At 37.9% G+C, this 60,948-nt stretch overlaps 1 long non-coding RNA gene across 1 annotated transcript; it reads left to right on the top strand.

The window, feature by feature from the left end:
* The first annotated feature begins 25,801 nt into the window (after window positions 1-25,801).
* On the top strand, window positions 25,802-57,678 carry LOC105871315 (uncharacterized). Its single transcript, XR_001154022.3, has 3 exons — window positions 25,802-41,360; window positions 41,502-41,550; window positions 46,658-57,678. It is a non-coding gene; the product is annotated as an uncharacterized LOC105871315 (long non-coding RNA).
* The last annotated feature ends 3,270 nt before the right edge of the window (window positions 57,679-60,948 follow it).

Here is a 60,948-nt window from a genome sequence, read left to right on the forward strand (position 1 = left end):
ATTTTTTGGTCCCTTCCCCAAGGCTCTCTGCCTAGCTCACTGAGTGCTGGGCATATGGCTGATACATGAGACCATGCTTGGCATGGGGCTGTGGTGTGTGTGGGGGAAGGATCCCCTCACGGGACTGCTTCTGTCCACGCAAGTAGGCACCGATTGAATCCTCACTCTCAATTTCTCCCAGAGCTCGTGTGTAGATATTTACAGGCAAGGGGCGTTAGCCCCCTCCATTGTCATCTGAGTCATAGACTTAAAATAAAAACCAACTTTTTCTCTTCTGGAGGTTTTTTACTTTCTGGAGGGCATTGTAACTTTTGGACAAGGTCCTTTCTTATATTATTTCTTTTTACAAAAATCATGCATAATTTGTCCCCTACTGGCATTGATAAACAAATGCAGTAAAGTTTTAGGTTACAAAATCAATGTACACAAATTATTAGAATTCCTATACATTAACAACAGTCAGGTTGAGAATCAAATCAATGTCTCAATACATTTCACAATAGCAACAACAACAAAAAATAAATACCTAGAAATATACTTAACCAAGGAGGTGAAGGAGCAAGAGAAAAAAAATGGCGGAGTAAAGGTAACCTCCTGTATTACTGCACCCAGAGAAAGAGGCATAGATCTCAGTCTCCTACACATGAGTAGTACTCCCCCCTGCCAGAACAGTGTTGTGAATCTGCAGAGATTCAGCATGCAACACAAAAAACAGGAAAAAACAAGCTGAATGGAAGATAAGATCATGATCTCTGGAGAGTGCAAAGCAAAAAATTGAGCATAGAGCTCGGGATGGCTCCCCACCCAGCCAGCAAGTGAAGTGAGATCAGACCCACAGGAGAACTTCTTGCTTCCCCACTGACCTTCACACCACTCAGACAGGGACCTGCCTGAAGTTGGTGCAAAATCATGATGGAAGGTGTGGAGTTCTCTGGCGAGGGGACAATAGCAGAAAGCACCTTGAACTCCCTGCTCTGTGCCAAAACTGCACTGAGCAGGGAGGGATCCAGTCTGAGCTGCTGTGGGAGGTAGTTAGGAGACAAGTAACTTGCCTCTGGCATCCAGTGGGTCCACAACTATGGAGGTGTTCACTAAGTTGGGGGCTCTAAACTGGAACCACTTTGGGTGAATAGGTCTGCTCAGGGAGGATCAGTAAGAGTGAGAGCTATGGCTGAACAGGTGTGAGACTGTGGGAGGGCAACATAAAATTGACAATGAGGCATCCTATTGACCCAGCTTCCCAATCTGGCACCTGCCATCTCCTGAACAGTCGCCCCCAGTGCTGGTGCTCTGCAGGCAGGTGGCGGTGGCCATTGTTGGGGTCCACAGCCCAGTCACCATGGTGTGATACACTGTGTCGGGCAGACCCTTCCCCCAGTGCACAGACTCTCATGACAGGCTCTGCCCTTATACAATCTAAGATCCACTAGCCAGGCCTGTCTTGATGGATGAACTCTGAACACTTCCCTAGTCATGAGGAGGCTAATGTCTGGGAGACTTACAGCCACTGGGATGCAGGGGCACTGGGAAGACTGGGGAACTATCCCCTTCCTCTAACAAGCATCTTTTGTGCCAAAAGTGGTAGGCTCCACCCCTGGGGATATAGTGAGAAAAAAAAAAGCCACTTTGCCTCTGGACTAGGTTGAATTCACCAGGCCTTGGCACAAATCAGTAGCTGACAGCCCAATGATGTTTCTTTTCAGACTGATTTAGGTCACCCAGTAGATAAAAACACAGGGGCTGGATCTCCTCCCCTGGTCAGTTGTCAACAGTGAAGTCCATGGTCAAGGAACAAAAACCCCCACAAGAGGCAATAATAGACTCCACTAGTAACCCCTCCTATCAGGAGTAGCCTCCCAACTTTGGTGGAAGAGCTCCTCGCAACAGCAGATCAAGAAACCATAGATGTGCTCACACCCAGGCTGACTCATTCCTATAGCACCTAAGAAACTGTCACTATGGGCCTGTTACTTCCCAAATGAAAAACAATGGCTGATCCAGATGGGGAGGGCTAAGTAAAAGAAATCTGGAAGTATGAAGAATCAAATGGAAAGCAATCCCCAATGAATGTTACCAGCTCTCAAGCAATGGTCATTAACCAAATTCAGAACACTAAAATAACAGAAGACGAATTTTAAACATGGATTGAAAGAAACCTCAATGATATGCAAGAAAAAATAGATAACCAACACAAAGAAACCACAAAAAATATTCAGGACTTGGAAGAAAATTTCACTAAAGAAAGTGAAACATTAAAGAAAAATCAAAGTGAACTCCTGGAAATGAAGAATCTATTCAGGGAACTAGTAAACACAGTGCAAAGACTCAGGAACAGGGTAGATCAAACAGAACAAAGAATCTCAGAGATTGAAGATAACACCTTCAAATGAAATAAGTTAGTCACAGGGGTAGAGCAGAGAAATAAGACAAAAGAGCAAAGCCTACAAGAAATTTGGGATTATATGAAGAAACCTAACCTGAAGTTGTTATGTATTCCGGAAGGGAAAGAAGAAAATATGCAAGGGTTGTATAAGCTATTTGAAGATATAATTGAGGAAAATTTCCCAGGCATTGCTCAAAACCTAGATATCCAAGTACAAGAAGCTCAAAGGACCCCTGGGAGATTCAACACAAACCAGAAGACACCAAAACATGCAGTCATCAGACTGACCAAAATATCAACTAAAGAGACTCTTCTATGAGCTGTAAGGCGAAAGAAGCAAGTAACATACAAAGGAAAGCAGATTCAAGTAACGCCAGACTTCTCAATTGAAATGTTACAAGCAAAGAGAGATTGGGGCCCCATTCTCATTCTTCTGAAACAGAATAATGGCCAGCCTAGAATCTTGCACCCTGAAAAACTAAGTTTTTTATACAAAGGAGAAATAAAGACATTCTCAGATAAGCAAAGACTGATGGAATTCACCAAGACAAGAACAGCCCTCAAAGAAATACACAAAATAGTGCTACAAACAGATCATCATGATAAACACTCACAAATGTAAATTCACTCAAAAGCTAAAGATTAAAGGCCAGACACCACAATGGCTCAAGAGGGCAAACAAAGCAACAAAGTTCAACCCACAGAATGAAGAGAAATCTGCCCAACCTATCAGTTCTCTCAATAAATGTGAATGGCTTAAATTACCCACTCAAGAGACACAGGCTAGCTGAATGGATAAAATAAAAATACAAACCAAGTATCTGCTGTCTTCAGGAAACACACCTAACCTGAAAGAATTCATATAGACTAAAGGTAAATGAGTGGAGATCAGTATTTCAAGCAAATAGAAGTCAAAAGAAGGCTGTCATAGCAGTTTTAATTTCAGATAACTTAGTTTTTAAACGAAAAAAAGTAATGAAAGACAAAGAAGGTCATTATATAATGGTGAAGGGTACAGTTCAACAAGAAGACATAACAATTTCAAATATATATGCACCCACCTTAGGTGCACCCAAATTCAAAAAGCAAACCTTACTGGATCTAAGCAAATTGATAAACAGCAACTTCATAATAGTCGGAGATTTCAACACCCCACTGACTGCACAGAACAGATTCTCCAAACAGAAAATTAATAAAGAAATAATGGACTTAAACAAAACTCTAGAAGAATTGGGCCTCACTGACATTTACAGGACATTCTACAGAAAATCCACTGAATATATGCTCTTCTCATCAGCTCACAGGACATTCTCTAAGATTGACCATATCCTAGAACTCATAGCAACTCTCAAACAATTAAAAATTATAGAAAATATACCATGCATCTTCTCAGATCCCAGTGGAATAAAAGTATAAATCAACTCTAACAGAAAATCACATTTCTACACAAAAATGTGGAAATTAAACAACTTCTGCTGAACAATTACTTCCTAAATGAGGAAATCAAGATGGAAATAAAAAAATTCTTTGAACTTAATGACAAAGGATACAAATGTTATCAAATTCTTTGGGACACACCTAACGCAGTCCTAAGAGGATAGTTTATCTCCATAAATGCCTATATAAAAAAGTCAGAAAGATCACAAATATACAAGCTAATGAATTGACTCAAAGAGCTGGAAAAAGAAGAACATACCCCAAAACCAGCAGAAGAAGTGAAATTAACAACATCAAATCAGAACTAAATAAAATTGACAACAGGGAAACTATAGAGAAGGTTAATTAAACAAAAAGTTGGTTCTATGACTAAATAAACAAAATTGGCACACCTTTGGCAAGATTAATGAAAAGCAGAAAAGAGAAATCTCTAATAAGTTCCATCAGGAACAACAACAAAAAAAAGATATTACAACTGATGCCATGGACATACAAGATATAATCTAGAATACTTATAGCAGCACAATTCATAATTGCAAGGCTGTGGAAACAGCCCAAGTGCCCATCAATCCAAGAATGGATTAATAAAATGTGGTATATGTATACCATGGAGTACTATTCAGCTCTAAGAAACAATGGTGATACAGCACATCTTATATTTTCCTGGTTAGAGCTGGAACCCATACTACTAAGTGAAGTATCCCAAGAATGGAAAAACAAGCACCACATATACTCACCAGAAAACTGGTATTAACTGATTAGCACCTAAGTGGACACATAGGTACTACAGTAATAGGGTACTGGGCAGGGGGGCAGGGGGTGGGTATATACATACATAATGAATGAGATGTGCACCATCTGGGGGATGGTCATGCTGGAGACTCAGACTTGTGGGGGGAGGGGGGAAAGGGCATTTGTTGAAACCTTAAAATCTGTACCCTCGTAATATGCTGAAATAAAAAAAAAATTAAAAAAAAACATTAAAAAAAAACACCTTTAAGCACACAAACAGGAAAATGAGGAGGAAATGAACACATTTCTAAAAACACACAGCCTGTCTAGGCTCAACCAGGAAGAAATAGAATTCCTGAACAGACCAATATCAAGAGCAGAAATAGAAACAGCAATTAAAAACCTTCCTAAAAGGAAAAGTCCTGGACCAGATGGTTTCACACAGGAGTTTTACCACAACTACAAAGAAGAACTGGTGCCTATCCTTCAGAAATTATTCCACAACGTTGATAAGGATGGAATCCTACCCCATTCATATTATGAAGCCAACATCACTTTGATAACAAAGCCAATAAAGGATGCAACAAAGAAAGAAAACTACAGACCAATATCCCTTATGAATATAAATGCAAAAATTCTCAACAAAATCCTAGCTAACGAAATCCAGGTGCTTATCAAGAAAATGATCCATCGTGACCAAACTGGCTTCATTCCAGAGATGCAGGTTGGTTTAACATATATAAATCTATAAATGTAATCCATCACATAAACAGAAGCAAAAACAAGAACATATGATCCTTTCAATAGATGCAGAAAAAGCATTTGACAAAATTCAACACCCTTTTATGACAAGAACACTTAAGAAAATAGGCATAGAAGGGGCTTACCTAAAAATGATACAAGCCATGTATGACAGACCCACAGCCAACATCATATTGAATGGGGAAAAATTGGAAGCATCCCCACTTAGAACTGGAACAAGACAAGGTTGCCCACTATCTCCACTTCTCTTCAACATACTGCTGGAAGTCCTGCCTATAGCAATCAGGCATTTAAGTGGAATTAAATGCATCCAAATGGGGGCAGAAGAGATCAAACATTCACTCTTTGATGATGATATGATATTACATTCAGAAAATCCTAGGATTCAACCAAGAGACTCCTGAAATTGATAAATGAATTTAGTAATGTCTCAGAATACAAAATCAATACACACAAACCAGAGGCATTCCTATACACCAATAACAGTCAAACTGAGAACCAAATCAAAGACTCAATACCTTTACAATAGCAACAAAGAAAATAAAGTACTTAGGAATATACTTGACTAAGGAAGTAAAATACCTCTACAGGGAAAACTATGAAACTCTGAGGAAGGAAATATCAGAGGATGTAAACAGATGGAAATCCATACCATGCTTGTGGGTCAGCAGACTCAACATTGTTAAAATATTTATACTACCCATAGTGATCTACAGATTCAATGCAATTTCTATTAAAAACCCAACATTGTTTTTCACAGATATAGAAAAAATAATTTTATGCTTCATATGGAACCAGAGAAGACCCCGCATATTAAAAGCAACTCTATGCAATCAAAAAAATGGGAAGTATCAATTTGTCAGATTTCAAACTATACTACAAGGCTGTAGTAATTATATCAGCTTGTTATTGGCACAGAAACAGGGATATTGACCAGTGAAACAGAACTGAGAACCCAGATATAAAATCATCCTTGTATAGCCATCTAATCTTCAACAAAGCAGACAAAACCATACACTGGGGAAAACAATCCTTATTCAATAAATGGTGCTGGGAAAAGTGGATAGCCACCTGTATAAGACTGAAGCAAGATCCATACCTTTCATCTCTCACAAAAGTCAACTCACGCTGTATAACAGATTTAAACCTAAGGTATGAAAGCATTTGAATTCTAGAGGAAAACGTTGGATATACTCTTTTAGAAATTGGCACAGGAAAAAAAAAATTATGAAGAAGACCCTAAGGCTATCACAGCAACAACAAAAATAAATAAATGGGACCTGATCAAACTAAAAAGCTTCTTCATAGACAAAGAAACAGTCACAAGAGCAAATAGGCAACCCACAGAATGGGAAAATTTTTTCACATGTTACACATTCTATAAAGGTCTGATAACTAGAGTCTATTTAGAACTCATGAAAGTCAGCAAGAAAAAAATCAAACAACTCTACCAAAAGTTGGCAAAGGACATAAACAGAAACTTTTCAAAGAAGACAGAATAATGGCCAACAAACATAAGACAAAATGGTCAACATCTCTAATCATCAGGGAAATGCAAATCAAAACTGCAATGAGATATCACTTATCTCCAGTAAGAAAGTCCTTTATCTAAGTTCCAAAACAATAAATGTTTGCATGGATGCAGAGAGATAGGAACACTCCTACACTGCTTGTGGGACTGAAAACTAGTTTAACCTCTGTGGAAAGCAGTATGGATATACCTTAAAGTGATACATGTAGGTCTATCATTTGATCCAGCAATCCCACTACTGGGCTTCTACCCAAAAGAACAAATGGCACTCTACAAAAAGACATCTTCACTTGAATGTTTATAGCAGCAAAATTCACAATTGAAAAGTTGTGGAAACAACCCAAGTGCCCATCAATACATGAGTGGACTAATAAAATGTGTTGTATGTATACCATGAATTATTATTCAGCTTTAAGAAACAATGGTGATATAGAGCCTCTTGTATTTTCCTGGATTGACCTGGAACCCATTCTACTAAGTGAAGTATCCAAGGAATGTAAAAACAAGCACCACTTGTACTTAGCAGCAAATTTGTATTAACTGATCAACTCCTAAGTGGCCATATAGGAATAACATTGATTGGGTGTTGGGCCGCTGGGAGGGAGGAAGAGAGGCTGGGTATATACTTACATTATGACTGGATGTGCACAGTCTGGGGGATGGCCACGTTTGAAGCTCTGACTCAAAGGGCGAGGGGGACAAGGGAAATGTACATGACTTTAACATGTATACCCCCATAATATGTTGAAATAAAAAAAATTAATAAAAGCTTTGAGCAATTAAAAAAAAAAGAGGTGAAGGAACTCTACAGGGAAACTATGAAACACTGAGGAAGGAAATTTCAGAAGATGTAAACAAATGGAAAAGCACATTTTGCCCATGGGTAGGAAGAATCAATATTGTTAAAACATCTATACTACTCAAAGTAATTTACAGATTCAATGCAATTCCAATTAGAATAACAAAATCATTTCCACAAATCTAGAAAAAAAATAATTTTTTGCTTCATATGGGACCAGAAAAAATACCCACAAAGACAAGGCATCCTAAAGTAAAAAGAACCAACCAGAAGATATCACCTTACCAACCTTCTAGCTGTACTACAAAGCTATAATAACCAAGAAAGCATGATACTAGCACAAGAACACAGACCTAGATCTGTGGATCAGAACAGAGAAACCAGATATAAAACCATTCAAACATTGCCAACTGATCTTTGATGAAGCAGACGAAAACATACACTGGAGAAAAGAGTCCTTATTCAATAAATGGTGCTTGGAAAATTGGACAGTCGCATGTAAAAGACTAAAACAGGATTCTCACCCCTCACTGCTCACTAAACTTAATTCATGATGGATAACAGACTTAAGTCTAAGTCATGAAACTATAAGAATTCCAGAAAAAAAATGTTGGAAAAACTCTTATAGACATCAGCCCAGGCAAAAAAAAGATATGTAGAAGACTCAAAAAGCAATGAAAGCGTGGTTGCGGAGAGAGAGGAACACTCCTACACTGCTGGTGGGACTGCAAACTAGTTCAACCTCTGTGGAAAGCAATATGGAGATACCTTAAAGTGATACAAGTGAATCTACCATTTGATCCAGCAATCCCATTGCTGGGCATCTACCCAAATGATCCAGTGACACTCTACAAAAAAGACACCTGCACTCGAATGTTTATAGCAGCACAATTCATAATTGCAAGGCTGTGGAAACAGCCCAAGTGCCCATCAATCCAAGAATGGATTAATAAAATGTGGTATATGTCCACCATGGAGTACTATTCAGCTCTAAGAAACAATGGTGATATAGCACACCTTATATTTTCCTGGTTAGAGCTGGAACCCATACTACTAAGTGAAGTATCCCAAGAATGGAAAAACAAGCACCAGATATATTCTCCAGCAAACTGGTATTAACTGAGTAGCACCTAAGTAGACACATAGGTGCTACAGTAATAGGGTATTGGGCAGGTGGGAGGGGGGAGGGGGGCGGGTATATACATACATAGTGAGTGAGATGTGCACCATCTGGGGGATGGTCATGATGGAGACTCAGACTTTTGGGGGGAGGGGGGGAATGGGCATTTATTGAAACCTTAAAATCTGTACCCCCATAATATGCCAAAATAAAAAAAAAAAAAAAAAAAAAAAGCAATGAAAGTAACAATAGTAATAAGAAAATGGGACTTGGTCAAATTAAAAAGCTTCTTCAAAGCCAAGGAAACAAGCAATAGAGTGAATAGACAACCTACAGAATGGGAAAAAATATTTGTATGCTATACAACTGACAAAGGGCTTATAACCAGATTCTACAAACAACAGAAGCAAATCAGCATAAAACCAAACACACACACACACACACACACACACACACACACACTTTTCAAAAGAAGATATATTAATGGATAACAAATATATGGAAAAAATGCTCTACATTTCTAATCATCAAGAAAATGCAAATCAAAATCACAATGATATATCACCTAACTACTGTGAGAATGGCTCTTATTAAAAAAATACAAAATAAAAAATGCTCATGAGAGATAGGAATGCTTCTACACTGTTGGTGGGACTGCAAACTAGTACAATCTCTATGGAAAGTAGTATGGAGATAAAACACTTCCTTATTTTTTCTGGGATTTTTTCCATAACCCATATTCAGTGCTGTCTTGGGTTTTGCCCCTTGAATACTCACCACATTAGCTATTTCCTAAGTCCTTTAAGCATTTACTTCATGCATTTAACCTGTTTATGGATAAAAAATATTAGCCTGACAAAAGTAATTCATCTGTCTAGAAATCAAAATTTAAGCATGCTTTATTTGTGTAAAATACATCAATATGAATATGACAAAATAGGAATATAACTGTTAACCACACTAAAAAGTAAATGTAGCAGAATGCTTGACATTTGTACAAAGGCACCGAGATTTGTTGAAATTTTCAGTGTTTGATTACAATATAGAGAAATCAATATAATTTTATAATCAGAGCAACTTTCATGATCTTAAAACTGAGTAGTTGGAGGAGGATTTACACTAACTTTTTACGTTCCTATTGAAATTAAAAGGCACATCTAAGTAACTTTATTGTTATTTAGTTGTTCACTCAGGGTTACAAGATGTGTATTCCTCCAAATAGTCCAAACTCTCCCAGGATGAGCTAAAGGAGTCCTGCTCCAGCCAGACTCCATCAGCTACCATAAGTGATGAGGGCAGAAAAATACTGCACAATGGTGCCTACAACTGACTTCTGAACTACAAATGGAGAAATCTCTTTAAGTTTCAAAATATAAATCTGTTTATCCATTAGTATGGGACAATAGATATTCATTCACAACCTCTCATGCTCCAGTAACTTCCAAGTACGCCATATTACAGTTATGTTCAGACGGCAGAAAATGGGGATTAATAAGATAAAGTCTTTAGCTGTAGGATTCTTAGGATGGTTCTAAAATACAAAAGACAAATATAGATATCTTAAATACTGGCCCTTTTACAGGCACTGTTCCAATCATTTTATATGAATTATCTCATTTAATACTCACAGAAAGCCTTGTGAACTAGTCACTATTATTATTATTGTTATTATTTGGTTATTTGTCAGTTGAGGTAAAAGAGAGCAATTAACTTGCAAAAAGGGAGATGTCAGTGAGTGGTGGATTAAGGATTTCAACCCATGATAACTGATCTAGACTCTCAAATTTAATCCCGGCTGCGCTTGCCGCGCCTGCACCTGCATTAGCACTCTTGTTGGTGCCTGTGTCTACCCCACACCCAAGGCCTGTCCTTGTTCCGCATTCACCCACCACCAACACCGGCGCCGTTCCCACCCCCATCAGTAGGGCCTAAATTAGATCGGGAGCATCTGTGTATGTTGAGAAGGAAATTGCTTTCAGACAATTCTGAGTCCTTCAAATATGAACATATTAACTCTGTGGGGCTGGGTCCAGTATGCTTTTTGGAATAAAAGAGTGCAGGACATGCAGGCATTTTTTTATGCACCCCTTCTGTCCACTTCTGAACCTATTATCTGCCTCTTGGGCCATTGTTAAGCTGCCCAGACTGTGCCTCAGCTCTGCAGTGCTGTCAGACTCCATCTCTTTTCACTGTGTGCCTAGTAAATTGCATGCTCAGCATAGGCTGCTCAGCTGGAACTTTAATTCCTTTCATCTCACTTGGACCCCTAAATGCTGATCTGGCAGGAGATCCTGGGCTGCCCTGCAGACTGGTGTGTGCTCAAGAAAGTCTTAACCAAGACCCAGCCCTTGAGATGCTCAGGATTTTGAAAATAACACTCTGATGAGCCAAATAACTAAATAAATGATCAGATGTGTATATTGAGAGACTGTGGAAACATTATCAATGCTCAAAAAAAAAAAAATAGGGCAGGAATATGGACAAAGGCAGTCAGAGAAAATCTGTCTTAAGAAAGAGACTTGGCCAGAATGGTAAATAGTAATTTATTTCTCTGAAGATGCACTGCCCAATATTTCTTATTATTTAATTTTATATGATATCTGAAATCATGGCATATAATTTTAGTTTATAATAGTCAATAATGAAAATTGTTATAATAAAACATAGATATAGTCACCATGAGATGGTAAGACATGAACACGATTGTTAGCAACACAAGTGGGCAATTGGAAGGAAATGCTGCCCTGTCCTAGCTGCATAGTCTTGGGCAGGTCAGAGAATATTCTACTTTTCAGTTTCCTTATGTTAGGAGAAGAGATGATAAAACAAAATACAGAGATTCACTCTTCAATACAGTAACCACTAGTCCTATGAGGCTACTTAATTTAACTTTATAAGTTAGAATATAGGTAGCCTCATTTGAAGTACTCAAGAACCACAAAGGCTACTGGCTAACATATTGTACAGTACATGTACAAATTCTTGGCAGAAAATATCTTCTGAAAGATAATGATGTCTAAAAAGTGTTGAATATGATTTAGACATAGCATTGAGAACATATTAAACAAATAACATTATTAAACAAATAATAGCTCTATATTCAGCATTCTTACATAAGTCTGAGATCTATGTTGCATGTCCTTTTTCTGTAAAAATCATTGCGTCTATCAAAGGAATCCTCATTAACCACACATTTAGAAGAGGAAAGAAAATACAAGTAAGTGAGACTTTGGAAGTCTGACTTCCTGCCATCAAAAATACAAAATACTCTGTAATGGAGGAAAACCAAAAAGTCAACAATATTGCCTAGATTCATGATGGAAAATCACTAACATTTACAAATGATTATCACATTAGGAAAAGGTTACCCTTTAAAAACACTGAAACTTCTACTACCTAATCATGAATTATTCCACAATTTATTTAGGTCTGATTACAAAAAGGCAATTTTAATTTTATTGTACAATCTTAATTAATTTAATTTCTAGCATAGTTAACTTTAAATGTACCTAAAATGTTATTAATTTAAAGTGTTTATTTCAAGTGTCTTTGGTGATAGAGAAATACAACTAATTTTTGGAATACTACACTCCTGACAGCTGCATTGCTAAAAGAACTTATTAAATCTAATAGTTTATCTGTAAGTTATTTGCTGCTGCTTTCCATTGATAATTCCTTTACAAATTATAACTTCTTTTATTTCTTTGTTTGCCCTATTGCATGTACTAGCCAAGACTTACAATAAGAAACATAGTATTTTTTTTCCATTTTATTGATTTCAGAGGGAAAGGTTTAAAAGCTTTTATGTAGATATTCATTTTAATTGCAGATGTAGTTTGATTAATAGATCCATATTCATATTCCTTATTTCTGCTCCCATTATTTTTGTTAACAGATGCATTTCTAGGCATATATCCATTTGATATACATATTCAAGTTTAATGTCCTAACCATGTTTCTTACATCCTCTAATAATTTTGAATGATTGGTATTAATGTAGTGATACCACTTTTTAAATTTCTGATCTTGATTAATTGATATTTCTTCATTCTTCCCTTGATAAGTTTCACCAGAAATATATCAGTTTTAATAATCCTTTCAAAAGATTTTACCTGAATTGTTCCCCTTATTTCATGTTTTTTTTTAATTCATTGCTTTTCTTGTCTTCATTGTTTATTTCACTCTTCTTCCTTTGCTTTCACCTATTTAATTAGGATATAATATGTTGACTCAGATGATTATATCCTAAATATGCAGAAGTTTTCCACTTTTAAAACATAACCCTAGGCTATAAAATTCCTTCTAAAAATCTTTCATAGCAATAAAACATCAAATAATGTATAAAATGATGATATATCAGAGCACAGAAAGGTTTACTCTTAAAAAGAATGGTTAGGCAAATATTAGAAATTCCATTGGTGAAAATAATTGCATTAAGATAATAAAAGAGGGCAACATGATTATACCCCAGAAATGCATAAAACAGCATGATGAAATTCAGTCTACTGTTTGATAAGTAATGTTAGTAAGGTAGGAAGACAATAATAAAATTAGTGCATTAAATATATCTGCAAAAATGACAAAAATACTCACACGTGCAAATTACAAAGCATCTCTCGTGGGCAGTATGACAGAGAATATGTTAGGAAAGGCTGTCCTGCCACAACACAGCACAGATCTGGGTGAATGGAAAGGAAACAAAGGGCCTCCATGAATTAAACCAGCAAAGAAAATAAAAGCTCTGGTCACACAGAGGACAGTGGCTTATTAAAGCAGCATTAGGGCTGGATGAATTCTGGGGTTTCTGCACAGTGGGAAAGTGAGCATTAGAAATCACAATGAAGAAAGACATCTGAAAAGTGCCAGCAGCCTATGAACAGAAGAGAACCCTGTTAATGACTTGGTGAAAAGCATATTCAATGTAAGCCCATAGACTTTCCAGAAAATAAAAACCAAAAGAAACAATGTCTTCTCAACAGAACAAATTGAAAAAAACCTTCCGGAGGCGACAGTCATGAAATAAAATAAAGAAATAAATTGAAATTTCAAAAATAAAGGAAGTGGAAGATGGAGATAACAGAAAGGAAGTTATAAAATTCATGAATGAAACGTCTCAGAATCTACAATGTGACGTTTAAGCATAGCAAAAAAGCAAGGATTATGCTTTTTTAAACAAATAGAAAAAAATCATTAAATATATGCGATAGAAACTCGATGAGATGAAATCATAACCTTATCTTCCACAAGAATTGGTGTGAGAAGGGTAATTAGGGACCACCAGAATGCAGTGGAGTATAGCCAGAAGCCAGACAAAAGGAGCTGGATAGGTCCCTGCGTGTGTGAACAAAACAGATGTTAGGTTGAACATCCGCCATATTGGACGGGAAGAATAGAGTAGTTGCTCCCACAGGAAGTGTCCGCTGCACTGCCTGGTGAGGAATTAAGTAGGAACAAAGAGAGTGTACGCGACAGCCAGGACAAGGAAAAAACGATGCACACTTCCTGTAAAGACGTCGAAGTACCAGGCTGGAACTCCGGGACACAAGCTCTACAAAATAAGATACCAGAGAGGTTGAAGCAGGGTTTTGGGAAGGCAGAACAGCCATGAAACCGTTTGTACCTCTCTCAGACGCCCACGTTGCATCTGGGGCCCAGGCTGGGTCCAGGGCAGCAATTGGTGGGGGACCTGGGCCTCGCCTATCCGTGCGTGAGGCCTCCGAGGAGTTCGTGGCTTCAGACTCGCGCTCCCTACGTGCTGCTGAGTGTTTTCATCCCATCCGTTTGTCTGAGGCCGGGCCCGAGCTCCACCCATCAGACGTGAGGCCTAGTGGAGCCCTATTAGGGTCAAGACACATTGGCCAGCTGCAGCAAAGCAATGAGAACTGGAGAAAGGAAGTCATCTGCAGGTATTATGTTCATGGGAAGTGCAAGGAGGGGGAGAACTGTCGCTACTCTCATGACCTTTCTGGTCTGCAGATGGCTGGTAAGGCCGGCACTGAGCATGCTCAGGTCTCTGCAGACAGTGGCCCTGGCGCTGCTGCGCAGATGGAGCCCCTGGCTCAGGGAGGGGCGGCAGCACCCCCTGCTGCATCCTCTGGCTCCTTGCCTGTGATTGGCTCGGCTGCTGAAAGGGGTTTCCATGGCGCCGGTACAGACAATGCACGTCATGGAGCCCCCGGAGGAGCAGGTCCAGAAGGCTGGGAAGATGCTGTGGAGTTTTATCCTGGGCAGCCCTACCAGGGCCGCTCGCTCCTGTCTGCCCCAGAGGCTCCTGGACAGAGCGAGGTGACTGAGAGGGAACAGATGGCTGTTGTCCTGTGGCAACCACTTTGCCGCTATGCTGCCAGGGGAGCATGCTTTATTGGGGAGAGCTGTAAGTACCGCCATGGAGACGTATGCAACACTTGTAGGCTGCCGGTCTTGCACCTCACGGATTCTGCCAAGAGAGAAGAGCATAAGAGGGCCTGCTTTGAAGCATATGAGAAAAGTATGGAACTGGTTGTGGTGAAGCGCAGTGTGGACAAGGTGTGTGGCATCTGCATGGAGGTTGTCTATGAGAAAGCCAGCCTTGCCAGCCGCCGCTTTGGCATTCTTTCCAACTGCAACCACACCTTCTGTCTGCCCTGTATCCGCAGGTGGAGAAATGCGGTTGAGTTTGAGAATAGGATCATCAAGTCCTGCCCACAGTGCAGGGTCTACTCCAGGCTTGTCATTCCCAGTGAATACTGGGTGGAGGATGAGGAAGAGAAGCAGGCACTTATTCAGCAGTATAAGGAAGCAGTGAGCAAGACAGACTGCATGTATTTTGCTAAAGGCAAGGGGCACTGCCCATACGGAGAGAAATGTTTTTACAAGCATGCATTCCCTGAAAGCCCTGGAGAGGAGCCTCCTAGGCGACGTGGTGGTTCATCCTGCGTATACTGGGTTCAACCTTCGGAGCCTGTGCAAGTGGTAGCGAGCAACATGCTCCCTAAAAGCAATGAAAATGAGTTTGAATCACTTCAGCTGGCCACTCTGTTGTTTAAGATATTTCTTTCACTAAGAGATGAGTTCAACTTCGCTGAGGATGAGTGGGTTTTGGTTCAGGTTGAGGTGGAAGATTGTTTCGATTGGTATCTGTAGCATCCTGCTGTGCCATGTGATCTAGTCTATTGAGGTTCTGTTTTCTGCTGTTGCCTGTTTTCCCTATATTGGCACACCTATAGCTTTCAGTGGCTGTTGAGGCAATTCTTATGCAGTATTTCTCCCAATTTTATTGTCTCTTCTCCAAATCCCTCCTTCTAGGATTTGGTATTTCCCTGGGTTAAAAAATATTTCCTTGAAGTTATTGTTCTGGTGGCATTGATATTATGCGCAGTTTATGGTTTATTTTGTCATTACTGTTTTCAGCAGGCTCAGCTCAATTATAGTCTAGTGTTTACACGTAATTTCCACAATCATTTTGAAGTTCCTCAAGTGTAAATGTGACAGGGTGAAAGGAGAACTTTTAGTTGAATTAGCTTTGTGCTACAACAGCCTTAACAAATGGACCTTCACAGGGTCATGCAGCTGCTCATGTGTTTGTTTACAATCTGTTCTTGCCTTCATTCTCTTTCAAGTGCACTTGTCAGCCTGTGGTGATTTTGTGATTTTGCATTTTACTTGACCAAAACCAAGTGTATATGTTTACATGTTTTTATCCTGTTTACCTTGACGTGAAATTATTTGTATTTGGAAGCATATATTTAAGAGTGATATATATAATATGTATTCATATATATGCATAAAAGTTATGTATTGGAAAACATATATATATATAAAAGAATACGCACCATAATATAATGTGTATGCTTGTGTAATAAAATAAATATACAGTTGAAATCTGAGCATCAAAGCCTGACAGAATTGGCTGTTGTGTGAGTGTGAGTTATGAGAATAAGCCATCTGTCTCTTGCACAGGTGTCAGTGATTAGCATCTGATGAAAAGGATGATTCAAGGGGGTCTGGCCAAATGCAACAAAGATCTTAAGCAGCTAACAAAACATGGCATTGGTAATTGTTATGATGTCATTAAGAGCCTCATTGTTTCTATTGTAAATACAGAAATGTGTGTTCCTATGCGGTTTAGCTGTGAATGAATGAAACAAGGAATGGAGCTGAAATAGTATATTTCCAGAGCACTTGCACTTACTATGCTCACTGGAAGCAGGTGGACTGGAGGAATATAGCTGTTGGAGAAACATCCATCTGTGGCCTTTAAATATGGATGGTTCAAACAAATGGGACATACTTGGAGATAAAAACATTCTCACACAACTGGGGAGCCTTGGTGCTCTCATCTATAGGTTTCCAGCTCAGTGGTTTTTTTTAGTTTGCTGCTCAGAATGTTCTCTAGCCTCCTATAATTTTACACTTCCTCTCCTTTCTTCTATGATTGCTGATTCTCTGAGTAAGAACCTCAGTCTGTTTGGCTGGGATTTTTTCCATATTACTTCTTTCTTTATTTCTCTTAATAAAATAATTCACCAGTCTGGAGACCCGCAATGCCTGAGTATCACAGACATATAAGGAGACTGATTCCAAATGAATTCCAAACATCTGAGGCCCCTTCCTCACAGTAATAAAGGGGGAAGATATGTTAGATTTAAGAAAACAACCAAATAATTGGACCAGATGGGGCACTCAAAGACTGTGCTGACACCAAAGTCTTAAAAATACAAACTTCTGCAGTGGCTAATCTGTAGGGAAGAGGTTTTTAAGCTGAGTATTTAAAACTGGAAATTTCTCTGGATGTATACTAATGAGCACGATGAAATAACATGTTTTTATTGGCATAATATCTTGAACCAGACAATCATAAAGTTCAGGAGATACAGTGGGGCAAGGAGCAGCAGAAAATAAAGTGTTCTTGGGAGAAAAAATATAGTTGGAGTCCTGCCTCTGCATCTTACCAACTATACAGTCTTGAAGGCCAAGCAAATTATTTTCCATACCTCAGTCTCTTCATATGAGAAATGGGTATAATATCACCTGATCTTTTAGAATTATTATGAAAGATCAAATGCAGTCTAGACAAAAGACCTAGAAACACTTTGTCTTTTAAGTGTCATGTATAAAAGTATGATTTTTGTGCATGTTTGTAGACAGGAAAATCACTTGGATGGGAACTAATCACAAAGATTTTCTTTTCAAGAATCTCTGGAACTTGTGTTAACATAACATTATTTTATGATTATTTTTGTAGATAATGTTCATAGTTCCCTCACATTTATAACTTTAAAATAACTGAGTATTTTTTTCAGAAAAAAATTGTTCAATTACAACTAAAAATATGCTTTTTTTAAAAAAGTGGGATTCCTAGTTCCCTTATGAGCTCATTCAGAAAGATGTCAACTAGAGATGTCACTGTCATCAAGGTTGGTTTCCAAGGTCTTTTCTATGAATGCAGTTGGGCCATCCCTGCTGCAGTCAGGAACAAAGAAGCTCTTGCCACACAAAGTATTTCTTTGTGAGTTATTCATAATGTGTGCAGGTCTCCACCCCAACAAGGACTCAGGGATTCAATTCTGGGGTCTCCAAAGAAGGTGTCATTTCAGCTACAACAGAAAAGTATAAAGCAAGTCAGATTTGCTGTTTGTCCATGTGTCTGAATTTGGTGGATATCTACAAATATGATAAAAGAAAAATAACTCATAATCCCTGACCTCCAAGATATATAAACCACTTTGTCTCAGAGCTCACATGTCACTAAATCAATTTAGTGAATATCAGAAAAACATTTCCAGTCCAAAATCAATGCCCATATTCTCATCCATTTTGCACTTGGTGATTTGGTTTCTGTTTCTACAGCTGGTGCTAATTTGCAACCTCACTGTTGGATGGGGTCAGGATGGGTCTGGAAAAGGGATATATGATCAATAACCCTTCAATAACCCTTCACTAGTGCAAAGACATAAATGAATACATGTTAGATTTTTGCCACACGAATATATATCACATTTTCCAATATTGATGGAATACTAAAAAAAAAAAAAACAAAAAAATTGTAATACCTCATAGTGAAGCTGTCAATCAAATCTAGGTATTAGAAGTAGTACAGGCAATATTCTCTGATGTCAATAAGAGAAAATGACGACTAGCACTTGAAATGTTTTAAATTATCTGCCTTGTAAATAATTTGATTAAAGAATAAATCTAGCCAAAAGATCAAAAGTCGCTTTATGAAAAACACACCTGCACTCAAATGTTTATAGCAGCACGATTCACAATTGCAAAGTTGTGGAAACAACCCAAGTGCCCATCAATTCATGAGTGGATTAATAAAATGTGGTATATGTATACCATGGAGTACTATTCAGCTTTAAGAAACAATGGTCATATAGCACCTCTTGGATTTTCCTGGATAGAGCTGGAACCCATTCTACTAAGTGAAGTATCCCAAGAATTTAAAAATAAGCACCACATGTACTCACGATCAAATTGGTATTAACTGATCAACACCTCAGTGGACATATAGGAATAACATTCATCTGGTATTAGGCAGGTGGGAGGGGGGAGGAGGGGATGGATATATACAAACATAATGAGTGAGATGTGCAACATTTGGGGGATGGTTACGCTTGAAGCTCTGACTCTTGGGGGGGAGGGGGAAATGGGCAATATACGTAATCTTAACATTTGTACCCCCATAATATGCTGAAATATATATAAAAAAAGAATAAATTCAAACTCATTCAGCAGGATAGAATATAATCATGAGATATCATACTATAACTGAGAGGATAGTGCTGGATATGTGCTCAGAGTAAAACTCCTAATTTTGTACACTAGTATATATTATCTAAAGACAAATAGCATAATTACATTTAAAATGGAATCTAAATTTTAAAGACACCATACCATGAACAAACATATACAAACACTCACACACAAACACAACTAATATAAGAAAAGGGACTTTGGAATGATTAAAGCAAAAATTACTAGATCAGAATATAAAGATATAAAGGGTGTTTTTTTGTAAAAAATCAATAAAAAGATAAACCATTAAGTAACTTAAACATAAGGGAGAAAACACAATTAAACAAAATAGAAAATGATAAAAAGGAGGTACTCAAACCTAAAAAGAGTGAAGAAATGGGAGATGAATCTTTTTCTTATTATATCTGAGGAAAATGCACTGGAGAATATGAAACAAATTTAACCTTTTTCAACATAATTTTCCAAACATGAATCCAGAAGAAAAATTAAATATAAATCAACTGATTATTAATAAGAAATAAAGGAAGTTGTCTGGGATGTACTCACTTCCCCCATTCCCCCAGCCACAGAAAAAGGGAAAAAAGAAAAAAAGACATTTGCCCCTGAAATTTACTAAGATATTTAAATGTATTGCAATGCTATATGTAAACCATTTGTCTTACTCCATTTGAGCTGCTATAACAAAATACTCTAAACTCTGTTGCTAATAAACAAAATTTATTTCTCACAGCTCTGAAAGGTGGGAATTCCAAGATCATGGTACAGGCAATTTGGTGTCTGGTGAGGGTTACTTCCTGGTTCATAAATGGTCATGTTGTCATGGTGTCCTGACGTTGTGGAAGGGACTAGCTCCCTCTCTGGGTGCCCCTTTTAAGTATTAACTATTAAGTATTTTTATATACAATAAAATTTGTTAAGCAGAGAAATATAATAAATAGTTACCTAAATAACTTAGCTTTCTTTTCTTTTTAAAGCATAGGCAATTTTTCAATAAAGAAGTGCTTCAAGCAATACCATATGATGCCATATTTACAGTAAAATATTTATGCAAGTTAAACAAAAAGCACAATATAGGGTAAACAACAAAGAAATCACATGTGTGGATGAGATAAAAATATATGTATATATTATTTGAAATGGGACATTGGGACCCCTTTTATAAAGAGTGATTATTACATTCACGAGGACTGTAACATTATGACCTAGTCATCTTCCAAAATTTATATTTCCTAATACTATCACATAGGTGTTTTGGTTTTAACATAGGCATTTGGAGGAGACATAAATATCAGTATACATCACTGCTATGGTTTGGATATGGTGTGTTTGGTGCAGCCAACTCTAATGTTGAAATTTGAACCCCAATGTTGGAAGTGAGGCTTGGAAGAAAGTGTTGGAATTTGGTGGCAGAATCTTCATGAATGTCTTGGTACCATTCTCACAGGAATTTATGAATTCTCACTCACAGTTCCTGTGAAACTGGCTGTTAAAAGAGCCTGGCAGCCACTCCACCTCTCACTTGCTTCCTCTCTTAACATGCAATGCTTCTACTCTTCACTCTTCTCCTTCCATCCTGAGTAGAAGCTGCCTGAAATCCTCAACTAGAAGCATATGTTGGTACCATGCTTCTTGTTCAGTCTCCAGAACCAACCATGAGCCAAATAAATTTTTTTTATAAATTACCTAGCCTCAGGTATTATTTTACAGCAACACAAAGAGACTAAGACAAAAAATTGATATCAAAGAGTGTGGTGTTCCTATAAAGTTATCTGAAAATGTGGAAGCAGTTTTGGAAATAGGTAATGTGCAAAAGTTGGCAGAGTTTGGAGGACTCACAAGAAGACAGCAAGATGAGAAAAATTTGGAAAGTCTAAGATTTGTTATGTGGTTGAGAACAAAACACTGATTAAACATAGATAGTAAAGGCAATTCTGATGAGGTCTCAGATAGAGATGAGGAACTTGTTGGAAAATGGTGCAGAAGTCACTCTGGTTATGCCTTAGCAAAGAAGCTGGATGCACTCTGTCCATGCCCTTGAATTTTGTGGAAGGCCAATGTTAAGAGTGATGGCCTAGGGTATCTGGCAGAAGAAATATCTAAACAACAAAACATTCAAGAAGTAATATGGCTGAATCTAACAACTTACTCTCAAATATGGAAACAAAGAAATGATCTACAGTTGCAATTTATGGCTAAAAGGGAAGCAGAGCTTAACAATTTGGAAAATTTATAGGCTGGCCAGTTGGCATAGAAGGAAAGCATAGTTAGGTGAGGAACCCAAAGGTGCTGTGAGAACAAGCAGTTCCTAGTGAGATTAGCAGGGGTAAAAAGGAGCCAGTTGCTGATAGAACAATGGGAAATGTTTCTGAAGGCATCCAAGAAAATCTTTAAGCCAACCCCTCCTATTCCAGTCTCAGGAACCTGGGAGGACAAAATGGTTTCCAGGGCCCAGCCCCAGGGTTCTGCTTCTCCGTGCAACCTCAGGACACTGCTTCCTACATTCAGGCTACTTTGCCTCCATGTGAAGCTCAGGAGGCCTCAGGTACCTTTAAGGCCACTGCTCCAGAGGGCATAAGACATAATCCTTGGCAGCTTCCACATGGTGCTAAGACTCCAGGCATGCAGAATGCAAGAGTAGTGGAGGCTGGGCAGCTTCCTCCCATATTTCAGAGGAAATACGGGAATGCCAGGATGCCCAAGCAGAATCCTGTTAAAGAAGTAGAGCCACCACAGAAAATCTCCACTAAGGCAATGATGAGTAGAAATTTGGGGTTGGAGCCCCCATACAGAGTCTCCGTCCAGACACTGCCTAGTGGAGATGTGGAAGCAGAGCTACTGTCTTACAGACTCCAGAATCATAGAGCCAACTGCAGCATTCACTCTTATTCTGGGAAAGCTACAGGTTTGGGGCTCCAATCAATGATAGCAGCTTCTTGGTCTGTGCCTAGCAAAGGCATAAGGAGAGGGCTACTCAAAGCCTTGGGAACCCACCACTTCCATCAGTGTGCCCACAACTTGGGACATGAAGTCAAGGAAGACCATTGGAGTTTTAACATTTAACACTTGCCTTGCTGGGTTTTAGATTTTATGTGGGGCCTATTATTCCTTTCTTTTGTCTGATTATGTTCTTTTGAAATGGAAATGTTTACAGAATGGCAGTTGTACTGTTATATCTTGGAAGTAAATACCTTTTTTTAAATGTTTGTTTTAATGTTCGTTTTACAGGCTCACAGCTATAAGGTACTTGCCTTGATTTTCAGATGAGACTTTGGAGTTTGGACTTTTGAATTGATGGTAGAACAAGTTAAGACTTCACTGATAGGATGGTTATATTTTGCAGTATGAGCAGGATATGAGATTTGGGGGGTGCAGGGGCAGAATGCTATGGTTTGCATATGTTTTGTTTGGCTCTGCCAAGTCTCATTTTGAAATTTGATCTGCAATGTTGGAGGTGAGGTCTAGTGGGAGGTGCTTGGGTTAAAGGGATGAATTCTTCATGAATGCCTCCGTGCCATTATCACAGGATTGACTGAGTTCTTACTCTGAGTTCCTGTGGTAACTGGTTGTTGCAAAGAGCCTGGCAACTACTTTTCCTCTCTCTTTTTTCCTCTCTCTTGCTTTACAAGAGAGAGGAATTCACAACAAAGTGCCTGTTAAACAAACATAAGGAAAAACTCTCACTCACCCAGATGAGGATTAATTGCAAAATGGGAAAGAAATGGATAACTTTTTGGACATATATAATTTATCCATCATTGGCTATAAAATATATGAAAATGTAACCTACCAGTTAACATAAAATCAAGAAAATGTATATCAAAATTTTACCTCAACAAGGGGTATTTTCATAAAACCTTTAAAAACAGATCATTTTAGTTCTATGTAACACAATCCAGAAAGTTGAAAGAACCACTGGCATGATTAATTATGAATAACATACCATTTTAAAACAAAGTGCAACTGATTTAGTACACACATACCAATCCACAGATATCACAAATACATGAAAACTAATAAGCAAATTTATATGTTAATAATGATGAAAATGTTAATAAAATATTAGTAAGATTCAGAATCAAAGTATTTCAGCATTTTTATCCCTTTAAACAGTCAAAGGAAAGTCACCATGTAATGACCCATTTTGATCAAGTAGATGGAAATACATCTCTTTTGATCAAATTGTCTTTCTTAGATTCTCTTCACTATCAGTTACTATTTTGAAGTTTCAATAAATGCAGTTGTGTACAAGGCCAAAATGATACAATAAATAAGACATCATTCGAAGAAAGATATGAATTCATCACTCTGAATACATGATGTATGTTGAAATTCTGAAACTATCTGGAAAGCTTCAAAAATAAAAATCAGTAGGATTCTTGGAAAAATAATAGCATGAAAGTCAATTAATTTCATATAAAACAAAAACCATATAGAAAATGTAATACCTATTTTGTTATGTAAAAATAAATAAAATACATAGTAGTAAACTTAAATGTGTAAAATCTACAAAAATAGACAGTTAAGCACTTCTAAAAAATTGTAAAGACTACTTAAAGAAATGAAAATATATACCATGTGATTTAATAGAAAAATGTAGCATTGTCAATGTGTCATTGTTTTATATATTTGCCAAATTCCTTATAAAGCACAAATAAATAATTTATAAGTAAACAAATAAATGAAATACAAACAAAATGATTGTAAAAGTTTATCATGTTGGGGGAGAAAAAGCCTGTACAACTTGAACAGTTTAGAATTGAAAAATAGCCAGTCAGTGAACCTTACCAGGTCTTAAAACAGTGTCATATGCCAGTGGAAGAGGAGGTACTGACACTTTAATTGATATATTAAATATATATCCATATATAACAAAGGTTCATAATTGGATATAAATATACATTAGAATTGAGTTTATGATAAAGATGATAAAATAATGGGATTATTTAATAAAATTTTTAAGTGAACTCAGGAGTCATTTAAAACACAAGTACATGGGATCCATATATCATATTTTACACCAGTATAAATTCCACTCACATCAAAATTTCAAACATAAATATGAAACCAAAAATGTTTAGAAAAACAGTATATTTTTCTTTTGAAGTCTTTTAGTCAATAATGTCTTTCTATGACATATATGACAGAAATATTAAGAAAAGTGTGACAGTCATTATAGTGGTAACTATTCAGAGCTTTTTATGTAACGGGCTCTGTTCTAAGATACATTATCTCACTTAATTCTTCCAACCATCCAAAGAGTTAGGTACTATTAATATCCATTTTTAGCAGCTGAGAAAACTGAAGTTCAGGAAGATTAAGAGAAGTGCTCATGGTCACACAGTAATGCCTGTCCATCTGACTCCAGGGCCGAATTTATATATTATTTCTGTAATATATAAAGTGTTCCAATAAAACAAAATACCAATGACTTAAATTAACAAACAATATAAATATATCTTTCACAGAAAATAAAATACATATAGTTTTAAAGACAGCAAGAGTTGTCAAATATCACTACTAATAGCACTTATTAAAACAGCATGGAGATTCAGGTTTTTTCTTTTTTTTTTTTTTTTTCAATTTGTCAAAGACCCAAACACACTATTGTGAAAAATAGGCTTATGTTTGTTTGTAGGAATATAATTGCTATGCCTTCTCTATGGAGGAGGAACATTTGATAATAATGAAATTTTATCATTTGATAATAATGAAATCATAAATTCACATATACTTACCCTTTGACCCAGTGATTCTGCTTATATAAATGTGACTTACAGGTATATTCCATGGATATGAAATAATTTGAATACAAGGATGCTAAACTCAGCCTTCTTTATAACAGTAAGAGATTAAAAATGACAAATCCAACAATAGGCAACTGGTTAGAAAAATGGCATAGTCATACAGTGGAATATTATAAAGCCAGATTTAAAAAGTAAAAGCATGAAGAACTCTGCATGGGCTGACCTAGAAACACATTGTAGTATGTAGGAAATATATCTGCTGAAGTTTATAGAATTACATCACTTGTATATAAAGGTGGTAATAATATGGTATCTATGCTTATATGTGCATAAAAGTCTCTTGACAAATCCTGACAAATCATTTGTAGGTGAAATTATATATATATATATATATATATATATATATATATATATACCCACTGTGTAAAAAATATATTCACTTATATGTATGTGTGTGTGTATATATGTATATATATATATATATTTGTGTGTGTGTGTATATATATATATATATATATACATATATATATATATATATATGTACCTACAAAGTTAATACCTACACAGGAGAATATGTATAAGTATATATGTGCATACATATGTGAAATAAATGCAGAGCTGCAAATTGAATATCATTTTTTAAAACATTTGGTTTCTTTGTTAGTATGGGTTTTGCAAAGAAAAAAGGCAAAGATGAGATTGATTAGGCAACAATGAAAAAATTGTTTAACTTATTTAAACCAAATATTGTAGGGACATAGGTGCTAATCATTATGATAACACACCTGGATTTCAGGGCTTCTGCAAATGGAGACATATGTTTACTGATAAGTTTTGAGACTGTCTAGTATTGTCATGTAATAGTAAGATCTGTAACTCACAAGCATAGAGCTTTATACTAAATATTCTATAGTTTCATGAGCCCCTAAAAAAGCTGTTCTTAAAAGTATTGTTGAAATAGTGACTGGAAGTCTGGGGAAAAGAGAGTAAAAATAAAACATTTTCAAGAAGGTAAAAAAAAAAGAAGTGAAAATGTACCTATAACAAGCAAAACAAATAAAAAAGCAATATTGGTAATTAAATACAAATAATCCATATGAAATATTTTCTAGGTTTATTTAAATAGAACAATGTTAATTTTAAAGTACAGGTGTTAGTAGAGAAAATGAAAAACAAAATTAGATGCTTCAGGAATTTAAAAGCATTTTCAAGCTGTGTTCACATAATGGCAAATCTTCAGAATGTACAAAGAAGAAATGACAGACTTAGTAGGGGCAATCCTTGAGCCTACAAGCTTAGCAGATATTTTCTATACACCTATGCAGTCACTTATTTAAAAAACAGTAAAAATAGAATAGATTTGATTAATACACTCAACAATATGGACTTCATTGTCATGTTCAGAACCCTACTCTCATCAAATGGAAAAACTCATTTCTTGTGGTAGAGATAGTAGGAAAAAAAAAGATGACTTGGCCTAAAGTCCTGAATTCTAGTTGATCTCCCCATCTGAAGGTCCTTCCGAAGATGATCTTCTTACCATCTGAAGATAACCTTCCCCCAAACAGATCAAAACAGTTTACCATGTACTAGACAATCGGCAGAGGAACTGTTCAGGGTTATCTAATGTATTTCTCATGAAGACATTCAGAACAATGTTCTATAATTCTTCTCATTGCCCAGATTAGATAATGAGGCAGGGAGAAGTTAAGTTATTTGCCTAAGGTCAGGCCCACATCCAGAAAGTTGTGGAGCCAGAATTTGAACTTGGGTTGTCTAAGTTGAAGCCCAGAACACTTGAGTTTACTGCCTCTTTCTTTCATGCCTACCCTTTTGATCTGGTGGTGGTAGATGATGTGGGGATCCTCCCACATAAAGCTGTTTGGACAGAAGTAGCTATCATTTCATTGAAGATGGGCTCAGCCACAAGGGCTGAACTTCCCTGAGCTATTGAGTATAAGAGACTCAAGGATCTTCTGGGTTTTATCTGTCAGTCCTATTTGCCTCTAAATTAGGGGCCACTTTTTCTACTGTCTGAACCATACCTAGTTTTTTTTTTTTTTTTTTAGATTTGTGCGCCAACACTCTCCATGCTCTGTTCCTTGTTTTCTAGGACACTGGTTCAGCCTCCTTAATTTTGGCTTTGCTTATTTCTTCCAACATTGTCTTGTTCAACATAAGATTATCCAGGTGGAACATATGGGGAGATACTTTTGAGTCCTCTGAGAAACAGACACCATGACAAGATTAAATGTGTGAGGGTTTTATTTGGGGGCTTTCCCACAAGAGAAAATCAGGATAAGGCCATAGAGACTTGGAGATATTTCAGAGCATGATGCAAGTCTGAATTCATGTGAAGGAGAGTGAGAAGGAAGTCAGGGTGGAAGACCTGCTGTGTAGTCTAATACAGAGGCTCAGCAAGGCCATCCATGAGTCCCTAAGCCACAGTTTGCCATTACTGGAGTCCTATAACTCTCAGAAATAGGACTGTCTGCACTCAGTAATTAGCTGGAAGCAGCCCAAGGAAGCATGGCTTTGACACAAATGTGGTAATGGATTTCAGAGACCAGTTGCTAGGGCTCTTCATCAATGAAACTCCCTGTAGTTGAAGGTATTCCAAGTGCATTCTCATGACCATTAAATGAGCCAAAAGGTCTTGAATGTGTCAACAACACTGTCATGCATGGTGATTATATTAGTTAGCATTCTCCAGAGAAGCAGAACCAAAATCTATATTCTCAGGATTCTTCAGAGAAACAGAACCAGAATCTATAATAAAAGATTTATTGTAAGAAATTGGCTCACACGATTATGGAAGCTAAGAGGTCCCAAAATCTGCCTTCTGCAAACTGGAGACACAGGAAATTTGGTGGTGTAGTTTTGTCTGAGTCTGAAGTCCTGATAATTAGGAAACCATAGGTGTAAGTTCTGAGTGCAGGGGAAGACTGGTGTCCCAATTTGAACATACATGGAACAAATTCTCCCTTATCCTGTTGTTTGTAAATCTCCAACAGATTGTATAATGCCCACTAATATTGGGGAGGGAAATTTACTTTCCTCTCTCTACAGATAAAATATTAATATAGTCAGAAACACTCTCAAAGAAACATTCAGTAAAATATTTAACCAAATACCTATAAACATCATGGCCACATCAAGGTAGCCCATAAAATTAACCATCATCAATCTATCTCTTGTCAACTTGCCACAGATATACATCTCCTGAAACCATATTTAATCCCTAAGTGACAATAATAGGTCATACTTCCAAAATACATGATAAAACTACCCTGCACAAAACTGAAAATGCACTAATCCCTTCCCCAGAATAGGAGGTGAAAATCCTTGAGTGATGCTTATTATTCCCTGTGATACACTGTAACTTAAATACTACGATGTAAAGTTAACAATATTTAAATACTACAATAATAAGTCAATACATCTTATAATACAGAATAAGGAAATAAGAGAGGGAGTGTCATAACTCTTATTCATATTAATGCTGCTTCTGCCTCTGTATCCATCTTGTTTTCCTATTTCTGTCTTGGCACCTCTGACTTACACATTTTGGGACAGTTCCAAACTGTGAACTCTACTCAGTTTCTATTTTCACATTCTAGCTACATAAGGGTCCATATCCTGAACGGCTTGATGACCTTACTTCTGCTTTGAGCCTGGTGAACTTGATAATATAATTCCTGAGTTCCTACTAAACCCCTCCACTCCCTTCAAATTAACCAATCTAGATTGTTGCAGGAAACCCACCTATGTAATACCCTAGAACCCCAAAAGTCTTCAGCTAAGTGGTCCATCCTTATCTCTTTTGCTCCCCACCATCTGACCAAACGTGCAGGTCCCAGGCAGCCCCTACTTTTCCTATTTGCCCTGTGATTCATGCTGCCCCCTTTTCTCAGGGATCTGTGAATAAGGAATTCATTATTTCGGCCTTTTCAATCTAAGTGTCCCTCACTCTGCCAAACTTGACTACACCAAATCTCACTTACATACTCCAAACAAGAAAACACTGAAATTTGGCCTCACTATTGGCAAAGGGCATCTTGGAATTCCTTTTCACTGTTCTTGACTGACTAACTTGATAACCAGGGTTTGATGACCGTCTGGGAATCTGGGAAGGATCAAAGAGCTTCTGGCTGAGTGTTGCTGGGTCTGCCTATGTTGAAACTAGAAACCAAGACCAGGAATTTTACTAAATTATAAATTCAAATTATTCTTAGAGAATTTGTATGAAGGGTTGGTGAGAATGTAGAGAATTCTTATAATTTTATGTTGCTGCAGCATGATTATTTTTTTCTTTTTTTATTTCAGCCTATTATGGAAGTACAAATGTTTAGGTTATGTATATTACCCTTGTCCCACCATAGTCTGAGCTTCAAGCATGTCCATCCCCCTGATGGTGAGCATCATACCCATTATGTGTGTATATACCCATGCCCTCCTCCCCTCTCCCATATTCCCGACACCTGATGAATGTTATTGCTATATGTGCACCTAAATGTTGATCAGTTAAGAGCTGGAACTCATTCTACTAAGTTAAGTATCCCAAGAGTGAAAAAATAAGATTATGTTTTTAATATGTGTAACTATCTTATGCCAGAAATAAGGCTCAGTCATTCTTGACATAGTGTCCAGTTCTCCGCTTCCTCCCAGTTGCTTTATGTGGTTGTTCCAGATATATACCTTGTACATATTCCCTATGAGAAAGCCCAATACAATCTACCTGACTCACATCACTGATCCCACACCTGGTGTGGACTGTGCAGCTCTGCCACAGTGACCATATCCCAGTCATGATGTGTCCTTCTGGGACTCATGCCTACTTGCTCTAAACAAACCAATTAAAACTTCCCGTGGGAAACCTGCTTGAGTAACACACTGGATCCCATTAAATGCTTTGGCCCTTGGGACCCTTGCTTGCTGTCCCCACACTGGTTGAGTGTATGTATCCCAGACGGCTCCTCCTTCCCCTTGGCCATGCCTGGCATGCTGCTCTCTTCTCAGTATGATTGTAAGTGATAAAAACAGATTCTCTTATTTAGTGTGTTTTGTTGTGCTGCCTCCTCTGTCTCTCACCTGACTGACACCCCAGAACCTAACTCTCTTTCTAGTCAGGGCTCTTCTAGAGAGTGGCTATCTTGGTAGGAATGAAGTGGACACAGGTCAGACAAGAGCCACAAGGGTTTCTACCAATGTAAACATGTTCCCTGTGAGAGGACCACCTGGTTACTGGTCAGACACTAAGGCAATAGGCCATCAACCAGGATAAATAAGTATCCTATGTAAAGCACACTGTAAACATCCACAACCACTTCCCCTGGCTACCTGTCAGGAAAGGGCAAAAGTTTATAGCCACTCTCCAGAGACAGACCTCAGGGCCAAATTAGAGGAAAATCACCACAAAGAAGGGGGAATATTGGTTGCTATATGTGTTTAATACTGGGTCAGAGTTACTACTAATGAACACCGAGAAGAGACAATTAGGAGGCATAACCAATTCCTGAAAATCTATAATATATTAAAGGACTGCCAGAAGTTATGGGCCTAATTCTTAATATGGTCATCATAACCCTCAGCCATACACTCTGAGGGCTTGAACTAAATATAGACAAACTTACAAAGTAGAAGAGAGGGTTATATTATGCTCACATGATGAGGATATACCCTCAGCCTAGTGGACTGAATAAGAAGAAAAATCATTATCCTTACTTACTTGGGTTTTCAGGGCCTTGAAGAAGGCTCATCCCGCTATAGCAGTGATTACTGCTGAAGCTCAGTGGCAATGGAAAATCATTGAGGATGTTTGTGCCTTTTTACATAACATTGATGTGTCTCAGTAGGTATATAATTTCTGTGATTATCCCAAATAATGATTATATTGAATTTATCTTCAGCCAAGAGGAGGCCCCTTTTGACCCTCAGTAAAGAAATTTATATTTTAGAGGGGGAACCCCCCAACTACCATGAGCAATCCTCAATTTGGTGGGCACGATTCAGGCTACTCAAGATGCTTTAGAGGAATATGGATTTGCTGGCTGGCCATCAGAGAGGCATAATTCCTGGATAACAAATATTATGATACCAGGGTGATTTGTCTCTTATAGGGGGCCTGGGCACACCACCCCAATGCCACCATCACAATTATCTTGACTACTGTGCATCCCATTACCACCCTTAGAGCACCTAGTCACCCCTTATATTGGCAATTAAGGGATATGGAGTGCCAAACAATTTAATTTTAATTTCAGGACAACCGGAATCCAAATTTAAACACTTAAGAAAGGCTCTAATGCAAGGACAGCCACAATTTCAAACTAATAAGGAGGGTGCACTAAGACCTCTGGTGTTGCTCAAGGTAATATGGCCCCAGTCATGCTGTGACATAGCCTGACCTTCAAATGTGGATGCTTGTAGCTGATGAAGGCTGCAAGATGGTGGATTTTTAAGTATCTTATTCTTCCTAGATTTATAATTGTATCTTCTCTGAGGAAGAGCTTTCACTTTCACTTCATTTATTTTTTTATCAGTAGAAAAACATGAATCTTTATTCAATTGGTTATAATCTGTTATTATCATTATTTGTTTTAACAATGGAATTACCCAGACTTGTTCCAAGGGAGACCACGCAAACTGACTTCGGTATCCCTTTGGCATATAACTATCTTTTTAAAACTGTTTCCTTATGTTTTTTTTTTATTATTATAACAAGATGTTTTGGGCTCATTTTGTGCTTTTCCTGTCCCAAACCTGAAATCAGCCATTTTTCCAAAAAGCTTTGGTTCCTTTTATGGAGAATAGAACTGTTGAAAACAAATATTGGTGCCAGGTGTACATATTGAAACTAGGGTATCATTTATTATTGTTTATAGCCACTCCCAGAGGATAACTCTGTATGTACAAATATGCATGAACATATATAGACATATATGTATATACATAACTATACCTGTCTACATATTAAAAACCAGTAATTCATACTAGTCAAATACCAGGAAGTTTAATCCTGTTTTCTTCCACATTGTCTTTGTGACTCCTCTTCTCAAAAATGGGAAATCTGCCCCCCAATATCCTAAATACATGTATTCATTTGCCCAATGGCATAATTCACAGAAAGATGCTTTTCTAACCCTTGTGTTTGTCCTGTCAAAAGGAAACCAACTAACTATAAATCAATATTTGTTTATGTTTCTTATTTTCTTTTGTCTGAACCAGTCAAAACACTGGATCGAATTTTACTTGGATAAGTTCCTTTTTATGCCTTTGGTATGGGTTTGTTATTCATTTCAAATAGAGTTTGGTTCAATTGTTTGGTATGCATTCAAGTTATGGAATGGATTGTATTTTTGGGAAAATTCATAGGTTGTAGGCCTAATTCTCAGTACCTCAGAATGTGATTGTCTTTGGAGATGGGGCTTTTAGAAAGGTGAACAAATTAAAAAACAGTAGGACCTAATCTAGTATGACTGGTGTACTTATAGGACAAAATCTGGACACAGACATGAACAGAGAAAATAATATATGAAGACATAGAGAGAAAACAACCATCTGCAAGCCAAGGAGAGAGGCTTCAGAAGAAACCTTGCCTTCTGCCAACACCTTATCTTGTACTTCTAGCATCCGGAACTGTGAGGAATTACATTTCTGTAGGTTATGTCACCCAGTTTGTGGTATTCTGTTATGGCAGCAGTGGCCTGGGCAAACAAATACAGCAAAGTTTCCCTCCTTTTTTCCTGATTTTTATGTTTAACACATTGACTGCCACATTAGAAAAAAAAAATCCAAGGGGCCATGGTGTTTTATGAAGAAAATAGAATAAAACTATTAAAACAAAATGATCCATTCTAATGAAAAGTTGATATTTTTATTGCTTTCTATGTGTGAGTTTTATGCAACTCACGTGGCAATAGAATCAATTTTTACACTGCATACCACATAAGTTGTATGTGGCTCATCACATGCCTCTTGAATTTGTTTCTGACAATGGAGTGTTCATATGCTTCATGAGGCCTGGAGCTCAAAACTAGAATGGGTTCAATACAACTTATATGACAGTTAATGTGTTAATTGGGTGAGATATTGGCATAATTCCACATAATTCAGAATTACACAAAAATAATTCTTAGGTAATTATCAATCCTCCATTCCTCTTTCAGATAACGAAACTATGGTCAAAGAATTAAAAAAAAAAAAAAAAACAATGCTGGATTAAGTCTAATACAAAACAAACCTAAATAAAGTAATAGAATACTGAAGAAGGAAATTAATATAGCTTCTACACAGGAACAATATAATTACCAAAATTAAAACTTAGTGGATGAGTCTGGCTGATGTTTGGACACAGCACAACAAAAATAGTGTTTTAATATAGATCATGGGAAATTATCCAAATACTATTTAAGGAAGAAATGGGTGAAAAAATAGAGAAAGTAATTCTAAGAGACATGGAGGATGGAGTGCAATGTTCCCATTGATATTTATTCAGAACATTTGAGAACTAAGAAAATACCTAAATCTACAGACTCAAGAAACCTAAGAAAACTCAAGAAGAATTTTTAAAAAGTAAATCAACACTTGGCCCCTTGCTGGTGTTACATGAGAAAACTAAAGACAAAGAACAAAATGTTAAAATAAATGTTGTGATCAAATGAGTAGCGGATAGATTGACAGCTGCTTGTCAGTAACAACAAAGCAATCCCGGAAAGAAAATATTATGCATAGAGGAAAAGAAAATACCTTCCAACCTGGTCTTCTATACCTCATGTGGTTTTTAGACTTTTGTAACTTCATTATGACAGGAATTCTCTTAGACTTCAAATCTCTGTGGTCCCTGGATTTTGAATTATATCTCCACTGCCTCAGGATGGACAAATATCTTCTTGGTAAAAGCAGCTTCAGTTATTGTGTTTACGTTTATAGGTTCATAATTTCTCTGAAAATAATTATCTGATATTCTTACTATCTTGGCAACTGTTGATTGGTTTCAGAAAGAGGAAAACAAACATTTCACAAAATAGAGAGGTATGGGTAGATGTAATCACTAGACTTTGAAGGAAGAGCCTTTTGCCTAATACATGCAAGAACTTTGAAATTATTGTTCTTTGCTTCCACAGTTTCATAGCAGGGAATCCCACAGAGATCTCTATAATCTGCAGACATCTAGACAATGTAGATTTTAGGATCCTCAGATTTTAACTTCTTTAAGAAGTTTCTATTTTTCTACAACTGAATATTAGCAGTATATACTATGTAAAAAATCCCACAGGAATAATAAGAAAATGTTTAAAACACACTTGGTAATAGGTAAATAAAAGAGGAATCTCACACTAACAGCGACAACAAAATCAATATTTGCCATTTTAATTAGTTAAAATTATGCGATTTCTTTGGTATTAAGCCATATTAAAGAAAACAAAATGAACAAATTTGAGTATAAAAAGTCTATACTTAAATACAGGAAGCAAAAGCCCGATAGAAACACAAGGCAATGCTATGAGAAAAATATACACGTAAGCAATAAGTATATGAATGAACACTCAATCTCACTAGATGCTGAGAAGTGCTTCAGTGCACATTTAAGGAGCAAGAAAAAGCAGTTTTCCCCTTCAGATGATGGCACAGTACAAACAAGGGAATTTGAGGAGTTAAAAGGCAAAACCATAGCGTGGTGCAGAGATAACCCGAATGTCACAGCGAGGCTGCCTGCAGCCCTGAACGCTGGAGCCCAGACACCGCGTGTAAGCGGAAGTACACCCGGAGCATTGTGGGAACTGTAGTCCATAACAAGTCCACCCTGGCCATTCCGTTTCCGTTCGCCATGGCAGAGTTCTGCGAAGTCGGCTGAACCCTAAGCCAAAGGCGACTTGTTCCACACTGTGCTCAGAGTAGTTCCCAATCGTGCAACTTTCAGGCGATTTGTGCCCGGGAGTGGAATTAAGATTGTGGCAGGGTGGGGGGTTTAGATCAGAAGGTCTGCGCCGGCAAGTATTCACAAGCGCCCTTGGCTTTTAGATGTTCTTGTCCCCTGCGTAGAGAAGAGAGCGCATGCGCATGCGCATGCTCCTCAGGACAAGTCGGAGTCAGGTAATAGCTGCTTTTCCATAACCTCATGAAAAGGGGACCCTCCCTAGATAGTGAAAACATGGAATGTTTGCATGGTTAAACAGGCTGTAGAAGTCTTATGGGGAGGCTAAACTAAGTGTTTAAGTTCCAACCATCGTGTTAAGCAAGAGCTTTGCACCCCAACCTGAAGCAAAGTTTCCAGATCTGTGTCTTGAACTCCTAAAGGCCAGGATGAAGTCTACTAAGTTTGTGTCCCTTGCCCAGCATTTTCCAGCCACTTTGGATACGTGAGTCTCTTGTGCACCTCAGGCATTGACTGCAGTGATTCCTAGCCCTTCTATTGTGCCTCTGTGGGTCTAGCAGTGGGCAGATCCTTTTGGGACCCTTCTGCCACGGCCATTTGCTCTATTCCTGAGCAGATCTTGGTAGGCCATTAGTTTGCAAGAGTGAGATCCACCAGTGCAGTCACCCTTTTTCCTGTAGACTAAGTAAGTGCTCATCATATGGCAAGTGATCAGAGATTGATTTTTGGTCCTCAGAGTAAATCCTCCCTCCCTCAAGGTAGAGTTTACTCTTGGTGCACAGCCCCTACTGCAATTCAAAGTGCACATTCTAGAAACTGAAAGAGAAAGAAGCACCCTAATCAGAAAGAATAGGTTCTAAAGGGATATTCCTCTGACCTGAGATGTCTGGCAGCAAATTAAAGGGAGAATTTAGAGTTACCAAAGCAGCCAGACTGAGATTCCCTGGTCTGCATTCTTTCTGGACTTTCTGGCTCAGGAAGAGGATGGTTTGAGAGACCGCCCCACCTCCATAACGAGAAAGACAATGGACAGCTACACACTAAAGCCTGAGTCAGGAGGTGAAAGTTTCAGAAGAGTTTGGGTGGGAAAAGGAGCAAAAGAACTTTCAAGGTGGGTATTGAAGAAAATGAGGGCTGAGGTTACAGGTGCACTAATGGCTTCAGTGGATGAAAATGTTCACTTCATTCTTGAAGCTGTAATTGTCTACACTGGGTTGGGCCTGTTCTTTTCTCTGTCAACTCGGACTTGTCTACATTTCCACTTACAGGTGAGTTCATTTTTCTTGCTCCTCAAATTCTCAGAGTTGGCTGATATGTGCTCATTTTTAGAATAAAGGAAAACAGATTAGTATTTACTAAGCACGTAATGTTTGTCATGTATTCTTTGACAATATACCAATTCTTGCATTTTGTCTTAGGGGAACTGCAGTGCTTTGAGAATGAATAAAATCTCTCAGAGATATTAAGAGAAATATTCATAGTCATAGGTGTTATAATAATTAATTTGTGAGAAATATATTTTAAGGATACTTATATCTTTTGGTTATCAAAATGTTCACCACTACTCATAGCATGCATGTATGATTCCTACATAAAGCAGTTACTACTATGAGGCTGCAAAATTGTGAATTCTTAACTGTATTATTGTTTCTAGATTTATAATTATTTTTCCAGTGAAGAAGAGCTTCAACTTAGACTGTGTTTACTTATTTTTCTATCAGTATTAAATTATAAAATTTTATTTTTTTCAATTGGTTATTATCTGTTATTATCATTATTGATTTTGATGTTGAAATTACCCAGACAGGTCCCATGGGAATCCATTCAAACTGACTTGTGTGTTATTTCAACATATACCTATTTTTTTTTTTAGTATTTCCTTATATTTTTAATACACCAGTATATTTTAAAAAGAACCATTTTGTTCTTTTGCTGTCCCTGTCCTGAAATCAGCGATTTTTCCAAAGATCCTTGGATTCTTTTAATGGAGAATGGAATTTTTGAAACCAAATCTGGGTGCTAGGTGTGTAAATGGAAAGGAGGGTATCATTTGTCATTTTATAGGCCCACCCAGTGGATAAATCTATGTACAAACATGCATGAACGTATATACACATGTATATATTCATATATCTATGTTGGTCTATATATTAAGAACCACTAATTCATACTGAAAAATAGTACACTATACTAGAGTTCATTGATCTCTTCTTCCTCACTTTCTTTATGACTCCCCTTCTGCAACATAGGAAATTTGGCTCCTAAGATCCTACATATATATGCTTATTTGCCCAGTGCTGTAATACACAGAAAAGAGTTTTTCTAATCCTGTGTATATCCTGTGAAAAACAAACCTACAAAATGTAATTCAGTATTTGTTTATGGTTCTTATTTTATTATGTCTGAACCAATCAAAACACTGGATCAAATTTTACTTGGATAAGTTCCTTTTTATGCCTTTGGTATGAGTTTGTTATTCATTTGAAATATAGTTTAGTTCATTTGTTTGGTTGGCATTCCAGTTATGGAATGGATTGTATTTTTGGGAAAATTCATAGGTTGTAGGCCTAATTCTCAGTACCTCAGAATGTGATTGTCTTTGGAGATGGGGCTTTTAGAAAGGTGTACAAATGAAAACACAGTGGGCCCTAATCTAGTATGACTGGTGTACTTATAGGACAAAATCTGGACACAGACATGAACAAAGAAAATAAAATATGAAGACATAGAGAGAAAACAACCATCTGCAAGCCAAGGAGAGAGGCTTCAGAAGAAACCTTGCCTTCTGCCAACACCTTATCTTGTACTTCTAGCATCCGGAACTGTGAGGAATTACATTTCTGTAGGTTATGTCACCCAGTTTGTGGTATTCTGTTATGGCAGCAGTGGCCTGGGCAAACAAATACAGCAAAGTTTCCCTCCTTTTTTCCTGATTTTTATGTTTAACACATTGACTGCCACATTAGAAAAAAAAATCCAAGGGGCCATGGTGTTTTATGAAGAAAATAGAATAAAACTATTAAAACAAAATGATCCATTCTAATGAAAAGTTGATATTTTTATTGCTTTCTATGTGTGAGTTTTATGCAACTCACGTGGCAGTAGAATCAATTTTTACACTGCTTACCACATAAGTTGTATGTGGCTCATCACATGCCTCTTGAATTTGTTTCTGACAATGGAGTGTTCATATGCTTCATGAGGCCTGGAGCTCAAAACTAGAATGGGTTCAATACAACTTATATGACAGTTAATGTGTTAATTGGGTGAGATATTGGCATAATTCCACATAATTCAGAATTACACAAAAATAATTCTTAGGTAATTATCAATCCTCCATTCCTCTTTCAGATAATGAAACTATGGTCAAAGAATTAAAAAAAAAAAAAAACAATGCTGGACTAAATCTAATGCAACACAAACCTAAATAAAGTAATAGAATACTGAAGAGGGAAATTAATATAGCTTCTACAAAGGAACAATACAATCACCAAAATTAAAACTTAGTGGATGAGTCTGGCTGATGTTTGGACACAGCACAACAAAAATAGTGTTTTAATATAGATCATGGGAAATTATCCAAATACTATTTAAGGAAGAAATGGGTGAAAAAATAGAGAAAGTAATTCTAAGAGACATGGAGGATGGAGTGCAATGTTCCCATTGATATTTATTCAGAACATTTGAGAACTAAGAAAATACCTAAATCTACAGACTCAAGAAACCTAAGAAATCTCAAGAAGAATTTTTAAAAAAGTAAATCAACACTTGGCTCCTTGCTGGTGTTACATGAGAAAACTAAAGACAAAGAACAAAATGTTAAAATAAATGTTGTTATAAAATGAGTAGGGATGCACTCATTGCATTGTCCCAAAAAAAAATAAAAAAATAAAAAAAAATAAAATAAAATGAGTAGCGGATAGATTGACAGCTGCTTGTCAGTAACAACAAAGCAATCCCGGAAAGAAAATATTATGCATAGAGGAGAAGAAAATACCTTCCAACCTGGTCTATACCTTATGTGGTTTTTAGACTTTTGTAATTTCATTATGACAGGAATTCTCTTAGACTTCACATCTCTGTGGTCCCTGGATTTTGATTTATATCTCCACTGCCTCAGGATGGACAAATATCTTCTTGGTAAAAGCAGCTTCAGTTATTGTGTTTACGTTTATAGGTTCATAACTTTCTCTGAGAATAATTATCTGATATTCTTACTATCTTGGCAACTGTTGATTGGTTTCAGAAAGAGGAAAACAAACATTTCACAAAATAGAGAGGTATGGGTAGATGTAATCACTAGACTTTGAAGGAAGAGCCTTTTGCCTAATACATGCAAGAACTTTGAAATTATTGTTCTTTGCTTCCACAGTTTCATAGCAGGGAATCCCACAGAGATCTCTATAATCTGCAGACATCTAGACAATGTAGATTTTAGGATCCTCAGATTTTAACTTCTTTAAGAAGTTTCTATTTTTCTACAACTGAATATTAGCAGTATATACTATGTAAAAAATCCCACAGGAATAATAAGAAAATGTTTAAAACACACTTGGTAATAGGTAAATAAAAGAGGAATCTCACACTAACAGCGACAACAAAATCAATATTTGCCATTTTAATTAGTTAAAATTATGCGATTTCTTTGGTATTAAGCCATATTAAAGAAAACAAAATGAACAAATTTGAGTATAAAAAGTCTATACTTAAATACAGGAAGCAAAAGCCCGATAGAAACACAAGGCAATGCTATGAGAAAAATATACACGTAAGCAATAAGTATATGAATGAACACTCAATCTCACTAGATGCTGAGAAGTGCTTCAGTGCACATTTAAGGAGCAAGAAAAAGCAGTTTTCCCCTTCAGATGATGGCACAGTACAAACAAGGGAATTTGAGGAGTTAAAAGGCAAAACCATAGCGTGGTGCAGAGATAACCCGAATGTCACAGCGAGGCTGCCTGCAGCCCTGAACGCTGGAGCCCAGACACCGCGTGTAAGCGGAAGTACACCCGGAGCATTGTGGGAACTGTAGTCCATAACAAGTCCACCCTGGCCATTCCGTTTCCGTTCGCCATGGCAGAGTTCTGCGAAGTCGGCTGAACCCTAAGCCAAAGGCGACTTGTTCCACACTGTGCTAGGAGCCCTTCCTGGTCGTGAAGCTTGCAGGCGATTTGTTCCTGGGAGTAGAATTAAGTTTGTGGCGGGGTAGGGCGTTTAGATCAGAAAGTTTGGGACGGCAAGTATTTACACCGCGGGTGGCGCTGATGACTCCTTGCTAGAGGCGAGAGCGCATGCGCATGCGCATGCGCATCCTTCCCCTGATGGTTGGAGTGAGGTAGTGGCTGCTAATTGGCACCGTTACCTAAATGGGTCTTTTACTGGGTAGTGAAGACACCCAAAGTTTGCATGGTTAAACAGGCTTTAGAAGTCTAATGGGGAAGCTAAAGAAAGTGGTTACATTCCTCCCATCTTATTAAGTAAGACCTTTGCACCCCAACTGGAAGCAAAGGTTGCTGTCTTGTGATCTGAGTCTTGACCCCCTAAAGGCCAGGGTGTAGTCTGCTAAGTTTGTGTCCCTTGCCCAGCATTTTGCAGCCACTTTGGATACGTGAGTCTCTTGTGCACCTCAGGCATTGCCTGCAGTGATTCCTAGCCCTTCTATTGTGCCTTTGTGGGTCTAGCAGTGGCTGATCCTGTTGGGACCCTTCTGCCACGGCCATTTGCTCCATTCCTGAGCAGATCTTGGTAGGCCATTAGTTTGCAAGAGTGATATCCACCAGAACAGTAACCCTTTTCTCTGTAGTTTAAGTAAGTGGTCATAATATAGTAAGTGAACAGAGAGTGACTTTCATCCTCAGAGTAAATCCTCCCTCCCCCAAGGTAGAGTTTACTCTTGGTGCACAGCCTCTGCTGTAAGACAAAGTGCATATTCTAGAAACTGGAAGAGAAAGAAGCACCCTAAGCAGAAAGGATATATTCTGAAGGGATATTCCTCTGACCTGAGACATCTTGCAGCAAATTAAGGGGAGAATTTAGAGTTACCAAAGCAGTGAAACTGAGATTCCCTGGTCTGCATTCTTTCTGGACTTTCTGGCTCAGGAAGAGGATGGTTTGAGAGACCGCCCCACAACCATAAAGAGGAGACAATGGACAGCTACACACTAAAGCCTGAGTCAGCAGGTGAAAGTTTCAGAAGAGTTTGGGTGGAAAAAGGAGCAAAAGAACTTTCAAGGTGGGTATTGAAGAAAATAAGGGCTGAGGTTACAGGTGCACTAATGGCCTCAGTGGATGAAAATGTTCACTTCATTCTTGAAGCTGTAATTGTCTACTCTGGGTTGTGCCTGTCACTCACATCTTCTTTTATCTCTGTCAGCTCTGCCTAGTCTACGCTTCCCCTAGAGAAGGCCATGAGCCTGATACAGGTGAGTTCATTTTTTTTGGTATTGAAATTCTCTGAGTTTGCTGATATGTGTTCCTTTTTAGAATAAAGGAAAACATATTAGTATTTACTAAGCACATAATGTTTGTCATGTACTTTTAGACATTATACAAATGCTTGTATTTTGTCTTAGGGGAACTGCAGTGCTTTGAGAGTGAGTAAACATTCTCAGGGATATTAAGAGAAATGTTCATACTCACAGGTGTTATAATAATTTGTGGGAAAATATTTTAAAGATACTTATATCTTTTAGTTATCAAAATTTTAACAACTACATATAGCATACATGTATGATTCCTACATAAAGCAGTTAATACTATGAAGGCTGCAAAATTGTGGCTTCTTAACTGTATATTCTTTCTAGATTTATAATTATTTTTCCAATGAAGAAGAGCTTCAACTTTGACTTAATTTATTTATTTTCTTATCAGTATTAAATCATGTATTAAATCATATTTAATGGGTTATAATCTGTTATTACCATTATTGATTTTGATGCTGAAATTACCCAGACTTTTCCCATTGGAGTCTATTCAACCTGACTTGGGTATAATTTTCACATACATGTATTTTTTTAAGTGTTTCTTTTTTTTTTTTTTTTTAATTATTTTTTTTATTTTGGCATATTATGGGGGTACAGATTTTAAGGTTTCAATAAATGCCCATTTCCCCCCCCCAAAAGTCTGAGACTCCATCATGACCATCCCCCAGATGGTGCACATCTCACTCACTATGTATGTATATACCCGCCTCCCTCCCCCCTCCCACCTGCCCAATACCCTATTACTGTAGCACCTATGTGTCCACTAAGTGTTTCTTAATTGTTTTAATGTGTCAAGATGTTTTAGGCTCATTTTTTTTCTTTTCCTGTCCCATTCCTGAAATCAGCAATTTCTCCAAGGAGCCTTGTTTTTTTTACTGGTGAATGGCATTTTTGAAACCAAATCTGGGTGCTAGGTGTGTAAATTGAAAGGAGGGTATCATTTATAATTTTTATAGGCCCTCCTAGGGGATAAATCTATGTACAAACATTCATGAATATATATAGACATATATGTGTACACACGTATATGTTTCTACATATTAAAAGCCATTTATTCATACTGATACTAGTCCACCACTTTGGAGTTCATTCATGTTTTCTTCCTCTGTGTGTGATTCTCCTGTCCAAAATAGGGAATCTGGCTCCTAATATCCTAAATATATGTACTCATTTGCCCAATTCTATGATATACACAAAGGATTTTTTCTAACCCTTGTGTCTGCCCTGTCAAAAACAATCCTGCTAACTGTAATTCAGTATTTGTTTATGGTTCTTATTTTCTTATGTCTGACAAGTCATAACACTGGTTCAAAAGTTTCTTGGGTAAGTTATCCCCTCCCACCACCACTCTGGTATTGAGTTTTTATTCAGTTAAAATGTAGTTTAGTCCATTTGTTTGTGTTTGTATTCCAGTAATGGAATCGATTGTCTTTCCCCAAAATTCATTTGTTGTAGCTCTCTCAGTGCCTCACAATGTGATTGTCTTTGAAGATGGGGCTTTTAAAAAGGTAACTAAATTAAAATACTGTTGATCTTAATCTATTATGACTGCTATCATCATGAGAGGAAATTTGGACCCAGAGAAGAACAGAGAAAAAAAAAAACACAGTGAGATATCCCTTAACTCTAGTGAGAATGGCATTTATCACTAAGTCTCAAAACAATAAATGTTGGCATGAATGTAGAGGGATAAGAACAGTCATACACTGCTGGTGGGACTGGAAACTAGTACAACTTCTGTGGAAAGTATTATAGATGGACCTACCTCAAAGAACTAAAAGTAGAACTATCTTTTGATTCAGCAATTCCACTACTGGGTATTTACCCAAAGGAAAAAAATAACAGTGCATAAAAAGGACATCTGCATTTGAATGTTTATAGCTGCAGACTATACAGGTGCAAACTTGTGAAAACAACCCAAGTGCCCATCAATCCTTGAGTGGATTAATAAAATGTGATACATATATGTATACCATGGAGTACTCCTCAGCCATGAGAAATAAATGATAAATTACCTTTTGTATTATCCTGCATGGAGCTGGATCCCATGCTTCTATGTGAAGTATCACAAGAATGGAAAAACAAAAACCACATGGGCTCACCATTAAATCGGTACTAATCAGTCAACACTTATGGTCACATATGGAAGTAACATTCACTGGGTTTCAGGCAGGTGGGAGGATCGAGGAGGGGATGGGTAAATTCACACTTAAGGGGTATGGTGCATGCTGTGTGGAAGATGGTCATGCTTGTAGCTTTGTGTCAGGTGGTGCAAAGGTGATTTATGTAACCGAAGCATTTGTACCCCCATTATATTCTGAAATAAAAAATGAAAATAGAAAAAAGAATGTGTTTAAAGAAAAAAAAAGAGACTATATGAAGACACAGGAAGAAAACAACCATCTGCAAGCTAAGAGGAGAGGCCTCAGGAGAAACCAAACCTGCTGACAACTTATCTTGTATTTCTACCATCCAGAAATGTGATAAATTATGTTCTGTTGGTTAAACCACCTTATTTGTGGTATTTTGTTGTGACAGCAGTGGCCTGGGCAAAATAATGTAATTAAGTTTTCCGAATTTCTTCTTGATTTTTTTTAACCATGTTGACTGCCACACTAGAACAAAAAATTAACATAATTACACAATTCAGAATTACACAAGAATAATTCTTAGGTGATTTCCATTCATCCTTTTCTCTTTAATTTCTCCCTTATCCAGTCTACCATTGTAGGTAATTAATCCCTTTAGGTTCAGTTTTATCACTCCTATATTTTTCCTTGCAGAGATAAGTTAATACATGCACATTTTGTTATTTCCTGTTTGTTTTACACAAAGATGGCATGCTATATATTCTTTACATCTTTTTTGTTTCACCTAATAGTAATCCTAGAAATTGCTGCATATTCATTCAATGAGATCTACTTTGCTTATTAATTTTTTTCAAAGCATCATAGTATGTGCTGAATATTGTATTAGTTTGCTAGGGTTTCCATAATTAAACTCATCAAACTGGGTGGCTTAACATAAATTTATTCTCTCACAGTTCTGCAGCTAGATGTCTAAGATCAGATTTCAGCAGGCTTCATTCTTCCTGAGGTCTGTGAATCTCTCCTAGGTTGTTGTTATCTGCAGACTATATTTGGGGTCCCTTTGCTTGTAGATACATTACCCCAATCTCTGCATTTACCATCAGATGACATTCTTCCTGTGTGGGTGTCTGTCTCTGTATCCAATTTTCCCATTTTGTAAGGACACATGTAATATTTGATCAGGACACACCTTAACCATTTCATCTTAATTTGATCTTCTCCAAAGATCCTATTTCCAAACAGGGTCACATTGATATTTACATATACTGGGAGTTAGGACTTCAACATATTTTTGGGAGACAATCTATCCATAGCAATTATGTACCAGGTACATAAGGTATCTTAATTCAACCAATTAGGATACCAATAAGGTATCTTATTCAACCATTCTATAGAAAAGTATTTAGGTTATGTCTGATATTTTGAAATTTTAAACCATGCTGTAATAAGTAATTTTGTGTATATGTATTTTCATATTATTCCATATTAGATGTGTACCTTTCTGCTTCTGTATCTTTCATAAGGGTGTTATAGTTTTCATCATATAGTTTTGTTCATTTTTAATTAAGCTAATTCCTAAATTTTTGCTACTGTGATGGGATTTTGTCTGTTGTTATTTTTCTAACTGGTTATTTATGAGTGAAGGCTATTGATTTATATTGGTTAACTTTATATAATGTTACCTTACTGAATTTATTATTTGAACTCATTTTTATCTTTTCATTGTTAGAGTTTCTAGATATACTGTCACATAACTTGCAGATAGAAATAATATTTCATGATCTTTTCCAATTCATATGCCTCTAATTTATTAATCTGATTTATTGATATTTGCATGTTGCTTTTATAACCTTACATTGCTGAAATCACATATTAGTTGAAGGACATCATGTAATTTCCAAATATGGACAATTTTATATTTTTCTTGAAAATCTATATGTCTTTTTTTAAACAATATCTTTTTAAAACTTTTTACTTTTAAAATAATTATAGATTCATAGGAAGTTACAAAGAAAGTACATAGAGAGTACTCTTTACCCAATTTCCCCTACTGGTTTCATCTTATATGACTGCATACCAATTTGAAGACCTGTAATTTAAAAAACTGACAATGCCAAATATTGATGGTGATATGGAGGAACTGTAACTATAATACATTGCTGGTGTGATTGTAAAATGGCAACCACTTTGGAAAACCACTGGGTAGTTCTTTTTTTGTATTTCAAAACATTATGGGGGTATAAATGTTTTTGGTTACATGGATAGATTTTGCAATGCTTGATTCAGGGCTATAAGTGCACCCATCAAGCAGATAGTGTGCATTGTACCTGTTAGGTTCCTTTTTACTCATCTCCTCCTTCCCCATCCCCCTTTCATTATTTCTGTTGAGTTTTATTTCCGTCTATGCACATGTGTGTTCATTGCTTAGTTCCAATTTAATAGTGAGTACACCCATGATATGCCGAAATTAAAAAAAAATAGTGAGTACATGAGGTGTTTAATTTTCCATTCTTTAGATACTTCACTTAGTATAATTGTCTCCAGTTCCATCCAAATTGTTGCAAAAGGCATTAATGAATGCTTCTTCATGGCTAAGTAGTATTCCATGGTGTGCATATACTACATTTTGTTAATCCACTCATGAATTGATGGGCACTTGGGTTGATGCCACATCTTTGAAATTGTGAATTATGCTTAAGTAAACATTTGAATGCAGGTGTCTTTTGGGGTAAATACTCAGTAGTGGGATTGCTGGATTAAATGGTTGGTCTACTTTAAGTTTTTTTGAGGAATCTAAATGCTGTTTTCCATAGAGGTTGTACTAATTTGCCATCCCACCAACAGTGCATAAGCTTTCATTTCTCTGCATCCACACCACTATCTATTGATCTGGATATTTTAATAAAGGCACTTCCAACTGCAGTAAGTTAATATCTCATTGTGTTTTTAATTTGCAGACTAAAGCAGTGATAAAAAAAAAGTCTTCTAAAAAAAGAAAAGAAAAGAAAAGAAAAGAAAGGAAAATCCCTGGGCCAGATGGATTCACAGCCAAATTTTACCATACCAACAAAGAAGAGTTGGTACCTATACCACATAAATTATTCAATAACATTGAGAATCCCCAACTCATTCTATGAAGCCTTGATTCCAAAGCCAGGAAAGAAGATAACAACAACAAAAAAATAAAACTATACACCAGTATCCCTTATGAGTATAGATGCAGAGATCCTCAATAAAATACTATAAACCAAATTCAACAGCACATCAAAAAAAAAAATAATCTACAATGCTCAAGTGGGTTTCATTCCAAGGATGCATGAGTGGTTCAACATATGTATGTCTTTTCTTTTTTTACTTATCAGGATTTCTGGAAATTTCAGAAGAATTAAATAATAGTGGTGAAAAGTATACATCATTGTCTTTTCCTTATCTAAGGGGGAACACATACATTCTTTCTTGGAATGTAATGTTACCTATAGGTTTGGGATAGATGTTCTTTATTAAGTTGTGGAAGTTCCATTCTATTCCTAATTTTCTGACAGTTTTTTTTTTTATAATGAATAGCTATTAAAAAGTGGGCAAAGGACATAAACAGAAACTTTTCAAAAGAAGACAGAATAATGGCCACCAAACATATGAAAAAATGATCAACATCTCTAATCATCAGGGAAATGCCAATCAAATCTGCAATGAGATATTCCTTATTTCCAGTAAGTATGGCCTTTATCAAAAAGTCCCAAAACAATAAATGTTAGTGTGGATGCAGAGAGATAGGAACACTCCTACACAGCTGGTGTGACTGCAAACTAGTTCAACCTCTGTGGAAAGCAATATGGAGATACCTTAAAGCGATACAAGTAGACCTACTATTTGATCCAACAATCCCACTACTGGGCATCTACCCAAAAGATCCAATAACACTCTACAAAAAAGACACCTGCACTCATGTGTTTATAGCATCAAAATTCACAATTGCAAAGATGTGTAAATAACCCAGGTACCCATCAATACATGAGTGGATTAATAAAATGTGGTATATGTATACCATGGAGTACTATTCAGCTGTAAGAAACAATGGTAGTATAGCACCTCTTGCATTTTCATGGAAAGAGCTGGAACCCATTCTACTAAGTGAAGTATCCCAAAAATGGAAAAACAAGCACCACATGTACTCACCAGAAAATTGGTATTAACTGATCAACACCTAAGTGGACATACAGGAATAACATTTATCAGGTGTTGAGCAGATGGGAGAGGGGAGGAGGGGATGGGTATATACATACATAATGAGTGAGATGTGTACCATCTGGGGGTAGGTCATGCTTGAAACTCTGACTCGAGGGGGCAGAGGGGGCAAGGGCAATGTGCATAACCTTAACATTTGTATTCCCATAATATGCTGAAATAAAAAGGAAAAGAAAAACATAAAGACGGTGAACAAAAAACCCCATGGACCTGTACATATCTTTCAAGAAAGTCTCCTCTATCCTGGTAGGGGCAAGCAGGAGGATACCTAGAAAAGTCTCCTGAGGCTTCCAGGAGCTTTGGCGAGATCCTTCCTTTGCCCTCTAGAAGACTAGTTAGAGAATAAAACATAGGGGAAGTGTGAGGACACAAGAGGGCACCACAGTCAAGCAAATGATTACTGCACACACAGATCCAGATGCAAACTGACAGGACAGATCAGACTTAAGAAAATGGGACTAAAAATTAGCCTTCCAAAACAAAGTTCCAAATAAATTTTTGAGAATATTCTTCCAGACAGGCCCCTAGTCTCCGTACGAATGGGAGAGACCTCCCCAAATGCCAAGACCCTCAAATGGCCACGGAGGCTATCCAAGACCCTTTTGGGGCCACAGAGCTTCTAAGAGGGTAAGAGCTCAGAAGGTCAAAAGGATGTTGTATGCAAACAGAACACTCCACACTGGAAGCATATTTTCCTTCACTATAAGCCAGATTTCAAAGCATCATCGGTTTACAATGTCTGATAAAAATTGACTCAGAGATGACCCATTCTCCAAAAAGACTGTGCAGCCATGATGGCACACATATGAGAGCAGCCACCTGGGATTTTCCCAGCAAAGCCATAGGGGTGGAGCTACCTGAGGCTTCAGGAGTGCACCCCTTGCACCAGTGTGCCCAGTATGCAGTATATGCAGTCAGGGACTATTTTGTAACTTTAAGGTTTAATGTCTGCCTTGTTGGGTTTTCAACTTTCACAGGGCCTGCCATCCTTTTCTTTTGGCCAATTTCTCCCTTTTGGAATGAGAATGTCTAGCCTATGTCAGTAGAAGCAGTGAAATTTGGAAGTAAATAACTCGTTTTAATTTTACAGGCTTATAGCTGGGTACAACTTGCATTGAGTCTCAGATGAAGCTTTGGACATTGGACACTTGAGTTGATGCTGGAACAAATTAAGATTTTTGGGGACTATTGGGAATGAATAATTGTATTCTGCAATGTGAGAGGGACATGAGGTTTGGGGGTTCAGGGGAAGAAGGCTATCGGCTAGATATTCAATTCTTCCGAATCTCATGTTGAAATTTGATCACCAATGTTGCGGGGGAGGCGCTTAGTAGGAGGTGTTTATGTCACATGGACTGATCTCTCTTGCATGGCTTCGTGCCATACTCACAGTAATGATTAAGGCCTTGTTCTATTAGTTCCTGGAGAGTTTTCCCAAGAGCTAGTTGTTAAAAAGAGCCTGGCACCTTCCTCTACCCTCTGTTGCCTCTACACTTGCTGTGTTATTTCTGCACAGGCCATCTTCCTTTTCCTTTCACTATGAATAGAAGCAGACTGAAGCCCTCACCAGAAGCACCATCCTTCTCTTACAGCCTGCAAAATCATGAGTGAAATAAACATTTTTTTTTCTTTATAAATTACCTAGCCTCAGATATTCCTTTATAACCCTAAAATTGGCTAAGACAGAGATTCAGCATTAGACTGTAGGCAGGTCCTCCAATAGCCAATTACTATGAACCCTTTGCCCCAGTTGTTGGTTTGGTTAGTGACAGGCAAGCTGGGGGAGTTTTGGCTGCAGAATTTCCTGTGCATGTGAAACAGTAGCTAACTTGGAGCGTTAGGGCTTCCTGATTGAAAATCAATGAAAGTACCCAAACCGATGGTAATAAGACCAGTTTTCCCCAGAATGGTGTTCAGCTGCACTTGAGGCTTTTGTTACTTGATGTTGATTTTTCTTCAGCATGTAGTATTACCAAGGAGGGGCTGTCTGTTTTGTGTAATTATGGTAATGTTGTTGATTCTATTATTATTTCTGATATTGATTTAAAATCATTAATTGACATTTTCTGTCTGCCATTCTAGCATTTGTGAAATGTCATTGTGGAACTAATTATAACTTACTAGACAGGACAAAAAAGAGAGCTCAGACTAATTTTCTACCTTTTATAGGCTAAATATTGAGAAAGACTGTTTTTGTTGGGGGTGTAGGTTTAGACTCGAATAAGTCTCATACCGGGTAGGCAAGTTCTTAGTCCATTAAACAATCTGTGGTTAACAAAAGTACTCAAGAGGGCACTTTTTGTATCTTCAATATTGGATCAATTTAAATATGCCTTTAATATAAAAAATTTGATGGAAGTTTGTTTCTTAATTAATTAATTTATTTTTTCAGCATATTATATGGGTACAAATGTTAACATTATGTATATTTCTTTTGCCCCCCCTCCACCCTCGAGTCAGAACTTCAAGTGTGTCCATCCCCCAGTTGGTGCGCATCACATTCATTATGTATTTATATACCCATCCTCTGCCCCCCCACCTGCCAAACACCCAATAGGTGTTTTTTTATCATTGTTGTTGTTGCTGTGAGTTAGCCCAAAGTCTTTGAATTAACAAAAATGAAGGTCCTGGGAAAATAGAGACCTTTCAGAGATTCACTCATTGTTTTATAACTTAGGTAGACATTCTTTGAAGAACCTATGGGACATCTAAATTAAACTAGCTTCCTGGGACCTATTGGAAAAATTAAATTTCATTGAATGTCTCTTCTAAGAGCCTATCACTGTGTTTTTTTTTTGAGAGTAAAATGTGTACATTGGTTGTATAGATTGCTTGTGCCCTTTCAAAATTCATATATTGAAATCCTAACCTAAAATGTGATAATATTAATAGGTGAGGTCTTGGTAGCTGAGTAGATAGTGAGGCTAGAGCCCTTATGAATGGGATTTATGTTTGTCTAAAATAGCACCTAGAGAGCTAGCTCGCTTCTCTACTATATGACAACACAGCAAAAAAAGATACCATCTATAAATAACCAAACCCTTACCAGACACTAAATCTGCTGTCACCTTGGTTTTGGACTTCCCAGCTTTAAAAATATGAGAAATGAACTTCTGTTGTTTATAAACTATCCATACTATGTATTTTGTTAGAACAGACTGAAAAGTATAAGACATAAAATTGGTAGTAAGAAGTGGGGGTGTGATGTAATAAATATTTAAAATGTTGAAACAGCTTTCTTTGGAACTGAGTAATGTGTAGAAGTTGAAAAAGTTTTGGGGTACGTACTAAAGAAAAATTCATGATTGAATCTTAAATGATTATTCTGATGAATACTCAGAAGAACAGGAGAGCTATACAGAAAATCTAAAACCTTAAAGTATAGCAAAGTGCCCATGAACAGAATATTGGCAGAAATATGGATGTAAAGACCATTCTGATGAGGTGTCAGACAGAAATGAGGAACATGTTATTTGACACTAGAAAAAGGCAATCCTTGTCACAAGGTGGAAAAGAACATGGCTGAATTCTGTTTATGTTCTAGTATTTTGTGGAAGGTAGAACTTGTAAGTAATGAAATTGGATAATTGTCTGGGGAAATTTCTTCACAAATTATTTTTTTAATGTGCAGCTTGCCTTATCTGAGTGTTTATAATAAAATTCAAGAGGAGAGAAGTGATTTAAAGAGGGAATTGTTAATCAAAATGGAAGCAGAGCTTAACATTTTGCATTCTCAGCCTATCCACATTGGAAAATATGAGAAAATATTTTGGGGAGAAAACAAGAGTGTAGTCAAGTGACACTTTAATAAGAAGATTCACCATCTCAACAGATCCAGGTGCTATTTGTAAAAACAATAGAATAATAACCTCAGCAGAATTTTGGAGACTAGTAAATCTGTCCCTCTTATCATAGGCCCATGCAAGGGCCTGGAACAGAATTATTTCAAATCTCTATGCATTTGAGCATTGTGATGCTTGGTCACCCCAGGTGTAGTTCCAGTGGGCCCAGCTTCAGTGCAGGCCATGGTGGCCCTGCTTGTAGAGGGTACAGATGGTAAACATTGGCAGGTTACCTGTGCTACCATCTCCAACAGTGCACAAAGTACATGATCCATGAGGATGTGGGCTACGTTCACCTACCTTGTGTACGATGGAGCCACCCAAAGCCTCAAGCTCAAGAACTAGACAGAGGGATATGGTGAGTGTGGGGCAAACACAAAGAATCCCCAGTAGGGTGATACCTAGCAGAACCATGAGGGCCATTCCCCCAAAATTCACATGTTGAAATAATAATCCCCAATGTGATAGTATTAGGAGGTGAGATCACTGGGAGGCAATTAGGTCCAAAGGGCAGCACCCTCATTAATGGAATTAGTGTCCTTATAAAAGAGACTCCATAGAGGTAGGTCACTCCTTCCATCATATAAGGGACACAGCAAGGAGGCATCATCTATGAACCAGGAAATGAGCCCTCACCAGACATCAAATATGCTAGCACCTTGATCTTGGACTTCCCAGCCTCCAGAACTGTGATAAAAAAAATCTGTTCTTTATAAATTACCCAATCTACAGTGCATTATTGTAGTAGCCTGAAAGGACTAAGGCATATGTGCTTCTGGATAAAGGTGAATATAGTTAAGATTTTTCCCACCATGATTATGTGTTATGGCAAAGATTTTTGAGATACCTCACAGGTAGCCTGAAAATGTGTAACATGAAAGCAAACTGTGTCTGAGTGATTTTTGAAATAGTCATTAAATATAACATATTGGCCACTTATCTAGTAGAAAAGTATTTATTGCTTGTTGATTGGATAGAATTAGTAATTTATATCATATTGGGTATTGATTACTGGTATCTTAATGAATAAAACAGCAACACTTGGGTTGTAGTAATTCCTCACGAAGCATCCTTTATTTTTCACATAGGTTTAAGAATAGGCAAAATTGGGCTGTTAAATTGAGAACCAATGAGAATCATCACTTTTTTATTAATTTACTTTTATATAATAAATTTTAACCTTGAAGGATCTGTTTTTACTTATACTAGGTCTTAGTATAAGTATTTTAACTGGGGGACTGTGGGTTCCCATTTTACCAAGCCAATTTGTAAATGAAAAATGATTTAATTTTAATTTATTATTTTTTGTGTTAGACCATCTATACCAAGTATAAGATATTTGGGAACAATCAGTAGTATAACTGGAAAAGTTAGGCAAGGATATATTTACTGGGAAGCATGCCTATTTATTTCTATTTTATATTTGGTTACTCTCATAAGATTACTGGGGGACAATTATTTAAAATTATTGTGATCCCCAAATGTAACTTTAATTTTAGATCTTATATTGATTTAATCCATGAACTTTTGTAAATTGGTGCATTTTAGCAAATACTAAAGTTAATTAACATATGTTGTAGAGGCACAAAAGCCAATCAGTGCCCTTTTATCTTTCTGGTAAATAAATTCATCAAGTAAAATTTTGTTTGCCAGTTGGGTTAAATTATGGAATTTTGTTTCACTATAATAATAATGATGATAATAATAATAACTTTGGAGATGTGGGGAAACTTTCCCTTTACCCTGGATGGTTCACTGAGAGATTGACACACAATAAGGAATATTAATAAAAGAAAGATTTTTTTTTACTGTGCACATGGGGGAAATCACAAGATGATTGCCCAATATTTCAATGGGATCCAGAAATTTATACACCCTCATTTTAGAGAGGAGAGGGGAGATGAGGAATATTGGGAATTCTATTTAGGGAAAATAAATGGTAATTAGGTAGGATGAATAGATACTTGGGAGGATGAATGCATGGGGGAAACAGAGAGACTTATAAATGTTTTTCTTAGCAAATTAAGTTAACCTGGGAGATAGGTATTATATTTCAAATGATTAGGGCGAGGTCTGGTTGCATTCTTGAACTTCTTTCCTGTAATATACTGGGATAACAGGAAAGAGAAGGGAAGTCAATTACTTTTTTGATGGGTCTTTTTCTTTATGAAGAAAGAGGGAATGTCCCTTCTAAGGCCTGTTGATTTCTAAGGACCTTTAACTCAAAGTAATCTTTCTACTAAGGAGTTATATTTTGGGATGAAATTCCCTGAGCTCCTTCATTCCCCTCATTTGGAACTTCCCTAGAAGTTTCACACATTAAAAGCTGAGTCAGTCACTGTGGAGAGAGAGATTGCATTGGTAGTTAAGTAACAAGAGATCTGTAAATGGAGACAAGAAAATAGATTAGAAGGAGAATGAATAAACAGAAAAGAACAGATCTAAGTACATTTTCTCCACACTCCACTAAACAAGTCTCCCCTTACTGGGACTAGGTCAGACCAATGGAATGTTTTTTGCTTTATTAATATGATGGAGGATATTTATCATGTCTTTTAGGAGGTATGGATTAGTCTTTACTTGTGCTGACCAATTTATGTAGAAACAGCATTTTTCACCAGTGATCACACAAGCTTCTCCCTGTTGGACTGTCAGGGCATCCAAGATACATCAGTTTTGAAATACAACAGAGGCTATACTGTTGACTTCTGACTCAATTGCTCTCAGTGCTTGCATAGTGATATTGAGCTCTTGTTTTATTACCCTGGATGATTCAAAACAGCCTTTTCAATATTTTAAGTTACAAATTCCAGTAAAAAAGTCCTTAGTAAAAAACTATTTAGAATTGTGATGTACAGGTATGTATGTATGTGTGTATATATGCATGTGTGTGTGTGTGTGTGTGTGTGTGTGTGTTGCAACTAGCATGTTTGTGTGGCACCACTTTATGAATGAAAGAACCCAAGTTTGAAATTTGGCTCACATTTAAAGTGGAATATCTTGTAACAGAGGTGTCAGATAACCAAGTGCACAGCCTCCTGACTATCTAGGTGGGAACCGCTTGTAAGCATTTCACCACAGAAGAGAAAAATACCAGTGTTATTTGACAGATAACATCGGTTTGGAACATGTGACCTCCAAACCTAGAGTTTTCTGTGCCTTTTTTCCTCATTTGCATTTTGACATCTCCAGTTTCCATGAGTACCTGCCCATTTGTATGAAGAGAACTGGTTGAAAATATTTCAAAGTCCTGTGATCTAGTTCTGGCAGTTATAGGGCTTTGTTTAATTATCTAACCAAGTCAGTCCAGACTTTTGGTCTATCCATATGTAATATTTAGTGTCTGGCAACTTAACTTAAAAAGAGAAGCAATGAGATACACCAAATTACATAGGCCTGGTTTGTGAGTCATGCATAATATCTAGTAATTTGACAAGCACTGACATCATGATAATTAGTGTCAGGGACACCTATGACCTTTGTAAGAGGCACAAGAATGCCATCTGTGGAATCAAACCAAAGTGTCTCATTGAAATATTGCCCTATTGTGTCATTCAGAAAACATTCAGCATCATCCTTATTTTCAATGCAGAGGAAAAAATTCCTTGCTTGTGGCTTTACCTGAGCACAAGACAGTTCTTGAGCCTTCACAGAGGTTTGTATGTGTGCAGTTGACTCACCACCAAGAGAAGCAGCATAACATTTTTCTCTGGTTGTGGATGCCACATCTTGTCATATATCCATCTCCCAGTATAATTCCACCAGGCGCTCACATTGGTAGAAAGAAAAATGAGTTTAGGTTCTTTTGCATGATCTAGATGTTTGCATAACTAGCAATTAGATTGATTAGTTAATGTGGCCAGGCTTTGAATACCTTGTGCAAAGGTATTCCAGGTTTTTTCCTGAGCTGCTGGAAAAACTGTAAAGGTTAGTAAGAGCAAGGCATAGTTTGAAGGAAGTCATAGTGGAAGATTAAAAGGGAGAATAGGATAAGTTGATGTAGTCTCCAATGATGTTCCATTATGTAATCTTCAAAGGGTAAGGCTTAAATTAAGTACTTTAAAAAGACCCTTTTTTGAGGGGGGAAAAATGGTGGAGTAGGGGTGCCCTCCTGGCTCTCTACTCCCAGAGCGAAAAGTGATGAAAGTGGATAGCCACACGCAAGCGATCTGCACTTTCACAGGACCAGCTACGCAAGCCTGCAGACATCCACCAGGAAACGGAGGGATAGGACCATTTACAGCCTAAAGCAAAGGTGAATCGATTTATTCTCCCACAAAAATCAGGGATTTGGAGGCACACAACAGGGAGGGAGTGAGGCGTGGTTTAAGCCACTGCCACCTGGCAGTGGCGCCAGCCCTACCTGGTGCTGAGAGACACCCCCTCCTATACCGAGCTCCACTTCCACGTAGGCCGGGAGGTGCCTGAAGCTGGTGAGAAGTGGCAGCGCAGGACTAAGCTGTGTGGAGAGGAGACTAGAGCAGGGAACACTTTGAGTTCTCCAGAGCACACAGCTACCGCAGTATGAGGTGGGGGAGAGTCCGAGCCCAGCAACCACTCTCTGCGCAGCAAGAACCAGAGCCCACTTGGGCATCTCCCTGCAGAACACTCCCAGGTCAAGGTTAAGGGGAGTTTACACAGAAGGAGGCTTTGACTTTGGATATAGAGGAGGTTTGGGATAGCACTGGGAGGTCAGAGTGCGCAAGGTTGGACTCCTTGATCCATTAGGACCCCCCTCCCTCTGCCCCTCCGGCACCTCTCCCGCCCTCGCATTCCAGCACTGACTTGGGTTCAGGGTTTGGAGGGGAGGCACAGAGAGAGTGCTGGTATGCACCCCTGCTCCACCAATTTGATATGGGACCATCACTTGCTGCATAAGTGGCACTGACTCTGTGCTCAGAGAGTGGACCCTGCCTGGATGGGGCAGCAATACAGGGGAGATTGCCCTTGGCAGATTAAGGCAGAGAAACATTGCCTCCCACACTCTCCTGCAACCTGGAGCCCTGCCCTGGGCTCCAAAGTCTCTGTCCCAGCCTTGGGGGCAGGGATGAGATAGGAACTGTTCCCATTCCTGCCACTTATCTCCACCTGTGTAATTAAGGAGACAGAAAACAGGGATTGGTGGGTCCCATTGCCTGCCTGCCCATTTCTGGTCAGTCTCTCCCTGCACAGGTCTCCCACGATCTGTGTCCAGAGTGCGGAGCCCGCCTGGGCAGAGCCTATACTTGTAGGAGGCTGACTTTAGTGGTTATAAGGCAGAGATATTCTATGACCCCCACATCCGGGGATTTGGGGCTAGGCCTTTGGCCCCAAAGTTTGTATCCCCGCCTTGGGGGCGGAGCCAAGATAGAAACTGTTCCCATTCCTGCCGCTTATCTCTACCTATGAAATTAAAGAGACAGAAGATGGGGATCAGTGGGTCTGGATACCGGCCTGCCAGCTTCAGGACAGCCTCTCCCTGCACAGGTCTCCTGTGCTTTGTGTCCAGGCTCTGGAGCCCGCCAGGGCAGAGCCTAGCCTCGTAGGAGGCTACCCTTGGTGGTTATAAGGCAGAGAGACTTTACGTCCACCACACTCCGGTGTCTTGTGACTGAGCCTTTGGCTCCAAAGTCTCTGTCCCCGCCTTGGGGGTGGAGCTGAGATAGGAACAGTCCCCATTCCTGCCACTTATCTCCACCTGTGTAATTAAGGAGACAGAAGACAGGGATTGGTGGGTCCCATTGCCTGCCTGCCCGCTTCTGGTTAGTCTTTCCTTGCACAGGTCTCCCACGCTTTGTGTTCAGGCTCTGGAGCCCGCCGGGGCAGGGCCAAGCTTCATAGGAGGCTGCCCTTGGTGGTTATACGGTGGAGAGACTTTACATTCACCACACTCAGGTGTCTTGTGGCTGAGACTTTGGCTCCAAAATCTCTGTCCCCATCCTTGGGGCGGAGCTGAGATAGGAACTGTTCCTATTCCTACCGCTTATCTCCACCTGTGTAATTAAAGAGACAGCAGACGGGGATAGGTGGGTATGGATACTGGTCTGTCGCCTTCAGGACAGTCTCTCCCTGCACAGGTCTCTTGTGCTTGGTGTCCAGGCCCTGGAGTTTGCCTGGGCAGGGCCGAGCCTCGTAGGAGGCTGCCTTTGGTGGATATAAGGCAGAGAGATTTTACGACACACACATTCTGGTGACTTGGGGCTAGGCCTTTGGCTCCAAAGTTTCTAGCCCAGCCTTGGGGGTGGAGCTGAGATAGGAACTGTTCCCCTTCCGGCCATCTAGCTCCATCTGTGCAATTAAGGAGGCAGAAGACGGGAGGCCACCGGAGCAGCCTGGAGACCAGCGGGAAGGGTAGGCAAATTGGCCGTTTCCCCTCCACTGCATATCGGACTGCTGGTGGGATAACCAGTGGGTAGAGAGACCTGCAGACACAAGCCCAGTGACGGCCGCTGCCAGTGAGCAACATCACCTACCGGCTCAGAAACTAAACAAGACGTGTGAATACCCAAACGAAAACCTAAAGGAAAGAAACAACAACTGAGCGACATGGGAAGAAATCAGCGAAGGAACTCTGGAAATATGAAGAAACAAACGGAAAACACACCCCCAAAGAGGAGCACCAGCCCCTTAGAAACAGACAACAAACAAAACCTTGCAACCAAAATGACAAAAGAGGAATTTCATATGTGGATCATAAGAACACTCCACATCCTGCAAGAACAACTCAATAACAAACACAAAGAAACCACAAAAAGCGTCCAGGATATGTAACAAAAGTTCACTAAAGAGATCGACACAGTGAAGAAAACTTTAGCCGAATTCCTGGAGCTGAAGGATCAACTCAGGGAATTACAAAATACAGTGGAAAGTATCAAGAACAGGGTAGATCAAACAGAAAAAAAGAATATCAGAGATTGAAGATAACACCTTCCAATTAAATAAATCAGTCACAGATATAGAGCAGAGAGACAAGAGAAAAGAACAAAGCCTACAAGCGATGTGGGATTGTGTGAAAAAACCTAACGTGAGGGTCATAGGGTTACCAGAAGGGGAAGAAGATATCACTCAAGGGTTGGACAAGCTACTTGAAGATATAATAGAGGAAAATTTCCCAGGCCTTGCTCAAAATCTCGATATACAAGTTCAAGAAGCTCAGAGGACCCCTGGGAGATTCAATGCAAACAGGAAGATGTCACGTCATGCAGTCATCAGACTGACCAAAATATCAACCAAAAAGGCCCTTCTAAGAGCTGTAAGACAAAAGAAGCAAGTAACTTACAAGGGAAAGCCAATTCGAATAACACCAGACTTCTCTAATGAGAATTTACAAGCAAGGAGAGACTGAGGCCCCATTCTCACTCTTCTGAAACAAAACAATGCCCAGCCTAGAATCTTATTCCCTGCAAAACTAAGCTTCATGTATGAAGGAGAAATAAAAACATTCTCAGACAAGCAAAGGCTCAGAGAATTCACCAAGACAAGCCCAGCCCTACAAGAAGTACTCAAAACAGTGTTACACACGGAACACCATAATAAAAACTCAAAAATATAAAAACAAACAAAACCAAAAGACTGAAGGCCAATATTACAATGGCTCAAGACAGAAATCAAGGCAACAACACCCAAACCAACAGAATGAACAGCAATCTACCTTACCTATCAGTTCTCTCCATAAATGTGAATGGCTTAAACTCTCCACTCAAGAGACATAGGCTGGCTGAATGGATAAGAAAACACAGGCCAAGTATATGCTGTCTTCAGGAAACACGTCTCACCTGCAAGGATGCATATAGACTAAAAGTAAAAGGGTGGAGATCAGTATTCTAGGCAAGTGGAAGTCAAAAAAGGCTGGCATTGGCAGTTCTAATTTCAGACGATTTAGTTTTTAAAGCAACAAAGGTAGTGAAAGACAAAGAGGGTCATATATAATGGTGAAGGGCACAGTTCAACAAGAAGAGATAACAATTTTAAATATATATGCACCCAACTTAGGTGAACCCAGATTCATAATGCAAACCTTACTTGATATAAACAAATTGATTAATAGCAATACCATAATCACCGGAGATTTCAACACCCCACTGACGGCACAAGACAGATCCTCCAATCAGAAAATTAACAAATAAATAATGGACTTAAACAAAACTCTAGAACAATTGGGACTGACTGACATTTACAGGACATTCTACCCAAAATCCACTGAATATAATTTCTTCTCATCAGCTCACGGGACATCCTCTAAGATTGACCATATCCTAGGAAACAAAGTAAACCTAAAGAAATTTAAAAAAAAATAGAAATCATACCATGTATCTTCTAAGATTACAATGGAATAAAAATAGAAATCAACCATAACAGAAACCTACATTTCTACACAAAAACGTGGAAATTAAACAACCTCCTACTAAATGATTACTTCATAAATGAAGAAATCAAGATGGAAATAACAAAATTCTATGAAGAAAATGACAATGGAGAGACAAGTTATCAAATCCTCTGGGACACAGCTAAAGCAGTTCTGAGATGAAAGTTTATCTCCATAAATGCCTATAACCAAAAGTCAAAAAGATCACAAATAGACAACCTAATGAAACGACTCAAAGAGCTGAAAAAAGAAGAACAGACCAGCCCCAAACACAGAAGAAGAAGTGAAATCAACAAGATCAAATCAGAACTAAATGAAATTGAAAACAGGGAAGCTATTCAGGAGATTAATAAAACAAAAAGTTGGCTCTTTGAAAAAATAAACAAAATAGACATGCCATTGGCTAAGATAATGAAAAGCAAAAAGAGAAATCTCTAATAAGCTCCATCAGGAATAAAAAAGGAGATATCACAACTGATCCCAAAGAGATACAAGATATAATTTATGAGTACTACAAAAATCTTTATGCACACAAACTGGAAAATGTGGAGGAAATGGACAAATTTCTAGAAACACACAGCCTCCCTAGGCTCAACCAGGAAGAAATAGATTCCCTGAACAGACCAATCTCAACAGCTGAAATAGAAACAGCAATTAAAAATCTCCTTAAAAAGAAAAGTCCTGGTCCAAATGGTTTCACACCTGAATTTTACCACACTTACAAAGAAGAACTAGTACCAGTCTTGCAGAAACTATTCCACAACATTGAGAAGAACAGAAACCTCCCCAAAACCTTTTATGAAGCAAATATTACTCT

The sequence above is a fragment of the Microcebus murinus genome, chromosome 7, assembly GCF_040939455.1.
Source record: "Microcebus murinus isolate Inina chromosome 7, M.murinus_Inina_mat1.0, whole genome shotgun sequence".
In the NCBI taxonomy this organism is placed as follows: domain Eukaryota; kingdom Metazoa; phylum Chordata; class Mammalia; order Primates; family Cheirogaleidae; genus Microcebus; species Microcebus murinus.